Source organism: Sinohyriopsis cumingii, chromosome 9, assembly GCF_028554795.1.
Source record: "Sinohyriopsis cumingii isolate HCF-2022 chromosome 9, ASM2855479v2, whole genome shotgun sequence".
Taxonomy (NCBI): Eukaryota; Metazoa; Mollusca; class Bivalvia; order Unionida; family Unionidae; genus Sinohyriopsis; species Sinohyriopsis cumingii.
This window is the reverse complement of record NC_142969.1, coordinates 74,228,179-74,300,267: the sequence shown is the minus strand read 5'-3', so window position 1 is coordinate 74,300,267 and position 72,089 is coordinate 74,228,179. Positions and strand designations below refer to the sequence as shown.

Below are 72,089 nucleotides of genomic sequence, written 5' to 3'. Positions count from 1 at the left end.
TACCATTTCGAATTTCATGGTTACATCCGGCTGTTACATCATATTCAGCAATAAATCAAAAATTGAATTTCACTTTTTCACTTTTTTGAATATAGCAAGAAAAAATAATCATTGAAATAAACAATTTCGAACGTTATTGGAATAGTAACAAACGCAACTAAATGTGCGTTTCAGAAACTTCTCAACAACGAAACCCATTTGGAAAGCCTGGATCTTTCGACGCTGCAAGCATAAACTAATTGAGTTTTTTTAAAATGTACCAGGTTCTTGCCTCAAACATATTTTTACAATACGCAATTCACATATTCTTACTGACAATGATTCCTACAACACATCGCCTCATATGTGTGTAATCACATTTTTTCAAAATTTATATCTGCCTCATTGAAATCAAATGTCAATTTAATTCCGTATTATTTTGTTGGTGATTGTATCTTTCCAGATTGGCACAAGTAATCGATAATCAAATATATTAATTTAAATAAGAATTTGTGAATAACATAAAGAATAGTCAGAGAAAGGGAATAGAATGCTTAGTGGAATGATGACGTGGAAAGTTGAAGATAAGTAAAGTTAATAATGCTCAAACACTATCCGCTGATACATGCAAAAAGAAAGACAGTAGAGCGCAGTTGAGAAATTATACTTTAAATTGAATATCTTCCTAACTTTAGAAAGTTATTCCTTAGCAATTCTGAGACTTCAACCCTTCACAGATGAATGTGGACGAAAAGTTTAGATTAGTATGTCCTGCCAAATAACAGAATGTAAGAAAGAGTATAATTACTATCAAACCTGAACAATGTAATTTGTTTCGTATTTTAAGAAACGGCAACATGGGCATATTATGTTGTGCCGGCGTAGAATGCCTTGCACGTGCTAATCAGGTAGTAAAATTAGAACTATACACTTTCACGGGAAGTGTTCGTCAGCCACTGGGACACCGTGGCTCCTGTTTCCCTTTGCCTCCGACATGTATGAAGACACATTCCCAGTCCCATGTTGTGTATACTGAACTGTAAACTACAGGTAGATACCCAGGACCTAAGAAATACTAAAGGTGTACTTGTCAAGAGGTATTTCGCATTTCGAAAAACTACACAAATACCAAACATATACCAGTAAATTATAAATGGAGGTTGGGGTAGTGACAGTTGGTCAAATAGTGAATATTCTCTCAAGTTGAAATATATGACCTCTCCTCTGTTGTGGTTCAGTTGAAAATGACGCGACTACTAAGGAACGGACTGATTGGTCCTATAGGGTTCATCTCATTAACGAATTACATTTATGCAAACATTTAAACCGTCCATATGGCTCCTCTTATAAAGGTACTTTCGCGAGCGAAAGTAGTTTCATGGCTAGGTGTGTGCTAAGCTCGGAGAAGGGTCAGATATAGAAGACAGATAACCAAGAAATGAGGCCTTAAATAAAACCTAACCAAACTTAGTGACTTTGAAAATTATGCGTACTAATAGCGAAATAGTATAAATGTGCAAAGGTATTCAACATAATTTCATAGAATAGCGGCGAATAATAGTAACGGTGCTTCATTGGGTGTTGAAACCGCCAACGTGCAAAACAAGACTGACACCATGTGGCTCAAATATGTTGTCTTGTAAAAAGGATGACAATATGGGAATTTAATATTGGGGTTCGATGGAAACTTAACCTTATGGGACCGTATGGGGCCTACTGGAATTAAACATGAATGAGTTTGTTTTGGGGGGTTGGGGGTTGGGGGGGTTAGCTGAGAGGAACAGAAATTGAGTTAGTTATATCACCATACATGAATCTAACATGGATTGAGAGGTAATGGATCCTATGGAAATTAACATTATGGCCGGTGAATTAGAAGACCTTATGGAAATTTAACATTGTTTTAAGGTCTGTATTGAGGTACATGGGAATTTGACATATTACGTTTTGGACATTTGAAATTTTTAACTTTTGAGTTATAATAGGGTGCAATACAAATGCTGCGACGGTATGGTTCTCTTTGTCGACATAAGACAATTGTGAAAATTCAGAAAAACAAGAGCCATAACTTTAGTGTGCTGATCCAGGTAAGAACTGAACAGACCATTTTGTTGTAATTGTCTGGCAAGACGAAAGGATATAATTCTGTCTTGACTGTGTCAGGAGATAAATAGAAAGATTAAATAACTATCCTACTTGTATTTTACTACTGCTTTCACTGAATCTGTCAGGTCTATTGCTTCCATTACATTTTGTCAACTATACTGTTTAAGAAAAAAAAAGTCAAACAGCGAATGCGCCACGCCCGACATGTGAGCTACTTTTGTATCTCAAAGTATTGGTTAGCTTATATAATATAGGACCCGTTTTGTCATTGGGGTCCGCCCCATTTGATCGAGATTCAACAGACAAGCACACCATCACACCATGTCAAAACATGGTGGGTGTTTTTTGCTCTCCCCGAGATTGACCTTATAAGGTGAACAGAAATTTGTTGAATGTAGAAAATGCCCCCGTATGTATGTGTTGTGCCGTCCATAGAATTAAGTGAGTGTTGTGCCATCCTTAAATATAATATCAATAATAAACAGTAGCAAAGATGACCTCTCAACCACATTGAAGGATACCCCACACAAGGACATTCAGAAAGAATATCGCCAGAAAAAAAAAGCCTCGTGGAGGGTGCACCATACTATATTCAGAAAAAATGACAAAGAGTGTCAGAAAGAATAACAAAGAATGTCGGCCATAAGAAAGGCCACGAATGAAGGATCTCCATGGAATGGCAAATACTGGCAAATGAAGAGATCCCACGGAATGGTAACCGCTCATCATTGCTACTATTTTATTCTTATGAATATTCTTTTTTCTTTGATAAATTATTGAGATTCAGATTTATTTTTTACAATATTTTTATTTTAAAGAGATATTTATTATATAATAAATTACGAAAATAGTATTGCTATTATTTGTGCAATTCAATAAATACAATATAACGGTATACAAATTTCTGATCTTGAGAAAATTATTTGTGATTTTGAATTATTACAAAAACGAAAATTTGAAGATGGACAAACCTTACAAGCTGAGCATCGATTCATTAAGCTGATTCATCAGTCAATATTACAATCATTAGCGAGTCAAAGATACACAAGTTGAACAATTTCTTTCGCTCGCAAACGCGATTGAAAATATTAGATCAAAATTGTCTCAGGAATACGAAAGAAAAATATATGTGTATATGACAGTTGAGAAAGATTATGTCTGCATAGAACTCTGTTACTGGTGAAAGTGAAACTAAAAGCGCTATCACGAGTGACTGTAATGATTGTTAAAGCACTGTCAGTAACAACTATACAAAGTGAAATTAGTTACGGATTGTGAACATGAACGTAATTGTAACAGATAAACAAAAGTGAAAATCCTCGACAGGGTCGATGAATGAGTCCTTGACTTCGTCAACAACAGATTCTTTTTGATGAATAATTCATTTCTGACTCGTGTAAAAAGAAATAAATATTATTTATATTCTGATAATAATCTTTTAAGCGGATCAAATTCAATGCAAGAATGTGCATAAATCAGAATTTTATCTCGATCTCACACAATCGTAATAATGTGTTCTCGCTGAAGGTCATTTAACTGCAACTGCATTAACACAAATTCTTCATCGCTCTATTCATCAGTAATTATATTAACACTAAAGGTTTCTGCCATGACTGTCGGTGACGAAGTCATTGGGGACAGTGTAAATATTGTTATTACGGCACTTTCAAGTATTTTTTGTTGTATACAAAAACCCTGGCGTGTTTGTACATTAAATAATATCCCTTGACTAAATCAAGGAATATTTGTTTGAAGCATTTGTTTTATATTCAAAACTGCTTGTCGAAAATAAAGCAAGCTTCCAGTCTGATAAGTAAGTTTGAAATTTGTCCGTGACAAGAACAGATTATGACCTCGCGGATTAACTGGATTAACGGGTCGTAACACAAATAAACATCCCGGAAGTGCTTGAGGTGTGAATGTATATAAAATATAATCCTGCTGAGCCTGACTGGATTTTTCAAGATCTACTTGGTAACTTTCAGCATTTGCATCACATACAAGATTGACTGCGATTGTTGATGTTATATTAACTACAACTGGCGAAATATGACGACCTCCAACATATGGATCATTATTGTGTTTGAGAATATTTGGCGGAGGGGCAATTTTTCCCCATCGATGACATCGTTGTCCGATTTATTTAGCTCGTCTGCATTAAATCCAGGAAGTACAAATGCCGGTAATTGTTCTTTAGTTATTTTGCAATGATTGGGAATTATTGTCTATTGGCGGGAGAGAAATTCGATGATTTTGCCAATGATATACTCGAGATCTGATGCAACCTAGTCTAGCTGTTTTATCCTTTTAATTGTATGTTGTTTTGTATCTTCAGAATAAAATTGTGTTATACAAGAAACTAAATATCGTAGATGACCGAGTTCGCTTGCGTGTTCATGTTTCATATCGTCGGAAAATAATTTGATATTTTTTCTTTAATAACTAAAACATAACATCATATTGAACAAATTAATTTACATGATTATCTTTTATAATGAAATAAATATGTCCAGTAACATCATCGCTGTATTCCTATGCAGTTTTTCGATATTAGGGAAGCTTCAAACATATTTGTTTATCTGTGATAAAATGAACACGTTGCTGTTCTGGTGGTCTCTGATAAACGGGCAGAACCTCTGGCCATCCTAACACAGTTTTGATCGATGATTGATATATATCAACGGCATAATCTGGCGAGTTTATTTATATCGCCGTTGATAATGTTGGTTCATGAACAGTGATAGCAAATAATAGATGTGGTTCTGCGATGGAATTTATCATTGATCTGTTCAATCAGATAACTGCCAGTGGGTATTCTTGCAACATTCCAATCTGGAGTTCCATCTTGAATTTTTATACGCAAATGCCAGTGAATAATTTGCTTGCACCCACCGAATGAATTTTATCTAATAGTTGGCCAGCTGTGATATACTCACAGTTGTGCTAGTGCACTTTCTTTGGCTGGAATCGAAGTTGGAAAGTTAACATGGAACACATGATTGGTTGAACTTGCTGATATCATCGTGGTTTTTGACGGTGTTGTAGCAGTGACGATCTGTTGTATTTCGTTCGACGTTGACATTATTATAATGTGTTCAATCCTGATTCTAAATCATTCATACGTTCTGACACAGTCATTCCCAAAGGTACATTTGTACCTTCATGGTAAAATTGTTTGATGCATTTTGCAATAAGACTGATACATTTTCCATCAATCATAATGTGTACAATTGTTTGTGTGCTAGTTTTTTTTAAATATTTTTTATAATGCAACTAATGGTCAGGCTCATAAAAATACGTCTGATCTTTTTTCTGTGTGAAAACCAACTCAACACCACTTGAAGCTAAGACGGTAGGAAATATTGGTAAGCAAATGAAATCACTTACAATTAGTGAGGAATTGTTTTATTTTAAGACAGTGTGGCAAAATAATGCCCATGCTCTGGCGTTTTACAATTACAGTGAAAAGTGTGAATATGCCTCATGTGTTGTGTACTGAAACATTTGTCATGCTACACTGAATACTGAAACGTAATATTAATGGTTCGTGTTTCAAAGCTTCAAATTTTTTCCCACTTAGATATTCTGACATACACTCACTCACATACGTAAAGAGGTTGAGCGAGAGAGAGTGAGACAGACAGAGAGAGTGACAGAGAGAGAGAAACACTGGTAGTACATCGGTGTTGGCAGGCATTATATTTAACGAAGAAGTAGAAGTGACAAGAGAAGAGACCGACGCCGAACAATGTTGATGTGCCTGTGATGGTCTGTGATCTAGTGATGTGCCAACTGTCTTTGTTGAACCACAATAATTCAATCTAAGAATATATCCTTATTTGAATTTCAATTTGAATGCAAGTCTATATTCTAAATATTCTTTTTGGGCACCTTGTATTTCCAAATAAAGATAACTTGATTAAATAATTAAAATAACTAAATTTCAGCACAAATGAATTTCCGGACACAACAATAATACAACCGATTCTGCTCAGATGAAACAGCATTAATGAACAATTTTTGATAAATAAGATTATATATTCCTCTACTTATTCGCAGGTCACAATTAGGATTTTCTTAAAATGACTTACTACCTGATGTACATTTTCATCCTGGAAGGTTCCAAATGTTTTCAAGATAAAATCTTGGCTATACCTTGATAGTCTGTTACTAAAGTTATAAAATGAGATAAACAAACCGGTAGACCCAACATTAAATGGAAATTTCCAATGTCCTGGACTCAGATTAAGATAAATGTCTTATTTACGAAACCAAAATCAATGATTTAGGTCAAGTAGAAAATGAACATGATTTTAGAAAAGGTCAAGTTCAACATACAATTATCCATAGCATATAATGAATAAAAATCTAACTAGCAATGCAAAGTTATATATATATATATATATATATATATATATATATATATATATATATATATATATATATATATATATATATATATATATATATATATATATATATATATATATATATATATATATATATATATATATATATATATCTATATCTATATATATATATCTATATATATATATATATATATTTATATATATATATATATATATATATATATATATATATATATATATATATATATATATATATATATATATATATATATATATATATATATATATATATATATATATAGATATATAGATATATATATATATATATATATGAAACACCTCCCGTCAAAAACAAAAAATTTTTGCAATAAATCTTCCTTTTATCTATCAGTCAAAATTATGTCATACAAATTTACATAAGATGAAATCTTATGAATGACACAAAGTACAAATGAAGCAACATAATATTTCTATAAACGTGAAAGTGCATTTGCTTTTAGATTGTCATTTCCCTTGATGTGCCTGATGTCAGTATTGTATTTTTGCAACATTAAACTCTACCCTAATAGTCTTTGATTTTTGATTTCTATATTGTCAATGAAAGTAACGGGGTGGTGATCACCAAACACAATAATCGGAGAAGGAGCTTAAAGGTGTTACAAAGCCAATATCAGAAGAAAAAAATACATTCCTTTTCGATTGCGGGATAATTTGTCTTATGCTTGTTTAATTTCTTAGAAAAAAAGCACACTTCTTTAATCAATACTGCCTCATCCATAACATCACTTGCATTAACATGCACTTAAAAAGATTGACTGAAATTTGTAGCTGAAAAAACTGGTGAACTTTTAAGCATGGCCTTTACTTTCTCAAAGCCTCCTGACAATTTTCAAACCAATGAAACTAAGTTGTTTTGCTCAACAAATTGGTCGGTAGTTCATCAATCATGGAAGAATGGTAGCAAACTTTCCATTAATTTCCCAAAAATCACATCAGTTATTTTTTTGCCAGATATGCTTAGGTAATTCAGAGTCAGCGTTGACCCTAGCATTTATAGATTTAACGCTAACTGGGTGTTGTGGGAGAAGAATTAATGTTCTCCAGAAATAGTTCAGCATAACGGATCTACACGCAGATATGGTTAAACTAATAGCCACTGGGCCATAGACATGGAGAACCCCAAATATAAACTTTAAGGCACTAGCACATGGACCCCCCAAAAAACCGTGACTAGTTATTAAATGCAAGGGCAAAAGTTATCTCGTACATGAAAATAAAAACAATTATAAGGGATACACAGACGGCCCTAAATACCCAAACCAGGACCGTACCATAGCAAATGTAATGATCCTGGGGGAAAACACCCAAACCTTAAAACCAGTGATAGTCAGTGACTCCCTCAGAGTGCTGGGATCATCTGAATCTGGTAACTCGTTTTGCAGGGACAACTTATTAAAACAAGTGAACTTGTCAATTAGAAAATTGAAAAAATCCAACTACAGAATATAATTTTATGTGGGTTCCATCAGTTATAGATATTCCAGTAGATAAAAGGACAGACAAGGAAGCTATCACAAATTAAATGAACCCAAAGCCCTCCATATAAAATATATCCAGGAAATATATAGTATTAATGTAAAATAAATTGATCACAAATGTCAAAGGGAATGGGACGACAGTTTGCAGAACATTGAACTACATCCAAAAGGAAGTACATCAAGGCCCATAAATTGATTAACCCAAATAACACTAAATTCCAAACAAGAATAAGAACGGAAAAACTTCTGGTGAGTGTATTTTGGAAGGTTCAAAACAGAAAACAATGCAACATGCATACATTTCCCTCACTGTCCTCGACCGAAAACAATAGGTCACGTGGTTATTGAATGTCCACTATATTCCATGTACAGGAAAACTTTCCAAGAAAAATAGATAAACACCGAAACCCTACTGAACTACCCTGATTTCCGTTAACCAGAATACGAAAACATTAAAAAGAAAACGTTATGTTTTTTGTCAGACATAGGTAAAAATGGAAATTTATGATCACCTGTCCCCAACTTAATCAAGGATATACTAATATTAATCACTATCCTACCCTACGCACACACACCGCAGTCTTGGGGAACTAAATAGAACCAATATGCAGGGAAGGGAACGATGATCTGGCCATTGGGGTTATAAGGTGCTGCCTGGCGTGCGGTCCTAGAATCGAATGAAACAGCATTCCCTATGTCACTAAAATTAATCTAGAGGAAAGTCTCTAATCCATAAAACTTAAACTTATAATTACATATATAGATAAGATAAAAATAACCAATTCAAACATAATAAATACGGCACAACATTAATCCCTTAAATCACCACCCTTACTGAAAACAATTAAACTAAATAATACGAAATACAATCAAAATAGCAATAGGATGAAATCACTTTTGACACATATATTAGTAAGCTAAATTAACAAATTTATACGTTAACATTAAAAAACAGCATTATCCAGCTATACTTCCTCCTACCTTGTGGGGAAAATTCGCTAATGCTTCGCTGTTCATGCATACACATATTTTCTTATTGTTATTTCGTAGCTAAAATAGCTAGATAATGTCAATACGTATTATGCAATATTTCGACTATAAGCCCGCTTCTGTACAAAGAAACTGCCTGTATGTTGCGTAACGGCTACTCAACGACCCGTTCGAGGTTAACTTCAAAAGGAATTCTACGTCTGAGTAACGACGCCTTTGCTTGTTTTGTACTCAGCTAGCGATGTCAGGACCAGGAATTCGAGAGCGACATGTAAGTTATTTTGGCTACATTCATTTTAGAAAATTAGTACAGCTTTAAATCTTGTATGTAAAAGATCGCAACGAAGTTGAGAGACAGTAGAATTACTCCGAGAGCATAAATTGTGCCCTCCTAAAAGGGCGGGAAAGAATTCTTGTGAAATTCTAGTTAGGATTTGGAACAAAAGGTTGTATCCAAGATTTACATCACGTGCGACAAATTGTTCAATCTAAGTTAAAACTCCAAATACGCACTCAGAATTCAATGGATAGAGACGCCATTAGAACATATAATCCCTGCATGAAGTGTACCCAACCTGTAGCATCGCAGCCAGCAGAGATGGTGAACAACCTCTAACTGACTCACTCGTCATTTGTAAAAATAAGCCTTCCTGTAAATCGTAAAAAGGAATGGCAAACGGAGTGCCAAGTATGAGGATTCACCCTAGTTGCTGCTATTAATTAAAATTTTTATCAAGCCCGACTAGATATCGTGACCGTGGGTCATGCAAGTTTATCGGTATAAATCCATGCGGGGTTGACAGAGCCTGACTAAATACATTTTTAAAAACATTATAATCCATGTCACCGTTGCACCAAGTCCGATGAATATTTTGTAACCTATGCGTGTCAACTCCATTGAACACAGCAAGAATATTACAGTTATCTCTAATCACTTTTGATATTTGTGTATATCGCTGGGTTACATAACTCGCATCTCTGTTTTTATGCCTCCCTCGGGAAAATATTCTAGTTGGATTTGGTTGCTTATCCAACATCACGTCATCGTACACAACTAAATTATTAATAAATCCGTCAAGGTAATCTACTGATGGCGCTTCATCGATATCAGTAATGAATTCAACAACTTTATCACCGTTTTCATTTAATAACTTTGTTTTTTTGTACATCATAACATCGCTGATCATCTACAGATGGAGCTACCAAATAAAACTTGTTCCAGGTCATCCACTTCATTATTAAATTAGGTAACAATTGCGGTTTACCAGATCCAGACGGACCTATGATAATCATTCGGATAGAATTTGCTAGCGCAACATGATGTTTAAACGCTTCTCGTTTTCTTACCGCCGAAAAGTAAGTGAACTCTATGTTATAGAAATATAATAAATAATATGGATTTATATTGTACGAAATGCAGGGTTCGTACCCCCACAGATGCGTTGACAACTATTACAACACAAAATAATAGGTCAGCAGTTACATGTAAGTGTGAACGATGCGGTACAAAGAAATTTAAGTTTATTCCCGCACAGTCGGGTTTTTAAAAAAGCAACACAGAGGTGATATTTCCGCCCAGTTAACTAAATTACCAGGAACTCTGTATGCTAAGTACCCAGGAGGAAAACACCTCCCTGGATATAATTACTGTGGTCCTGGAACCCGACTTGATATCAGACTTGACAATCAAGACCAACCAAAACCAGGTGAATATCCAATAAATGCGATTGTTAAAGCGTGTCACACTCATGATGTAGCTTATAAAAGTAAAGATCTGCAAGACAGACACATAGCAGATGTGAAATTAAGCTTGTATTGGGAAACAGTAATTAATCGTCCGATTATTGAAATAATAGAGTCGATTTATTATTCCCCAAGAGGATACTGGAAAGGTGAAGGAGCGATTAGTAAACTCGCTGAAGCCGCAGGGGTCGAACGTTCTACTGCTGAAAAATGATTAACCCGACAGGCAATATGTCAAATTTACCTACCACCGCCTAAACGAATTCAGTACGCACATTTCGATGTCAGCGTTCCTAATGAAGTTCCTCAGGCTGATATTCTTTTCTTGCCACAAGATACTAGACGTCGTAAAACATACAAATAGCGTTAACTGTCGTTGATTTTGCAAGTAGATACAAGTAAGCAGAGCCGTTATCAACAAAGACAGATGCTGAAGTAACTTCTGCGTTTAATCGAAATTTACAACGAGTAAGTATACGATGGCCACAACTGTTACAGAATGATCCTGGCAAAGAATTTCAGGGCGTAGTATCATCGTTGATGAAGCAACATAATGTCGAAATACGATCAGGCGATCGTTGAACGATTTAATCGAAAACTTGCTGAGCGGTTATTTGGATATCAATATGCGAAGGAATTCCTTCAAGACAAAAGATCTCGCGAGTGGGTTGCAAGATTATCAAGTGTAATAGCTGCATTAAATAATGAAATTACACGAACAACTGCGTGGAAACCCGTTAATGCAATCACAAGCGCGCGTATATCAATACAACGATGTGATTTTTCAGCGCAGCCATTATTAGGTAATGTGACTGGAAGATATTTATATAATCCTGGTGAACTTTAAGTTGGGAAAAAAAGAGCGACTGATCCTTTTTGGAATATTACGACGCACAAGATATCTAGTATAACAAGATCCACGGGTAGACCTGCAATCTACAGATTAGATTCAACTGCTCGTCAACGTAGATTTACACGTGAATAATTATACGTAATTCCCTAAGACACGCAATTACCACCGTGATCACTGAACTAGCGCCGTTACGTCGATTACACTCGATACAGGTCAGCATCACCTTTTCGAGTGTATGACCAAGACGGTTGTCTTTTTTATCTACGGTAAATTGTATCGGATTATTACTCGAGTACTGCCACAACATTTCAGAATTACAGCTCGCACAGTAATCATTCTGCTGCTGCTTCAGTGTCATAATAAATTCGGCACCGATATCAAAATCTCGTTTATTTTTTTATCACTTTGTTTATAAGTGGCTAATTTTTTTCTTATTGTGCTATCGTCGGTTACATCATCAGTAATTTCTGTAGCGTCTATAACATTTCTCCACAGCTGAGATATTCGTCTGACTCGAGACACTGCCAAATAAACTAAGTTTGACCATTCGACAAGGTCATCTACAATCCAAACTCGAGTATCAGAGATAGTTAACCCTGAGATGAGTGATTTGTCATTGCGTATCTTTGCGTCCATGGAGATTTGTCCATACTCAGCGCATCCTCAACAACACTGACATAAACTGCTACAATATCAGTTAATACTAGATTTCGCTTTTCAGTTTGTCCTGGTATATCAACTTCAATATTCTGTCGTCGTGTATCAGCTGGTCTATAACACAGTGGTATAGGTAAAGCTGTTGAAGTATATCACGAACTATTTTTCTACTCGCCACTATCAAATCATTTGGTCTCCACTGTTGTAGAAAATCGTTTATTGAAGTTTCTGAAATTAGTGTACGCATTATTTCACCCTGAATTTTATTCGGTTGTAGTCTGATTAATTTCTTGAACTCGTTTAATTTTGCATCAAGAGATCTATGATCATAAGTTATTTCTTCATAATAATCTACAAAACGTCTTTAGCCATTCATGTGGAGATAACCCAACAACGGGTGGTGGTTTCCCGTGATCACCGTGCATTATCCCATCTGTATTTTTCAATAACAGCCAATCGAGGAACATTTTTAATGTATCTAGCGACACTGTGCATACTTCATCCCAAATAATATTTTTTGAAATATATTTCCCTCCCATTCGGTCATTAGTCCATGTGAAGCCCTTGTATCTGAAAATGTTGTGATAAGTACATGATTGTACTCCTTGTTGTTTCATCTCTCTGGCAAGTCTGTGTGTAGGTGTTAACACAATCATGTCATCGCAATTCTGTCGAAATAATTCGATCACCCGAGTCGTCTTACCAGAACCTCCCGGTCCGTTAAGATAAACAGTCTTGTGTCTGGATACTGAATCATACACGGATGCTGCAGACGATAATTCGGATATCTGATTGCTGTGATAAATATCTTCGTAAAACTGCGGATTCAGTATAATTATAAAACATTTCTTGTTTTATTCTCCACGATCCCCATCATGCATCAATGTTTGTAAACGAGTTACAAATCATGAATACTTGCTATCAGTATAAAACGAATCAGTGGCAATTCTGACTGCGGTGTCAGGGAATCTATGTATCATCGATAATACATTTATAGAGACATAAGCAAGCATTGAAGATCTTAAATGAGTATATTGAGCTGATTTGCCATTCATATAACCAACAACAATACATAATCGTGTTCTGTGAGACAAGTAAGCGTTTTCCCCAGTTACAAATATATTTCTCGCTATTGTATTTATTCTTAATGAAATGAAAGTGAAAGTAGTATGTCAGTCCACCTCGTTGATACAAGGACAAGGACGGCGAATTATTTTTTGTGTGCTGTTACTGACCAATTTTCAGCCTAAAAAAAAATTATATTTTTTCTGAAAATTTTTTGGGAAATCCGATGATTTGCACGATTTTGACTACCTATCATCCTATCAGAATTAACAAATCAGTCGATTTACACGATTTCTACTACCTTATTACTCACCAAAATTAACAAATCTGACGATTTGCATGATTTTGCCTACCTTATTACTCACCAAAATTACAAAATCGGTCTGTAAATGAACCTGAGCGACAGTTGCAGAAAGATCTCGTCAGTGACGTGCAGTTCCATCGATAATCGTAGATTGTTACGATTGGAAATCTTCAGGATTGTACATATAAAATCAGATTTAGCGTTTACCCACGAAGGTCAATAAAGTTCCCGGATTGGTCAGGTAATCTGAAATCTGGTACAAACACGAACCAGCAGTGGAACATTGCTATTTATCAGTCATTTCAAGATGTGTGCTCAACTTGTCTCGATCATGTTGGAATAGTTTTCAAATTTGAACAACTTAATATTCACTGGATGCAGTGGCTTGCTGCCTTATCCAATAAAAAGAAATTTACAGATCCGAAGCACATAAATATCTGCTCGATACGCCAAGATGTAGATAAGGTAATACATCGAAAAGTTGGATAACGGAGATGCTATTTTGTGTTGATTTATTTTTTGCCTGTGTTTTGTTTATATATTTGCTTGTTGGTCTAGGTAGACAACAAAATTAAACTTAAGTGGTGTAGTGAATAGCAGACATATATTCAATTTTAACATTACCATTCACGTTTGTGGCTATACAGCCATTTCAAGCTATAAATTCAACTTTAGGGTTTGAATACCATTTCCATGTTAAAAAGATGGACAAATTTAACTACTCGTTTATTCTAAAGGTGGATTATATGCTACAGTATATGTAAAGAGTGGTATATGGAAATTCGTGTGTATATGTCATTTCAAAGTTCCATACAATATTTTATTGCCAGTAGTTGTCTGTTGATCAGAGGTTCTTTTTGTGTTCTTCCTCAGCAGAACTATACCGGCTGTCACGTATGGTCAATCATGTGCTGAAAAATGGCATGAAACCCCACAAACTGAACCAACCTATAACCGTCTCCACATATATCAGGTTCCATCTTGGAAGATGGGACAACCTCAGTTAACTCACATTGTGTGTTCCCTTGCAGATACAACCGCCACATATCGCGGTGTGTACAGATTCAAACACTGAGGTCCTTTCATCATTCCAGGATACCAGTGAAGTGTGGCCCATTGATGATCATATTTTGCAGATGGAAGCCATGCTGTGCATTTCATTGGTGGCAGGATGAGCCATATGGAAAGGGTTTTCTCATTCTGTCCAACAAGTCCACTGTGGTAAATTACTTTAGACAGCAAGGTTGAACCACGTCTTCAGACATTTTCATTATTTCTTGGGATTGTATAAGATGGTGTCTTGAGTGACACATCCACCTGCAAATGCATCATATTCCTTGCCGACTAAATGTATTACCGGACTCTCCATCCCAGAAGAATCAACTAATTCAAAACGCTGAGTTGCTTCATCCCTTGAATTTCACTCACATATGTGGCCACTGGGATTGATCAATGGTGAATCTATTTGTGGGAACCTTTTGTCCCGCCAGTCCCAGATTCGAAGACATGGGCGGTCGATGAACGTTCCAGAAAATTGGAATGGTTTGGATCCGTATGCTAACCCACCAACATATCTGATTTTGAAGGCGATACACAAACCAAAAGATTCAGAGTGTCATCTCATCCTGATTGTTTCACTCAAGTGAGAAGAAAAAAATGAGGATCAATGAACTAATAAATCTAGCAGCAGAAATATCCAAGAAAATAGAAACATTTTGTCGTCTGGTCAAGCAGGCACAGTGGTAGGCTTTCCATCCAATACAGAGTTGTTTAATCTGCATGTCAGGATAATATTTAACAAGACCTCAATAACAGATATTTTAACAAGTGATGGAAAGAATTATTAAAGTCGGATGGCCCTACAATTTGAAAGTATACGAAGACAAATGGAGAATTAACTAATTTATCCACCTTATTGCATGGCAAAAAGCTCAACTAGACCTGGGTGGGCATTTGTATCGCAAGACAACAGGTTATCTTCTCGGGTCATTCAGCAGTTTCTTGAAGATTCGTTTCATGACTTCTGCTTGATTTGTCTTTGGGCATTAACTTTTCCAGTTTTTGAAGCTATTCCCCAGCATGTGGAATCGATTCTCCATCCAGGTTATTTTTCCAGAACATGCCTCACATACCTTAGGAAAGCAGAGGTGGTATCTCTATCGTAGGGATATGTACATCACTCTACCTCTTGCCTGTCTCCTAAAGCTATTATGATCACATAATATGCATGAAGAAGAAGCCAATTTTAAATAAAATGTTTCGCAAACAATACTTACCCAATCATAAAACATACACATCATTCCAGCCTCCTTACAGTTACATAGATAATGTGCACTCTGCTCCAGTAGTAATTGAAGTATTCAAGGGATTTGGCACCTATACAAATATCAAGTGGGGTCACTCTAACTGATGTCGTTGTGGGTAGATAACCTTTAGCTTGTTTTAGTTGGGAGGGCTGGATGTGCAATGTAGGTAATTCTGCACGCGCATTATGGTCATGGTAGTATTATCGAATAAACTTGTTTTACTAATAGGAAAATGGTCTCTCACCAAAGTTGATTATCACTTAGCACAGATGGAAGATACCTGTGTCTCACTGCTGTTGCTGATGGGGAAGATGCATAGAGATACCTGAGTGTATAATATTGTTTCAATTTGCTTTAATTTACAAGTGTTTTATATTATTTTGATTTTAGAAATCCCAGGGGAAGACTACAGAGGCTGTTGGCCCAGCTAGTACTGCAAATCCTGAGGAGATTGAAAAACTCACGGCAGAAGTCACGGAACAGTTGAGTTATTCCTAGCTGTAGGCAAGTTCATGAAAACAAAGCACTTGGAGTTGTATTTCATGGTTCAGTAATTTAGTCTTAGATTTGCATTGAGTTCTTGGTTGGGATTTGAATTTAGGTCATGTTCTGAGACTGTTACTCTTAGACTCACTTAAATTGACATTTATATGTATCAGTTTGTGTATTAAAGGAACTTCAAATTCTAAAAAGATGCAGACCAGAAAAATGTACTGTATTTATGTTGTGCAGTCTGATCGTACTACTTTTGGCAGTTTGTATGATCCATATTGTACAGTAGTTCATTCCCAGTTTGTATATATGTATTTCATTTGATCAAACCTTTAATAACAACACTTAGCCTTTTATTTGTTCGACGTGCTTTTTCGATTATAAATAGTGAACAAGCCTTGTGCCCTAAAATATGAATAGTTTATTATTGCTAGGCCTTTCAAAGCCTCTTAAAGACTTTTTTGAAACAATCTATGCATAGTAAATTATACTAAATGAAAATTCAGTGTAGTGGACCCTTAAACTTTGTAGCAGCATGTACAGAATATAAAAGTGGGAACCCCAACATATATTGCTTATTTTAAATTATGTTACATAGACATTTCATATGACAAAATTGGACAGAATATAAAATGCTTTATTATTTGGGTTAGGTAGCAGGATATGTGATAAAGCATGCCATTTGCATCTCGTGCGTCGGTGGTTCTTGAATGGGTTTTCTCGGGTTCTTCCTCCATCATTAATACTGGCAGCCACGTATAGCCTATAATGTGCTAAAAAATGGCGTTAAACCTTATAACAACAACAACAGCAACAACAACAAAAAGGTGGCATGATTTGCTTTAATATGCACAGAATGTTTGTCTCAAATTTAATATTTTGTGCCAACAAACTTGAGAATGATACTAAAACTATCTTTTACAACTCACTTAAGTCTGCTGTTTCTTGTTAAGTTGATATTGACCTATAAAGCATTTCCACAAATAAAAATTGACATAAAGACTTGCAAATTTTAAATTTTGTTAAATTGCTGTATAGAGAAATGTATAAAACTTTGTAGCATTGCTTTCAATATGGCACAGAAGGATATTATACAGTTGTTGACTTTTGAAGAGGTCAGTGTTATTTTATAGACTTAAGGTGAGGTTGATAATGGGTTTAGACACATAAAAGCATATATAAAAGCACATATAAAAGCACATATTGACCTCCTCAACAGTTTATAATTATTATCTTATAATAAAGAAGAGGACCCCTTTCTAAGAAATGTACATTTTCCACATAATTTTTTCAAATATAATAAAGTTAGAGATGAATGTGATGCAAACCATCCTGGAATAAAAGAAAAATAAACTTTTTAATTAGTTTAAAAAAAAAAACGAATTATCTAGTTCATGCAATGTTTGAAATTTGTATAACACTGATATCAAGTTTTGAATTTAAGGCATCCAGTCACCACCATTCCTTATTAACATAGCTTAACCCTTGTATAAGTAAGACATTTTGAAATATTGCAAAAAACATAGTTTTGTAGTGTTTACTGCAGACACAAACAACCATATAGTTTTGCATGCTACACACATATTACAGTTCCATTTAATTGATGATGTCCATATTTAGTTTTTTTGACCGGAATTATCTCTTTAACCTATGGAAAGAAAATGTAATTACCACTTTAATCCATAAGAATCAAATGTAGGAGTTGCTTTCTTGTACACATTTGTCCAGTTGGAGCTATCAACATAAATCATTCCTAGGATGTGACTGTGTTCCTTTACATTCATAATTTCAAAATCTACTGAATGAACTTTGGCATCTACTCTTAATATATTTATCGCTACCTTTGTCACTCTGTTCATGTTTTCAGACGGTTTCCATTTGTTTCAAAACATAATCTTTTTTATGACAACTTGTCTGACAAGATACTTTTCATTAGCATTTGCCACTGTTGTGTATGTACTTAGGGTCTTGCAAAATGTAAATTACAAACACTTGATGGAAACAATAGTGTTATGTTGGTAGTCATGAGATCGTTATTTAACTATTAGGAAGATTGACATTGTATTACTAATATATTATTAATCTTGACTACCTCCCTTGAAGTCTTTGGAATTTGTTCTGAGGTCAGTTTTCAATTATTATTTAAAGTAATATGTGCAGTCATATCAAGAAAATACATAAAGGATATATAAATGGTTTTGTACAACATTGACACACCCTTCAAATGGAAGAGTTGCTTTGAAAACTCCTTGAATTTGTTGAAAACTCTGAATTTTTCACAAACCTAGTTGAAATGATCTGAGTGAGTATGAAGTGTTAAAAACTGAATAAAATATATCACTTTTTTAAAGTTACAATTATATAATTTCCAAAAATAAAAAATAAAATTGTTTAAAACTGTGTGGCACAAATGAGACACTCCATGACTAGTTATTAGATGTAGTTGCATCCGTCACCTCTTGAGGTGTGCTTATTAATTTTTTTCCGTTATCTTTTGATGCAGTAATAATGAAAGTAACAAGAGGAAAAAGTTAAAAATCCATATTAAAAATACTCCTTGAAAACGTTTGGCAGTCCTTGAAAAGTCCTTGAAAATTGTTTGAAAAGAAACTCTAATGGCTGTATAATCATATGCAGCACAAAACATATAAATTAGTGTTGGCACACCAACAAAGTTACTCTGGTTTTTATCATCCATACCCTTTCACAAGGTCTGGGATATTGTTATGTAGGCTTTTCATACATATAACTGTGTTTGCGTATATATATATATATATATATATATATATATATATATATATATATATATATATATATATATATATATATATATATATATATATATACATACATACACACATATATCTATCTATCTATCTATATGTCTATCTATCTATCTATCTATCTATATATCTATCTATCTATCTATCTATCTATCTATCTATCTATCTATATATATATATATATATATATATATATATATATATATATATATATATATATATATATATATATATATATATATATATATATATATATATATATATATATATAATTGAAACTCTGGTCAATGATAATCAAACAATTCTAGATATAGTAAGGCCTACTTTGTAAATATTGACCATTGTCCTGGAAATCGGAAAACAGGGGAGGAAATCAGCTTGGGCCATGTCTTGGAAAGTATAGATGCCTTTTCTCTAACCATATATATATATATATATATATATATATATATATATATATATATATATATATATATATATATATATATATATATATATATATATATATATATATATGTATGTATTTATATACAGCTGCAGGGCATACAAGAGTGAATAATGGTGCATGAACACAACAAAAGTGCATGGAATATCTTACCTCCCCCTCTCAGGATTTGTCACTGTGTCACAACTCTTTTAAAACTTGTTAGATGATCACTACTAAACATAAACATTAGCTGCAGCCTAGGTAAAGGCGAATTCGTAGGGGTGCCCAACATATGTCCGGCGGCCATGTGCCCTTCTAGATACATAGTGCATGGGCACAAGGTGGAAACTATTGAGATAATTGTACATGAAAATTTAATTTATGTGTGTGACCACTGTTTGTACCAGGGAACATTTCTTTACGCCATGGTCTTAGCCCTAACCAAAGCATAACATATTGTACATTTGTAGGACTCGAAAAAATGAATGATATTGAAGGCCCAAAACAGAGCTCAGCGGGCAGTTATTTCTTGTTTTCTTCCATTCAATGAAAATACTTATATTTATAGTGATTAATGATTATCTTAAGGTGCTAAAACATCAATATATCTACTTTTAGTTTGATTATAGGTGTTCAAAATGCCTACTTTGTAATACTTGCATACAGTTTATTCTTCCATGTAAGTTGAGTCAAAATGCAAACAACAAAGATGATGATCTGCATTAGTATTATGCATTATGCTGTGGCAGATCTGGGTCTGTGCAGTTTGCTGTTTTACTTGTCTTATAAGTGAGTTCATAATGTATGTATTACAACAATTGTAAGAACAATGTTTCAAGGGACAAGAAAAAACATGCCTCATACAGTGATAAGCTGAACAAACACAAGTCAGAAATGAAATATAGGTCACCGTAACCCGGTGTCACTGTGATGGTGCTCTTATGATACATTTTTATGCTCAAACTGATTGGTCAATGGATGGAATTAAGCCAGTCTGATTTCAGAATTTCCTAGCTGAGTTGTGCATGAGGATATTTTCATGTCCTTTGGACTGATCTCTTTAGATTCAATAAGGTGAAAGAGTTGAAGACCAGCTAAGCAGTACAATCCGTTATTGATGTTGTAGGTGCTAAGCTTTTGGAGTTAAAGAAAAAACTGACCCTGATACAGGGGTCAAACCCAAAGGATGGTACCTGAGAAAAGGAAGAAAATACATATTTTAGTCCTGTTGTCAGCTTATGATTTACTATTTTTGAATCAACAGGCATAGCGGAAATAAGGAACCGTTATATCATGTTTCATAATGTAATGTGATTAATTTCAATGTGAAATTTGATTACTCAAAATTGTTATGACAAACAAAATCAGGATTATAGTAGTAGGTTTGATTTATTCCTGGTTTTATACATTTAAGCCCAAAGTTAGGGAGCCTTTGGTGACTTGTAGTGTTTGCAAGCCAAAATAAAGGATGGGCTATGACATCATCTATCCATATTTTCTTTTGCATCGTTTCGTCTCCTTACATGAATATAATATGAACACTTATCGAAAGGATGGTCAACATAAGTTCATTGAAAACTTTCTCAGAGGAAAGAATTATTGAAATTTTACAGACATTATATCACATGGTAGTACTATCTATGCCAGCTTGTAAGTCGAGTTTAAATGGCAAACAACACAGGCCTGAAGTGCCGTCAAATAAGGTACCAGCAGATAAGGGTTTGTGTTGTTTCCTCTAATGATTACTCCTAATAAACTGAACAGACCCAGATATGTTGGCCCATTATACAAGAGCAGATCTGATTGCAGTGTGCAGATGGACTCAACTTATGAGCAAGTAAATACAGTAACCTTTCTTTTTCAGATTATTTAATTTAAATATGCACATGAAATTTCACTTTCTTTAGTAATCTTTACTGAACTGATGTAAACTGTTGCACAGTAAAGATGTACCATATTTATCAGTTTGCCCTTCTTTTTCTATAATCATATATTCTTGGCAGTTGTTGTAGTCATTTTATAGTGCAGTATAGCTGAATAAAACATGTTTGTGTCAGTATTTTGATTGGAATTTATTAATATTAGTATTTAATTTCTCTTTTAAAATTGCAGAAATAAAAAGTGTTGTTTAACCAAATCTCTTGAATTGTTCAGTGAGATTTTTGCCAAATGAGGGTCTGAGGCTTTCACAATTGTATTGGCTGATGATGTGACATAATGATCAGATGACTTTGTTTTCCTTAAACAATGATTGTTGCATTGGCTGATTGAGTCATGCTGAGTCAATTGAATCAGGCCTCCTGTGTATGTTTAGCAAAAAGAACTCTAAGTATATCCTTGTACTCTTACAATAGACATTTGGCTTAAATAATCCTGGAGAGTATACCTGGTTATGTTTTGAGAACAAGAAATGGCTCAGTATATTTGCTTGTACACAATTTGACTAAAGTATATTGGTAACATTGATACATAACATATTTGTCAGATCCTCGTATTACGGGTATCTCAAATATTAACAAACTAAGTTAGAAATGAACCTAGTTGTTTTCATAAGACTGCAGGTAAAGAATGAAATCTCTTAGAAAATGTGGTTTTATTTGTATTTTTTTTGAAATGGCTATTACAGGATTATAATCTAATCAGATCACTTACACTTGCATACAAGACTTCAATAGTCTGCTTCATGTGCATGTTTGGTTAATTGTGCTGTCAAGCTTTTTCCCGTATTTAAAAAAGTACAAGATCTGGATATTTAAGGGTATAGGGATGTACAGATATATAGCACCAATAGAACATTCCCTTTCTCCTATTTAGATAGAGGCATATAACAAATCTCTAAACTTCAGTGGGTTGTAATCACATATCAAACCTGGGACCAAAGAGATGCAGTGCAAGTGTCCTTGTTCTTTGCTATATAGACCCAATGCACCATGGGACAAGTAAACAAGTATTTCCCTTGTTTATGGAAGAATGGTGGACTTTTTTAAAGCCTGGGTAAAGAAAGAAAACTGAAAAGAGATTTGACAATGAAGGAATGTTGCAACATTTCAAGACACTTTATTACTTAATAAATAGGAAAATACAGACTTATAGGAGCCCCGAGTGGCCGAGTGGTCTGTAATGTTCTCCGTTACGGATCACTGACATCTCACCTCTGTCTGCGTGGGTTCGAGTCTAGGATTAGGCCAATATGGATATGTGAGAAAGCTTGCCATTAGCTTCTGGTGGGTCCCTGGTTCTTCCCGAGGTTTTCCCGGGTTTTTCATCCACCATTAATACTGCCCACCATGAACAGCCTATCTTGTGGTGAGAAATGGTATTAAAACCCCACAACAACAACAACATAATTCTAAGTTAAACTTAAAACCGACTTAAAAGAATGAAAAATGTTAATTTTGATTTTGACCAAAACAATTTTTAAAATATTACTATATCTGTAAATTTTGTTCCCAGATATGCAAGGAATTCATATTTTGCTTGCTTTGTCATGAAGTTAATGTCATTATAACGGTTATATGCAATACAAAATGTTCTGTGAAATACTTGTTTACCTTTAGGTATCTTTCAGTAAACATCTAGATTGCAATAAATAATAATTTTAGGCTTGATGCATTTCTTGGAGGTTAATCAAAACCAGTGTCCAATGTGACCCATAACTATACATTGCACTGTATTTATGCAGTAAAAATGCTTATTCTTTAAAATTATATTTCGTGTTCATGAACATTACTATTGCAAGTTAGTGGATTTGTATTGCAGGATACTGGTTTATGTATAACGTTGTACATAGGGGAGGGCAAACAAAATTAAACTAGATGAATGATTACCAATTTATTCACGTAAATATGCCACCTTTTCTCCTGCATCGCACCACTTTTTCATGACTCAGATGAATATATAGCCAAAGTATAAAGTGCACAACTCTTCTCAAAATGGTGCAATTGCAAGAGTAGTTACATTCAATATATTTTACTTAACATTGCATTCAGCTTTAGATGAAAGGGGCAGTAACAAAAAAATTGGCAGAGTAGAGTGATCTGTGATGACCATATTATTTAAAAAGTTTCATGGCAATCCATCATAAACTGCATGACTAGTTGTGTTTACAAGTGGCCTAATTTACGTTGTGATTACTATACACCCCTGGTATAAAGGTATAACAGAAAATGATATTGAGTTCACACTTTAGATTCATAATTTGACAGATCGTTATATTGACCTTTGATAATTCTTAATCTGTCTGCATACACACTACTGTAAACTTATTTTGTGTCATCCATGTTTGCATGCAGGACTACAATGACTTTTAAAATTATGGCTTATGGAAATTTTCACTCACTGCATTTTTCTGCCTTATAAACTGTTATATTCAACATAGATATTTAGAAAGATATGCCATCCTATTAATTTTCTTTAATCTTAAATAAAAATTCATTCAATAATAAATGAATATTTGGAAAAATCAGGCAACATAACTATCACAAAGTTGCATTGAAAGAACTGGAGGAATAAGAATGGTTCAAAATCAGTCGTATTAACTATACCTTTGCTTTGTAATAAATGTAACAGCAGTTATTCTGAATCATTACTATGCTGATGCCATGAAATATAAAAGGGACTTTTTGTTCATTGTTATTTGCTTGTGTTCTTTTTCCATCATGCAACTGTTGCATTGAATGAAGTGTTCATGTATATGGCTTTTTGTCTGACCTGTAAACATTAAGAAAAATAAATCGCATTTCTGCCAGCAACATTGTTATGAACAGTGTTTAAGATATCTTGTTAAAACTTGTAAATGTCAGATGTCTTTTGCATTAGTAACTTGCTGTATTCAAATAAAACTTTGGGGTAAAGTTTGTACTCTGACTTGCCAGGAGCTTCTGTCTCTCCTACATAAGAAGAAATATGATAGCATCAACTTTCTACAAGGATTTTGAATGTCAAGTGCCTTCCCCAGCAAACAACTTTGGGATATTACTGTATGTCAAATAATGACACTCAAAAGTAAGACATTGCATTGTATTAAGCCGAAATGTTTGAGATTCTCATTATTTTCCATATCTTCACTCATATATTCACTCTATTATGTTAATATTCACTCTATCATGTTAATGTTCACTCGTATGTTATCAAGGATCAGAAGTTGTGGACAACGGTATAAGATGTTGTAAAGTTGTGTGTATTTTCACCAACCCCTACTATTACAGTTTGATTTCCATTTTAAACTTTATGGACCTAAAATTTGTTGAACTAGGATCTTGTTTAATACATGCCTGTTATGAGTGGGAATCCAACCCCCAAGGTCACTTGGTCCAGCTTTCATGAATGCGCCAACTGGAAAGTTATGTTTCGGTGCCTAACCCATACGGTAGTGAAATAAGTGAAATTCATGTTTGAATTCCGGTATTCTACTGTTTATCATTGTGTAGTGCAAAAAGCTATGTCAAAATTAAAGGGATAGTTAATAGTTAACGCTTGATGTGAGACTACCATAATCCAAACCATGCTGAGAGATTTAATTGTATCAACCTTTATGCCTGATATGTCAATCATGTAGAGAATACCAGGTTAATATATTCTGTGCTGGGGTTCTATTATTTGTTTATCGGCAAGTTTCAGTTGTATGGGGAGAAAAATAATGTAACCGTGTGACTGGGATTTCCTTGTCTTGGTACAAACACAGACATTAATAATTTGACTTGCCCAGTTTTGTCCAATAAAATTAAAATAACCCTGTATTTTTGCGGTATAGTTAGCAGATTCAGTGCATATTATTGTTTTTCAATGCCATGCATTACTTTGATCATGTTAATGGAGGAATTGGGGTTACCGTTATAGTCTCTATGTCTGGAACATTGTTTTATATAATAGATTGTTCCACACAGCATCTCAGATTTTATCACGCTTGTAGGTCAGTACATTTTCTGGTCAGCATCATTAAATGTAGCAAAAAATACATAATGTGTTTCACATGAAAGATTGAAAATGAATTAGGTACTTTTAGCTACATTTAATGATGCTGACCTGAAAATTTACTGAATTACATATATGATAAAATTCGCCATGCTGTATGAAATGAACTTTACTTTCTAGCACAATAATGAATAGCTCAACCTCATATGCGTGTGTGTATCTATCACACTTAAAATGTTTTCTATCGCGTGTTATCAAAGTTGGAGAGACCTTACGTTTCTTTATGAATACATTTATTTTTGTTGTATATCTCTTGTTGTTGCTTGTTTTAAAAAAGATAACTATCAGGCACAGCTGAAGACAACAAGGGTTTCTTCTTTTACAAGTAGTTCTTAACATATATACACCATGACTGAGATGACAAAGCGAAGATTCATACAATCTGTGTTGGGGTTTGGACCGAGATATGGAAATCCTAGTCATGGGGTTACATTATCCAAATAATATAACCCCTTGACTGGGATTTCCTTGTCTTGGTACTAACACTGATATGGATTATTTTTCTCACCCAAATGTTCCCAACTAAATTAAAATAACCCTGCACCCTTGCAAGTTAGTTAGAAGAGTCAAAACACAGTATTCATCAGGTACAATTATTGCTTCTCTATATAAATATTATCATGTTCTGAAATCTTTTATGAAAATCTAAATAATTATCTAAGTTGAATCCAGTTTTATTGGAAATTTACATTTGCTCTCCTGGAAATATGGCAAGTGTTGATATCACTAGTGTAATAATATGCTATAATGGAAATCTCTATGGAATAGCATGTAGACTGATGAATGAACCGCTCTGGTTAGTAAGCGCATGATTTTTCATTTGCAATTGCATTATTATATTTAATTCAACTGGGGCATGTTGCTGGTGGTCAACAAAAAAGAAACGAGTTTTGACATAACACAATTCTGGTGCGTGCGGCTTTGCAGTGGCACATGAGAGTTTGATTTTGAGTGGCCAGTGATGTGTATTGCTTGTGTATGGAGCTCTATCAAATAGCTCGACTTGTGTGTGTGTATGTATGTGTTTCAAAATGTTTTGTATGGTGTTATCAAAATTGCAGAAACCATAAAGTGCTTTATGAGTGAATTTCTTTTAGTTATATATCTGTTATTGTTTTTGTTGGATTTAAGACAACACCATCAGGCATAGCGGAATACATCATAGTTTTTTTTTTTTTAAAGTATTACCTAGTGCGTGGACACCATGACTGTGACGACCAGTCTGATATAACAGACAGAGATATAAAAAATATGGTTCACACAACTAGTAGACTTCTCTGTCGCATAGGTGAGAAAAGACAGGTGAGTTTAGCAAAACAGATTTCTCAGTCATATGGGTGAGACATATTTTGACATGCCTTCCATAAGATGGAGCAAATTTTGTAAAGATGTCTATCCTTCTGTCTGTCTGTTACCAATTTCATTTCTGCACCATAACTCGAGTTGTCCACCATCTTCAGTTACCAAACTTTGTAGATGATTTGCACTTGGGGTTAGAAAGAACATTATCAACTCTGGTATAAAAACGTCAAAAGTCAAGATCACTGTGAAAAAAGGAAAAAAAAATGTGACAAAGGAAAAAAGGAAAATATGATTTTTGCAGAATAACCTAAGGTTTAAGATTGCAGACTGGACCAAACTTTTTTAGATTGTTTGCACGTGGGGTAGGGCAGAATCCTATTTATGTTGTGGTCAAAAGATCCACGTCACTGCCTGAAAGGCGAATGTGCAATGTTTGTGTTTTGTAATGACAGGCAAAGACCATTTTCGACAGGTGTATGTTTATTCCACGACTGCTTTTATTGGTTTTTCAATTGTCATTATAAACCGTTTTGCTTTCCAATTGGCTTTATGCCATAAAGGTGTGATTTTCCTATTCTTGAATCCCATGTATTCTGCAATGGAATTGAAAACATTGAAAATATCTTTTCATTTTGTCAGACGACAGCTTTTGCTGATGTGGAGATCATAATTTAAACGACTGGATATCTTGAGTAGTTGTCAACAAGTACCATTAAGTAGACTCTAAATTGAAGAAGTACACTGATGTCCTTGCTTATTTGGCGCCAATGGTTGGCGGTTACAACTGTCATTTTTAGCAGTCCACCATTTACTATGACGTTGCTGCAAGGCCTGGTATACAACTTTTACAGAAATTCATCTTCTTGTATGTGATTACCAGGAAACCATACTTTCTCACAATTTTGTTTTGACTTAACCCAGATGACCACCATTGGCTAATTATGTTACTCTATCTTGTAGCCTTTTGGTATTACTCGTTTCCTGAAAACACAGTAAGACATCACCATTTGTAACTGGAGGAATCGTGAGTTCATGTCAAATTCCTGACAATTTCTCCAGGATGTTGTTTTGTTTTTTGAATTTTTCCACTTTCCAGTCACTATCGATTTGATAACCTGTTTAACATCCTTGTCCTCTAAAGTAGTCAAATGTTTACAGCATTTATTTCCAGCCTCGGATGTCATCAAATGTAATATGCTCCATTTGTTTTACCTGGCATGTAAACCACTTTGAAATTGTATACTTGTAATTGGAATTTCCAACTCTCTATTCTTGCAGGGGTCGTGAGTTTGGAGAACACCATTGCAACGTAGAGATCCACTGTAAATTCCTCTATGCATAGTGTGATGTTTCTTTCACATTGTACCACTTCGTTGAGCAAACATATATTAATGCACATCCTAATTTAATCAGGATTCTTGGGTTTGGTTGCTACAACAGTTTGAGAAACCAACGGAGTTGGCCCTTCTACCTTCTTGATAATATTCAATTTTTCAAGTCTTTCCAGCTGTATTTCAACTTTTCTTCTGAATTTTTAATGGCGTCTGTTCGTGTAACAGGACTACATTATCATCTGTGTGAAGGTGCATAATTTCATTTTCCAATTCCATTGAAGATATATGTGAACTTCTTGCATAGTTCTTCAGATTTGCTATTCAGTTTAGCACAGATTCTTTGAATTATGTGTAAGTGCAATTCTTTTCATAGGTCAGCAGATTTCCAAAATTTCCTTTTGGTTACGTAGAATGGGCCAGTTGTGAGTTTAGCTTTAGTCTCAGTCGTGGCTTGAAATTTGCCAGCTATATATAATATGGTCACTGATTTAGAGGCAAATACATTTGTATCTATTTTCTGCAGTTTGAGCTCGAGCTTCAGCTTCGCATAATGTATTTTCATCTATGACATTATTGATTGATCCTATGTCAGTCAGTAGCCCTCTCTCTTGTTTCATCTACTTCTAGCATTGTTTGCAGCTGTTCTATTCTTTATTTATCGTGTTGACTTTCTAGTTGATTAACTTTGTGTTCTCTTTTGAGCCGAGATCTACAAACCTTTGCAACATGTTTTTTATTTCTGTAAAAATTACATTGTTTCCTTTTCGCAGAGGACTGTCCATCTTTGTGTGGATACTTGCCAGCAGAGTTTCTGCATATTTGGTTTCAGTATTGTTGTTATTTGCTGCCTTTTGCTTTCTCCACGAAGCATGTCTTGCTTTCGTAATGACATCTTGTCCATCCATTTATTATCGTGTTGGCATTATCTATTTCCTGCACTTTTTATTTATGTTGCTTGCCTGTCAAAAAATTCAGCAAATGTAAGAAGACACGCCAGGTCCATCTCTTGAGGAAGTGTATTACATCAAAGATTTGTTGACAAACACCAGTGAATTGCTTGTGACCTTACTTCTTTATCAACATCAGCATACTCACTTGTTGTAGCTTGGTGAGGAATTTCTCACTTTGTTGTTTGTCTTGATGAAATTTGTATATTTCCAATTCGTGGTTCTTCATTAATGCAAAGTAGATTGACAGCTTTTATATTGCATTGGGGTAATTATCCCTTGTCTTGGAGGGTTTCGAAAATATAATGTACTTTCTCTACAGCATAATGTAAATGTAGCGCACACAAATGTTTTGTGTCTTTTATGTCCATTTCAGTCAGAAGGTTATCAAGCCATTTTTACCGACCACTTCCATTTGAAATCACGTATGTATTCTTGGACTCTAAATGACATGCAATTAGACAAAATTGCTAGCATTATGAGAGACAAAGACATTTTCTTCAAATGTACAACACAGCAGCAAGCCTGTAATAATCATCCAAGTAGAATGACACAATGTCATTATGATGTCTGAGTTTTGTAATGAGAGGCAAAACCCTGTTTCTACAGATAAATGTTTACTACATATCATTGACATTATGACGTACCCACTTGTCAGATCTACATATAGCATCTTATATATGAGCCTTATCAGACGAAAGCCCAATTGGCTTTGGCGCCCAAGGACCTCTGCCGCCGTAGTTTTGTCGGCCCAAGACCTCTGGCGCCTGAGGCAACCGCCCCGCCCGCCGCCCTATTTCTCTCCACCGTTAGTACGCTTTTGACCAAAGGGAAATCTTCAAGTGCTTTCATATTCAGAGCTGTTTGCATTCGATGGATTTATTACATTATGCATCCATGACCAATATAGCTGTAGTGAATATGAAATTAGAATACGGGGTCGCCAACCATTGAAGATGAGGCATTCTCAAATCTGAAATCAAACTAGAACAAAGATTTTATCATTTCATTGCATTATCACATTTACACGATTTCTTTGTGGATCTTCTTTCTTCTATGAATTAGATGTTGATCTTCGTGCAGACATTCTGATTTCATTTCGTGATTGATTGGTAAGAAACCATTCCATGACATTTCATGTAATAATGGCCAGATTACAGAAGCAGGAAACTTATAGAATATCATATGAGCGTTTGTGTGATTTGGAGTTTTAACGTAGTTTTAACAATTTTCCAGTCATATCGCTACGATGTCTGCAGTATGGCAGTTGATAGTGATGTCTAACACTGGGGCAGCTAGATGTCCCACCCAGTCGCATTATCCTGACACTAGGCCGACCAGTCCAAACACTAACCTCTTAATGCTGAGCACCATTTTTATAAGTCTTTAGTATGACTCAACCTGGGATCGAACTCGGGACCTCCCTCATCCGAGACTGACGCACTGACCACTTAGGCCACAGGAGCGGTCTCATATGATGAAGAAGGACAGTGTTTGACTGTAGTAGCCACCTATTGTATAGCCCAATTCGTATTCAGCAGGTAAACATGATCCAGGTGAGGAGTGGTCAACACTGGTATTAATAACATCTATCAAACAATGGATTCACAGGATAACAAACCAACAACACATGGCATGGTCATTGTTTAATTTCTTTGTCAAATACATTACCTTCTTTCCGAATTCTTCCCCCACCAAATATACTGACCGCCATGTATAGCCTAGTTTGTACTAAACATTTTCGTTAAACCCATAAAATGAACAACAATTACATTACCTGATCATGAACAATGGGCAACTAAATTATGCAACCTGTAAATCCAGACCCCACCCCCCTCACTGGTCGAGAAAATATCTTTCCGTCTAAATAACCTATAGGTACTCAACTCTTAAAGATGTATACTAGGTGGCGACATGTATTCCTGCTGTAACCAGTTTAAACTGTGGCTTCCAACTGTGCTTCTGAAGAATATATTGAAATTTATATTTAATGTAGACTCTTCAACATTTATTTTCAGCAGTATAGCTAGTTATAAGCTTGATATACCTGGTGTAAATATTTCCCGGCGTCACATACGTTTTCGCTGGTGCAATTGTATAGCTCTTTTAAATGAAGGTATATTATCCACAATTGTTTGTGGTATGCAGTTTCCTTTTCTTTTCACCTTAATTACAGAGCTGTATGATCAGGTGCTAATGCTTTAAAGTCGTGGACGACACCCTACTGAAGTGACTGACCGGTATAAAATGTACTTCCTCACACTAATAGTGCGTGTGAGCAATATTGGGTAAAGAGGCTTGACCCAACGTCTTGAGAAAAAAAAAATTAAGCGCCGCTAGATAAAGAGCACACTTTCAAATCTTCCGTTCATGACGTATTAAGCATTCATCAGAGTTCGGAATCGTTGACATTTTGTACGGGAATATCGAAATGCTTCACTACTCCCCCCACGAAGATGCATGCAAGTGGATTACTTCAGGTCCAGTCAAAACAGCGCCAAAAGATTCCATTCAAGACATATTGGAATCGCTTATGATACTCATAAAGCAGCAGGCACCGTGATCTAGAATATCGAAGAGCTAGTCAGACGAAGTTTTATCGCATTTGGTAGACCACTGGACATAAGTTCCAGTTGAGGCTGTTATCTTTATATTGAGACTGTAACAAAAAATCTCAGCACATAAGTATTGACCATTATTAGAGCCTACCGGAAATTTATATGCAAGTGAGAAGCGTACTTCTGGTTACTCAACATTATTAAAAACATATAATCACTATGAAAGACCTGGTACAATAATAAAAAGGAGAAGCACGCAATCAAATCCTTTCATTGCGTGATCATCCACCATTAAATCTATATAATTTAACCTGTAATACATTGAGGGGTAATGAACTGGAACTATCAATTGTGGTCTGATTCCTAACAGGCCAATTTTGTATTGCCAATATTAGTCTAACTGTTATATTTGCATGCCACACCTATTTCAACTTTATACATGGAGTATATTTTTGCGTTTCCTTACAAACAAGACATGTGACAGATACCATAAATTGTCTAGAGCTGGTGTTCCACAGGGTGCAAGATTTAGTCCAAGTGCTTTGAAGAAACCAAAATTTAATTTGCTATATCTTCCTTAATGAGGCCTGTCTCAAAATATGTTTGAAACCTAAAAATATTGATCAATTAAATTGTAATGGAAATTTTAATAAACATTTAAATTTGGAAAGATACATTTTATTAAAATTTAAATTTTCATACAAGTTTGAAGATTCAATTTATCAAGTTTTAGACAGCAAAGTTGACTAATGAATGATATTTCAAACAAATGGTAGCTTGGGTATGTACAAGTTACAATATTGTTCCCAGGGGTAGTGAAGCAAGATATGCCTATCCAGATACATGAAGTACACACTAAAGAACAATGATAGGTGAAATGTTCCACATGTAACTTGTCATTTACTTAGGCAGTTGTTTTATAAATAATATCACACTCAAATTTAAAGTTTTGATGGGACCACTACCATGTTTGTTTTTGCAAAAATACATTCAATTATAATGTCGATAGCTACAAAAGGCGACAATATGATAGGAAAATACAATTCCGGTAAGACTCTACCTTAATGGACAATGGTGCCAATTTATCTCATGAAGACCTAAGCCATGTCATTGATTTGCTGTATATCAGTGTGGTGATATGAAATAATATTGGTCACTAATGGCAGTACACTGCACATTTCCTGACGATACTTGCATTCACCACCGGTCTACTAGAGAGCTTCCTAACTGCTCGAACTTTAACACTTTGTTCAAGATGCCAGGCTTGACCTGAAATGGTTCAACATGTTGCACTTAATGATATAAACAGTAAGATTTAGGTAAATGAAGGTAAAATGTGTTAGATATGGACATTTCAAAATAACATTAAGGTTGCAAGAACGGGGGAAATATTTAACTTGCCAGAAGGACACTCTGAAATGTAAAGCAATAGGCATGAATTAAAGCGATACATTCATCCTAACAATGAATGAGGTTTCTATAAGCATATTTACCAGTTACAGGCTAAAGAACTCATTAAGTAGACTATATATCATAACGTTTAAGGCAATGTTGGGACATTGCGGTTTGTTCCTTGGTGCAAACATTAATTCATACCAGTACACAGGAAAGTCAAGTGACAATGTACTCAATTAAAATATAATACTATAATCAATCGTATTCATGAGGGAATTTTGGATATTGCAAGTGAATAGAGCCAAATGTTGCCACACAGATCAGCTATAGGTACCAATAGATCCTATATCATCAACTAAGTGTGAAATTCTGATCCTCGAAACTTGTAAACAAGGATGGATATTGGCATTAGTGTGACATATGCAATGTAATTATTAAGATCAAATGTGCAAACATACTTCAAATGATCTGTTTGAACATATTTAGTGTATTTTTAAGAGTGTTAGTTACCAATTATTAAGATATTTGCTCATATGGGATATGTAACCATGTTTATATCAGCTGTATATAGTTGCATTTAAATAATCTGTTTGAATATTTATTGCATAATTTTTAGAGTGTCAGTTAAAAATGTTATTAGTAATTAATAATGCATAAGGCAAAATAGCTAATTAGAATTCCCATAATATCATATAGGCCATAATGCCGCACTACATCAATGAAAACCTTAACCAAACTGAACAATAAAATGAAATGCATATTGCGTCAAATTATATCATTTGACTGTTTTCTTACATACAAGGGTAGATATAGCTGGGGAAAGTTCATTTTATCCCTCTGACCTGTATTTCATTCTCTGACAGTTTAAAATGATCTAGTAGAGAACCTGAAAAGGTTCTAGTGTAAATGCTGTATCTCTGTCCTCTTATTAAATACCCTATGACTATGTTTATGAACAATTATTGGAAGCTATATAAGCATGCATGTGTTATTCAGGAAATTACCCCGTCATAAACATATATATTAACTGCTTGGACCCCAATACAATAGTTTGAATGTCCTAAAGGCACAATACCAAATATAATTTTGTCTTCGTGTATTTTAAATGAAGGCCTGATTTTGACTTACAAACATATTTTCTCTGACACAATTTGACAAATAGCCATCATTGCATCTTGTATATGGTTTAGGAATACATATATATAATGTTACTTAATATCATTCCCAAAATATATTAGATATGTGCATTTTGGGGAGCAAAAATAAAAATTTATTTTAAAAAGGAAATTAATTTAAATTAAAAAAGAAGTTGTTATTTTGTATTTGTTCTCATATTTTCAAGGACAATGTTCATAACATATTACAATTCCACGCGTCTGTTGTTAATAATAAAGATTTGATACCAATTAAAACTTTAATCAATACTGCACTGAGTATCATCCAAGACACAATTAATTGTACCATATATTCTCTACATTTGTTTCTCAGTACTGAACGTTTCACTCTGTGACAATCAATACAAATTATCTGTTAATCTAAAACACCTTCAAAGCTGACTTTACTGAGTAGTTCATGTCATAGGTTGACCGTCATTTTTTGGAGAGGCTGGACTGTAAAGAAACCCGCAGAGCAATGGAACACAGATTTTACTTCCTGATCATCACCAATACATTATTACTCAGTGCACACTATCGCCGAAACATGCACAGACGACCACAACAAAAAAACTCATTTAAAAGAATAACCAATTCCCTTTAAACCATACCAAGAATGCCTAAATCTAACTTTAGTATCACCACCAAATGGATAGAGGAAATACATGCTCTAAAAATAGATTGAGACTGCATTGGTGGGTACTGAACCGGAACATTAAACGCGGTCTAATTCCTAACAGGCCAATTTTTCATTATGGCCAATTTTAGTCAAACTTTTATATTTGAATGCCACAACATTTTACCTGAAGTCTTTTTGAATTTCCTTGCAAACAAGACATTTTACAGCTGTCAGAAAGTATGTAGTGCTGGTGACCCACAGGGTGCAAGTTTCCGTCCAACTCCTGTTGAGAAACAAAGACTAAATTTGCTACATCTTCCTTAATTACAGGAATTTTTCAATGAAGTAAAAACCTTATTGTAACACAAGATAAGGCCTGACTGAAAGTGTTCTGCAGTTATGAAAGTGGATAAATTAAATTTTTTGGAAACTTAAATAAACATTTGAATTGTAAAAACTAATTTTTATAATAAAAAGTTTCATACAAGTTTAAAAAGGCAATATGACAAGTTTGAGATAGCAAAGTTGACTAATGATTGTTATTTCAAACATTAGGGAGTATGGGACTGTACACCTGATAACATTTTCCCGTGGGGTAGTGAAACAAGATAGCTCACAGTGATTTTGGAAGCTAATTACAATATGCCATTCCAGATGGATATAGGTGTACAAACTAAAGAAACAAAGACAGGTGCTTTGTTCCACATTTATTGTCTCAGGTTCTAAGGCATTTGTTTGTATAACTAATAGCGCACTGAAATTTAAAGTTCTGATGCGACCACTACCAAGTTTTATATACAAAATGGATTCAATTTCAATGTGGATAATCACAAAAGGCGACAATGCCGTAGGAAAATATAGTTTCAGGGAGGCTTTACCTTACTGAACAATGGTGCTAATCTCTCTCATGAAGACGTAAGCCATGTCTTTGAGGTGCTATATATCAGTGTAGTGTTATGAACTAATCTAGGTCACTTTTGAACATAGAACACAATTAATTTTACTATATGTTGTCTACATTTGTTCCTATGGTGTAGGAATATATACAGACTGAAAACATTTAATATCATTCCCAAAAATATTACATATGTGCATTTGGGGGGATTTTTTATATAAAAAAAATAATTTTTTTAAATTTCCCTAAAATTTTTTCAATAAAAATTACATTTTTTCTTTTAATCTTATTCTTTAATATTTTCAAAGTCAATATACAAAACATATTCAAATTACACGTGTCTTTCATTAATAATAAAGGTTTTATACCAATTTAAAATTTACTCCAATACTGCACTGACAGGACATGGAACACAATTAATTTTACAATATGTTCTTTACATTTGTTCTCAGTACTGACATTTCCACTGTGTGACAATCAGTGCAAATCATATGGCAATCTAAAATACCTTCAAAGATGTCTTCACTGTGAAGGTCTTGTCTAAAGTTGACCTGTTCCTTTTTGAGATGCTGTACTGTCAACAGAGCAGCATGTAAACAGAACACAGATTTCACTTCCGAATCATTACAAAGGCCTTATTACTCAGTGTGCACTGTCGCCGAAATACACGCAGGCAACAACACCCTGAGTTCATAGTATCAAGAATAAACAATTACCTTTAAATCCCTACCAACAATGAATAAATAGAACTCTTCTTTCACCACCAAAATGAGAGAGGAAAAATGTTCTAAAAATAGACTAGAACTTCATTTATGGGTACTGAACGGAAGTACTAATTGTGACCCGATTCCTGATAGGGCCCACTTTTGACGCCATTTTCAGTCAAACTTTTATATTTGCTTGCTACACCTATTTCAAATTTATACATGGAGTCTTTTTTGAATTTCCTTGCAAACAAAACGCGTGACACTCGTCAGAATGTATGTAATGCTGGTGTTCCACAGGGTACAAGTTTTGGTCCAAGTGCTCTTGAGAAACCAAAACTAAATTTGCTATATCTTCCTTAATTATAGGAATTTTTCAAAGCAGTAAAAATCTAATTGTAATACAAGATAAAACCTGTCTGATAGTATGTTGAAAATTACAAATATTGATAAATTAAATTTTAATGGCAATTTAAATTAACATTTAAACTTTAAAAATTGAATTTTAATGAAAACTTAAATTTTCATTCAAGTTTTAAAACACAGTTTGACAAATTTTAGAGAGAAAATTTGACTAATGAATGGTATTTAAAACAAATGGTAGTTTGGGTCTGTACAACTGATAAAATATTTCCCAGGGGTAGTGAAGCAACACAGCTCATAGTGATTTTGGCAGCAAACAGCAATATGCCTGTCCAGATGCATATAGGTGTATACACTAAAGAAACAATGACAGGTGCTATGTTCCACATTTATTGTGTCGTTTACTTAGGCAGTTGTTTCCATAAATAATAGCACATTCAGATTTAAAGTTCTGATGGGACCACTGCCATGTTTTATAGCAAAAATGCATTCCATTTCAATGTCGATAATTACAAAAGGTGACAATGGGATAGGAAAATAGTTTCATGGGAGGCTCTGCCTTACTGAAAAATGGTGCTGATCTCTCTCCTGAAGACCTAAGCCATGTCTTTGAGGTGCTATATATCAGTATGGTGATATGAACTAGTCTTGGTCACTTATGGCAGTACACTGGACATGCACTTATGAAACCATTGCTATCACCACCGGACTACTGGAGAGCTACCGAACTGACCCAACTATGTCACTTTGTTCCAGATACCAGGCTAGAACTAAAAAAGATATAAGATGGTTCATTTAATTCTAGAAAACAGCATAATGTAGGTAAATGGAGTTAAAGTGTGTTAGATATGGAGATTTCAAAACAACGTTATGGCTGCAAGCCTGGGAATAAGTATTAAACTTTACAGAGTGACACACATAAATTTGAATCAATGTGCATGCTTTAACATGATACATTCAACCCCAAGATATGTAAGGCTTCTATAAGCATATTTTGTCATCAGGTAGTCTATCTATTATACAGTTTAAGGTAATGTTGTCACGGTGAGGTTGAATGTGAAATATGTTACCATACATACGCATATTCAAGATGAAAGTAACATTTTGGGATCTTATAAGTAAACACAGACAGATATGTGCCTTACAGATTCATTATATGAACAATGACATCCTATATGATATACTGAATATGTTGTGTGGATCCCAAACGTTCTAAAATATATGGATATTTGCCCATGTGGAAAATGTAACCATGTTAAGATCAGTTGTATAAATTAGATTAAATAATCTGTTTTAATATTTCTTGTGTAATTTTTAGAATGTCAATTAACAAATATTATTAGTAATTCATAACGTATAAATCATAATGGCTCATTAGATTTCCCATAATATCATATAGGCCACAAAGCTGCACTTCATCAATTAATTAATTAACCAAGCTGAACAATAAAATGGAAAGCATTTTGTGTTCAACGTACATCATTTATCTGTTTTCTTACCTCCACGAGTTGATATACCTGGGGAAAGTACATTGTATCCCTTTGACCTGTACTTCATTCTCTGACAGTTTGAAATGATCTAGTAGATAACTTGAGATTGGTTTATGGGAAATGCAAAAGAATGTCTCAGAAAACTGTATTACAATTGGGGATATCCCACTGAATCATAATCAAAACATCGTTAGTATGTCATAAAGAAAGTATTAGATGCTTCAGTGATCAAAACTTACTCAGGATATGCTAACATTTTATATCTCTATTGGATCAGTGCTCTCACTATGACATAATTATATCATGTTAAGTGTATACAGGTAATCTGAATGTATGAACGTGCAATAATAATAATAATATTTTATAACAATAGCATACTTCATAAAAACGAATGTTTAATAATAATAATAATAATTCATAAAAATTGCGTAATTCATACCCATGAATAGGTGTCACTTGAATACAATGAAAAAAAATTGTAATCATTTTTAATCATTTTATTTTCATCAATTAGGTAAATTTGTGGTTTATCAAGAGCTCAGCGGTTTGAGTGAATCTCTGACATAAAACGCAGAAAAGCGTTAAAATAAATACTTGGAAGAACAAAGATGTTATAACATTATTTGTTTAAAAAATATGGTTAAAAAATTGTTCATAAATATATACTACCACCACCTTTTCAACACAATCAGCTAAATGACTGTTCTGGATCTTTCTATAATTGAGCTACAGGGCTTACTTATAACCGAATTTAAAATGTTGTTTATTAACAAATGAAATCAGAGTACTGCAAACAGTATGTTATATGCTTGAGCCATATTAAACAGTCCTGTTTATGTACTAGTACAGACTAGTTGACTCACAAGGTTATTGACTAGCGGGTATTAAATGACTGGGATTTTTATTCAGGTCTATGTGGTTTTAATCGAAGTATGAAATTACTTTGGAGAAACCAGCTTCTTATTAGATTTAACATGACCATTAAGGCCAAAAATAAATATGTTTCCAATGAATCTGGTTTTAAAATTAGTGTAGGCAGGTCATTTTTTATTAAAAATTACATATATATTTAATGCGATTAAAAAAAAATATCTTTTTTAATCTGGATGAAATAAGTGCTAGGGTAGACAATGAAAAACAAGGAGGTCGGACATAAAAATGGCAAATATTTGCTTTTGTTTGTCAATCGTATGACTACAAAATCTAGATGTTTCTTTTTTGTGCAATGTACAAGCCGTCCACATACTTTGGTCAAGATATGTGGCATAGAACTGAAGTCTTCATGCAAAAAATTTTCTTCTTAAAGTTTGTGATCTTGACCTTTGACCGTATTACCCAAAACTAAAAGGCTTAGTTCTTACCCAAATTTATACGCTAGCATCACTTTTTATGCACATAACTTGAGATTATAAGAAATATTTAAGTAAGAGCCGAATGTCTATATGACTATCCGTTCCGAAAGAGTAGCAATAACAAGACTTTTAAGATGGCTGCTCTTGCAGCCATATTGGATGACCCATCAACACTTTCATGTAAGACCAACTCGTCCATGGGATAAACATGTGTGTATCAAAAGTTTCATGGCAATCATCCAAGTAGTTTAAAAGGACATAATCTCATAAACTCTTCTGGTCGATGACCAGTAGAGCTTAAACTGATTTGTCTGTGAGTGATCTTGACCTTTGACATTTTGACCACAGAACGATAGACAATATCTTTACCTAAAGTGTAGACTATCCACCAAGCTTGATCCATCTTTGTGATGTTGTACATATATTATTGTATCACAAACATTTTACTTCTTTCAGTCAGTGACTTTGATCTTTAATCCTTTACCCATGAAATGAATGGGCTTTTTCCTTACACCAAATGCAAGTCATCAGCAAGGCATGGAAGTAATAGTTAGCGTAGAACTCGCGTCATTTTGCAGAAATGAAATAGTGAACTGATTAATGGACATCATAAAGGTGGGCCCAAATCTATTTTGACCCAAACAGATTGACCCGGGAATCATTTCCATTCCCCCATCCCCTCAAAGGTTTATTTTAAACTGATATTCATGTCTCATCGAACTTGTCATATTTACTTTCATGTTAATGAAACGTGCTTTCTTATGAAAAAAAATATTTGTCGAAAGTTTCGCAGACACAATACACAATTTTATTGAAACAATATCATAATTGTATCCAATTAATCTTAATTTTCTAGAAGACTATGAAATTTCGTATGCATTGAATCAATGAGCTATCATAACTATATCCGACTTGTTAAGTCTTTAACACAATTCTTAAACATTAAACATTGATAGCGATGACGTCATCGCTACCACGTCAGGAAAACATAATTCTATGCATCACCATGTTATTGCGGGCTGGACACAATTTTCAAAAAAAGGGTATTTCCAAAACTATCCTTCTGAATTTACAAAGATATCTGTATTTACATGAAATTACCTTTGCTGTAATGTACTCTTAGTTTTGAATATCTTCAAACGAGGGAGTCCAATATACTGGACGATGAAGGTTAGCAAGCTTAGTGTCAGCAGTGTCTTGAAACCGAATTTTTAAAAGGCTCCAAAATCTAAAAGTAAACAAAAGCATGTTAGTAGTACCTATTTACTTGCACACCGAACACAGAATGCATCATGATTTATCATTCACAGTTATAACAGTATATAAACTTGCCCTCTGGTTGATTATGTAGATAAATGTTCCCTACTGGTAATTTTGAAGACAACTTGCCCTACTGGTGAGTTTGTAAATAAACGTGCCCAACTAGTAATTATGTAGATAAACTTGCCCTACTGGTAATTCTGTAGATAAACATGTCCTTCCAATATTTATGTAGATAAATCTACTCTACTAGTAACTTATTTTTTTAAATAGTGAGTGTTCCAGTAAGTATATCCTTCATTTACTTCCAGCATACGTTCAGCATAGAAACCAGTCTCTTGAGGTACGTATAAAGAGATGATAAAAACTAGAGATTAATGTTGTTTTTGCACAGTTGTTTGTTAATGACCAATATTAAAATCTACATAATACGAAGAAGAATATCACTGTCCTTCCCCGGAAGCCAGATTTAACAACTGTAACACTATCAATTACACATGAATTCCATTTTCCATATTTAGCGTACACATTTCATAGAAAGATATAATGTACAAGGTATTAATTTATTATTTATTCATGTGTTTGGAATACAATGCCTATTATTTATATTAGTAAGCTCATAGTACTATAAAATTATTTTGCTTTTCTATCAAAACGTTTGATTCCCCCTTTTTAATTGACATTACTTTTAAATATCCTCTATTTTATATCAAAAAGGAATTCCTAACTTTAAGACATAAAAATTTACCTTTATAGACAAAATTAAATGTCATTCGGGTCTAAGAAAGGAATGTGTCTTTCCACGTGACCTTGCGCACTTTAATTTAACCATTTACCTCGTAGCGTGTATGACATTTTAGCACTTCGATTTACATGTAACACAGTTACCCAGTGCAGTGCGCTATAAATATAACATCTGTTACTTATTTGACTCCATAAGAATAGCAGAAAAAGGGAACATTGACCTCTGCATCTATTATCATGCTGCAAACCCACCGACCAACTCAATCAAGAAAGTAATGACGAGAGGCTCTGCCATCGCATGAAGGTAATTACAATATAGAAATATAATAAAAATAATTAAAAGAACGGCACCTGGTGTATTAATAGTCCAGACAGTCAGCGAGGGATTCCGCCATGTTGAAACTGAGAGCAGCACTGAACAAAGTCGAGGTGACTTTGAAGTTTAAAGTTTAAAGTGAGTTCGCCGTGCAATGGCAGCAACCGGAATATCATAAAACAAAACGGATAGGACTGCAGTGCAGCTTGCATTTCGAAGATGTCTCGACGTCCTTTTCAGCGAACGAAACGTGAAAAGGTCGAGCTACAATCAAGTATGCCAAAATTAACGGATGGAGTTTTCATTTTGGCTATTGTAAACCTCTTTCGATAATATCTTTATATCTTAGACGAATCCTTATTTGATCCTTTATACACCGCCATCAAAATTATACTATTTTACGTAATTTTGCGTGATACAAAATGATATGAGTCATATAGACTCAACTGGTTTAGATTATTTCGGAAATTGGAAGTACACTTTGTATAATAAATTCAAATTGAAATGTTTGAATCAATTAATGAAATTTATTTGACTTATGGGATTTGGCTAATTACACATTGTTGGTATTTTAATTTGTGTATTAGAACAACTGGACTAAATCTGAGTAGAGTGCTATCCAGGTTTCAGTACTTCAGTTGGCGCTTGTCGCCTCTTGCGGAGTCCCTCTCCTCCTCTTCCCTGCTCGGACCACAAAAGGACGAAATGTGGGACCATACCCAATCTTCTGAGCTAACAGGTGCTCCTATGAGCGTGTAAGCACTGAACCGGGGTGGCGCGATGATATAGTTGACCGCGTTTAACATAATATGTAATCGATGGCAGATCAGTGAAAATCCAATGATTAGTCTTTAGCCAGGAAACAGGATAATACAAATAACACCATCGTCGTACTTTCTTTCCAGTGTTTATTCCTTGCAAATTTGATCATTTTCTCTTCGAAAATAAAGAAATTATGACGAGTTTGAAACAGGTACGCAGCTGTTTTGTTTTCAGTGACTACGACTGTCCATTGCGGGCGGGTCAGTGACCCGCTAGTGAACAGTAGTGATGCTTCGCATGTCTTAGAAAACGGAAAATTTGATTTGCTTTGTGCATATAGGTGTGCTGGTTTTGACACATGAAATTGAGCTAACAGATAGGTGACTTTTGGACCTTTACCACGGTATTCGCTCTATGAAGAACAAGGAAATACAAGGAAATATGAAAGATTTATCTTCTTACTCCAGTATTTCTGGTTATTTTAAGGAGTGCGCTGTCAAATAGATAAAACATTTCTTTCTGCATTGAGTGAGCCCCACATTTTGTCCATTGCAATGAGTTAATATGCCAAAGTTTGAAATGAAGGTTTCACGATAATCGGTCCCCTGGAGTAAAATTGCAGTTATGGCTCATCTCATGTTTACGTTAGGTTAGTGATAATCGGTTGTTATATTACTTATTTTCAACGAACATTTAATTTAGGATGCATTAGATGGAAAGTATTTCCACAGCTCTTATACATTATGTTAATAATACCGTTGCTATTTCTAAACTTTAATTGGGGATGCGACTTTACGTGGAGAATGCAATACGCATTGCACAATAAACAGCCATAAGCATGAATAAACAATCTGACCGAAGGTTGTTCCATTTTGTGTTATTTTATTTTGATATTTACTGTCAATTTACTTAATCTAACCAGTTATTCGTTAGTTTATAGTTTCAAACCCCGTACTATTTGCCAATTTCAGTATTCAAAGATTGGATGGGCGTTTTGCAGCCCACCAGCCCTCTAAATTCACAGTAATAGTGCTTGTTAGTAAGCATTACTGGTTTATTAACGAATTTTCAGTGAGTATGATATATAGGAAATATAGAATTCCCTTGTCCCAAATAGTTCCTACAAAAGTTAAAATAATGTTAAAGCCCTTAAGAAAATGAAGAACATGTGAATATCGACATAAACAACATAATCCGTAAATTCATTTATCAACAAAACTCAAATGATGCTTTAAACAAGTTTGATAAAAATTAATATTTACTAATCCCATACAATTGAAATAAATTTTGAGCATAAATTGTCTTTCAGATGTGTATGTACACCTAGTGTTCCTAGAAGGCCATATCCTGTTTGAAGACTCGAGTCATCCCATTCCAAACTGGCCATTTCAGTCTTTGGAAAGTTTGCTCAAACTTGATCCACCTGTGTCATCTGAAAATTTGGATTATTTTTAGAATCTTGTCTGTCAATTCATCATAGTTTGGTCACGTTTTGTTATAGGCTTTTTCAGGCACTGTGGAGAAATCATTTCTATATTTGTAGACCTTGTGTCAGAGAGTGAACAAGACTTGTATCGGAACATTTTTCATGTTTGCTTTTTGTTGTTGTTGTATTCTTAATCATTTTTATTCTAGCAAATTGTTTTCCTATTTATGTAGAGAAACACAAATTAATAATGGTTGATTTTATACATATATGTGCATATGTTTAAGAGTGTAACTTGCAGCCGCAGATTATTTAACCTTTTGAAAACTACAAGATTGTAAAGTGTTATACACCATACTGCATGGTACAGTATTTGGCAGACATTTTCTAATTGGAATTGAGTCAACTGGCACATGCATCTTGTTATGCTTTCAATAAAAGAAATATGCATAATGGTTTTCTATTATTCAAAGAAAAAAATATTAAATTTTAAGAATAGTTGGGTCCCGACTTTTGGGATTAATTCCCTTTAAAATTCTGAGAAAACTGAAATAATTTTTCAGTTAAATATATAGAAAATGTTAATATTTTTGAAACATGCTTTTGGTGTTTTATATTTTAGGCCACATGTAGATCACTTTGAAACAGAGACAACTTTGATTAAAAGCGTCTTTATATTCCTGGTGATAGTGAATTGGACATAACATAGAAAGAAAAGCGAAAACGTGTCATTTTTAAAAGCATCTTGCCTATTTGATTGCAATGTTGTACATCATAAAAGTAGTAGTTCCTTTAGTAATATATGCATAGATGAAACTGTGTAAGGATAACCTACATATCTGTGACAACGAATCAAATATTCTGGTTAATAAACTTGAGAACATGCTGGATGTTTTGTAAGATTTTGTCTTTTTTGAGATTCTTAACACAGTTAGTATATAAACGTAAAGTTATCAGAGTTGTTCTCGGATATAAATTATTGCATGACAAGATGAAACTAACAGACATTTATTGGTCTTGGGTAGAAGTACAAAGCTCTAAAAAGCAATAAACATGGAAAAAAGTTAAATTTTAAATATTCCTCATATGTATTATAATAAAATATGTCACTTTTAAGAAGCATTATCTCAAAAAGTACAAGAGATAATACTGTGATTTTTTGAATGCGCTTTTGAATGTTGCATTGTTTGTAGATCTTTATCTATTTGAAAAGACTTCATCAAATAGGTATTCTTTTAATAATTGAAGTAGGCTTTGTATGCTGTTTTGACTAATGGTCTTGGACATCACTAGCTATGAATGGGTTGTTATCCCCAATACAATAGATACAGACTAAGACGATGGCATGTGTATTTATATTCCCGAGCACCGTATGTCCCGGAATCGGACAAATTAATCAGCACAACTTGCCTGCATAAGTACGGTTGCAGATGAGATACATTTTCCTTCCACCGTGAGTAACTGATAAGCCCGCTGTGCAGGCATTAAATCGTCGCGCATGCCTGATTGGCCAATGCGACGCTAATTAAGGTATCATCATCATCATCATCATCATCAACATGTTTGACTCCATACACAAATGTCTACCTATTAACTGTTAAGCAGTGTAGTATATTTAACATTTAAGATCAATTTTGACCATTTTACTTGTTTGGTATACATCTATTATGAATAGAAAGACATAGGAGTAAAATCTGATCGTTGGAAATGTATTATTTATTTTCATGGAAATATTTTTTTCTGCTTTAAAATCTTGAGATAACTTGTTCACTTTCAATTCAGTCAAGCCGCATGACCAACCGATGCTGCCATTTCTCATACTCTAGATTCACAAGTTTTTTGTCTGCGTTTACATCAAGAAATCATCTGAATTTGAAAATTTATAAAAAAAATCTAATTGCTGCCTACTTCATTATCAGAACCTTTACTTAAGTTATTGAGCTTTACTATTTGTAATTCTAATCGTGTAAACGCAAGAAGGTAATGAACGAAATCCGCGACCTCTATTTTGGGGAGTGGATAATACGACCCAATTACTTTAAATAGCAGATTTCGGGCTGATCTCAAACAGCGACCACGTGATCTGACGTAATGTTCATTCACACCAATAAATGTAGTACCTAATGAAGGGGGTCCCCGAAGATGGCGATACGAAAACCTGCTCAAATTGGAGGATCGAAAGGAACCTCCATCAGAATGGTGCAGAGGCGTCAAAAGGAGCTTCGATGCGAATCGGATATAGGCCTCCAAAGGAGATTCCATATGAATGTAGTAGAAGCGTCCAAAGGCGCTTACATGATGTAAAGGGTTAAACTATTTAAAATGGTATTTTAATAGACCAATCTACGCATTCCCCAAGTAGATTGAATAGTTATGTCCCTTTGCAATAATTCAACTGTCACCAGGGAAAACATTAATGATTTTTAGAAGCACTTCATTAGTATACATTAACATGATCAGAACTGTACACATGTTTGTCACAGTTTATGTTTACTGTAAAATGTGACCATATTTTTGTATATTTTCGCATATTTCAAAATTATTTTGTTTTGAATCATTGGAATCAACATCCTGGCCTCCTTCCCAAAATCTGGAAAAAAATGTTCACTGTGAAACAAAGTAATTTTGGAGAATGTTTAGCCCCACCAATCCTTATTATGAAACAAATTTAATTGTTTAATCAGCTACCATAATACCAATTAAGTTTGCATACTAAAACTATATTCCGTTTTCAACATAAGAAGCATGAAATATAATATCATTACAAAAATATGATTTGATTCATTAGAAGTAAAGCGTTTTTACTTAATTCACATATGTTGGAGAATCCCAATACGTACATGGTCTAAGCGAAGGGGGTTATCATGGAGAAATGGTCTGCTTCTAGTCTTCCATTTCACCTAACCTGCCCCAAAAGGTGTTCTTTACATTGCATTGCATTAATTTCATGACATTATCTGAAACTCATTTTATTTAAGTGCAATGGAATAATAAAAAAATAAAATGTTGATTTTTGTGTCAATTTTTCACTTCAAATTGGAAAGTATTAAGATAACAAATGAAGTCGTATGTTCTGTATTTAATCTGAGTGCTAATTTCATGATCACCACTACTCACAATCAACATTGTTAACTACGAAGTTCCTGTCAAGAATTCATACCGAAAACCAGAGAGAGCAAAGATGATTTTTGGTGACCCATTCTGAAGCATTCAGTAGAAATATATAGTTCTATTACTAACAACATTAACCATTATGTGAAATAGTTCACTGCATAAACAAATTAAATGAAGACTTCCTATGGCAGATGGTGCTAATTTTAGAATATATCCTACTTTCAATTTTCACATTTCATATTATAAAATATGTCATCCGTGGTGAAGTTAAAATTAAAAAGCATTAATATTTTTTTTAAAAAACTTTTAATAATATTTCATGAACATTTTAATAATCTCACACGAATATATACAAAAATACTTGTCAATTGCGACTATTTTAAACTTTTTATACCGACTTCACCTTATTTTCTCCAATTTAAGCAATTCTGGCTTGAGACGTAATTTCATCCAGATATTATGATTAAATACATTACAACCTATTCCAAGCTTTTTATGATTAATATGATTTCTGGTAAGGAAAAGGTAAAATTATGGTTCCAATCTAATTGCTGTTGTTGTTTTCGCTGTTGTTGTAGGGTTTAACGCCATATTTCAGCACAAGACAGGCTATGCATGGCAGCCAGAATAAAATGGTAGATGAAGAACCCGGGAAAAACCCGGAAAGAACCACCGACCCACGAGAAGCTATTGGCAAGCTATTTCACATACCCAAATTGGCCGATACCGAGACACGAACCCACGCAGACAGTGGTGAGATGGTAGTGATCAATAACTTTAGACCACTCGGCTACTCGGGGCCCCTCCAATCTAGTAACATATGTAACAGATATTAATGAAGTCTTGGGAATGTTGAAGAAAGCAATATTTAGTAACTGTCCATAGAGATATTTCAATAGAAAATTCTCGACTTGGAAATATATTTCAGTATGTTATTATTCATAAATATATAGTTTGTTCACAAGATAAACAGTCTGGAAGGATTTTATTCACTATCAAGGACAAAATGATAAAAACTACGTCAATCACGTGCTCAGTTCTATAAATTTAAATGTTTGTCAATTGTTTTGCACCTCAATTTATGAATACATGAGTTAACTACTATACCAGTTAGTATATCTACCACTGGGAAGAATTGACAGAAAGTGCAAGCAATGGTACTTTACCACCAGTATAATACGTGTTTAAGAGAAAAACGTAGGGATAATGCAAAATAAAATCACCCATATCTTCAAGATGCTGAGAAAACCGATTTCCCCCCTCCTTCTTTTAAAATCGTTGTTGTTGTTGTAGGGTTTGACGCCATTTTTCAACACACGATAGACTATACATGACGGCCAGTATTAATGGTAGAGGAAGAACCCGGTAAATCCCCAGAGAGAACCACCGACCCTGAAGAAGCTACTGGCAAGCTTTCTCAGATACCCACACTGTCCGAATCCGAGACTCGAACCTACGCAGACAGAGGTGAGAGGGCTCTGATCCGTAACGGAAAGCGCTTTAGACCACTCGGTCTAAAAGAACAATGTCCACCCTGTAAAGACAGTATGACTCACCTTCTCATATCCCTACAACCCGTACACGGCCGCATTCACATGATATGACCCTTATGGGACTGATAGATTATATTCGTAATCATTTAATTTAAAGACAGGCAAGTTTTAATTTATGTTTCTATTAAATATTTAATAATTATGTGAAGCGAAATAATATTAAACTATTCTTGTCATTCAATTGTTTCAATGTGTGAACAAATATTTCTTTATGAACCAAAATGGGCTATCTTTCACAGTGGAACATTCCAATCGGCTGTCCAATCACAAATTATATGAAATATCACGTGACATACTGAGTATTTATAAGGTCTGGCAAGGAAGTGGAACGGCCTCTTTTCTATTTATACGTGATTGCTGAACTGAACAGTAAACACTATGGCAAATGAATTAGGAAACGGAATGAATGGGGAATTCCTTTTCACATCAGAATCAGTTGGAGAGGGTCACCCAGGTAATGACATACACTGTTCATGCTAATAGATTATCATGGTTATGATGATGTTTGGTCACGTACGTTTGTTTACATCTTGCTAAGTGGAGTAGTCGTTCCTTCTTAATAACGTCACAGGCAGTGCCAATATACCATGCAGGTGTTGTAACGACCATGCACAGCTAATTATTTTTATTGTCATCTGCCCAATGTTTAAACATTATTTCTTCTTATGGTAGATATACAAGTGTTATTATAACTTGCTATTATTATAATTATAAAAGTAAAATTCATACAAGTCGTGTATGTGCATTTGCCCGTCTTAAATCTAAAATATTTTAAAATTTATTACCATGTTTGATTAACCGAAGTTTATCCTAATTTATTGAATGCATTTGTACCTAAACTTTCAAGAAACTTCCAGACGAAAATTGTCGATCGCTGTTGACTTATACACCGGTGACCTGGTACTATACCAGGTCATTAAAAAGATCACTTCTAGTCTAATCGTCACAATATAGGATAGTTCTAATTTGCTGATCAACATGCGTAGCTTTCATCGTACATCACAGTTCGCAACATTCAATCCGGATTGCACTGGAGTACACCTGTAGGTCGATCTCGTCCAAAATGTCCACGTATTTTAAGATCGATTTTGCCGTAGGTACTTTTGGGCCTGTAAATAATGACCTTCCAAAGGAATATGGACATATGAGGATTCAAATGTGGTGAATAAATGCAATTTAAAAAGGTATGTAGAATCAAATTTGTAAAAAAAAAATGACACCCATTACTAAAATGATCTATATTGAACGCATACACGACCTTCGTTGTCTTTAGTATAATATTGTGACTGTTATCGTAGTTGTACTCAAGATATTTGAAAAATGCATTTTCTAGGAGTAATGTTAACTTTTTACAATCTACCATGGTCTCTTTATTACATATTTATACATTTAGTTGCTTCCTAAACCCTGGGCCTAAGACTTCATTCTAACCATAATATAACATCTAAAACTGACATAGAGTTGCAATGTCGATCAGTTGGAGATCGGCATTTTTCGTGTCTAAAAGTGGGAATTTGCAAACATGTAACAGTTTTAAACAATCTTGTTATGTCACATTAAACTAAATAAATAGTGTGATGTACATTTTTTATATAAATAAAACATAGTGAAAACACGTTTTTCCATGTTACTAGAAACACGGATATACGCTCAGAAACAAAACTACAAAAATCTTGTGTCCAAATACTCAAGAAGATACAGGCATTATGAGTTGCATGTGTTCGAATAATAATAAAAAGGCAAAATACACTTTGAATTACGTGATTATTATAGGAATTATTAACATAAAATTCGCTTAAATCAATGTTTATTTTGTTTATTAGTATTACGAATACGATTGCAACTCATAATATCAGGGCGGATATTGACATATATGCACCGAAGAGATGTAAGTAATTGTGTATTTTGACGTATATTTCGGTTTTGGGGCATATTTCAGTGCTTCTAGTAACAGTGTTTTTCATAGGAACAGGAATGTTGAATAAAATCGTCCCTGATTGTACATAAAAATTCGTGTCGCTTTTGCTCCTAATTAAAAGCATTGTCGAGGCAAATCAAAGAATTGTAATGCATTTTATTCATCGTTTCAATTTCACGTGCTCTTGTACCCAAAATGGTAGCAAATTAAAAATCCAGATAATAGTTGACTACACTCCTTGCAATGGTGAACGGGTTAATTAATATGTATTATTAAGCTGGCAAACAGATCTATTAAAATTGCATATATGGTGATTGAAAAGTTGTGGAACTGTTTTGCAGTTTGTTTATTTTGTTCAAAAGTTGAAATTCATTTGTAAGGCAACATTCTTTAGCCTTAAAGATGACGTCACTACATGTACTACTTTTGCAATATTGGCAATGCAGCTTCTGGTTTTGATTCCAAGACCGACCCACATCGTTCACAACTCGATTTCTGACAAGACTGTATCAGTTAAAAAAGTAAAATGTCTTAATAAAGTTTTAAATTTTGTTTTCTTCTAAAATGTACGTGTTGAGTGTGACTTTGGCGAATTATGGGGTTTCAAATTTAATTTGAAGGTTTCATTGTAAGTTGACGCGCGTAAAATCATGCTCAAAAAGTATAATAAGTCCAGATACTCACGGTTTCGAGGCTACAATTTTTCAGATACCGGCATTTCCATGAAAGAAGTTGTCACGCAATGCATGGTGCAAAAAAAAAAAAAAAAAACCTGTTTTGGACTCTGGGTCCAATGTTATTTTCCTAAACCTGGATAAAGCCCCTTATCCCCCACTTGAGCATAGCAAGTTGTCATTGTTATTTTTGTATCGCCATATGATAATAAATTGGAGTTGCAAGCCCTCTGAATAATTTACTAATTTTTTCTCGAAGAGTTTAGAGATTAGAAGATGTCCAGTTATGCATTATCTGTCCATTAGCACAAATGTCTTCTCACAACTCATTTTAAACTACCTGTATGATTGCCTTGAAATTTAACACACACACACACACACACACACACACACACACACACACACACACGCTAAGGTCTGTGATGTCTTTCTAGTTGGTCTTGAATTAAAACGGTGCTGAATTAACATCCAATATTCCACCATAGTGGTCATTATCAATATATCGTGCTACTTCTGATGAAGGGTCAGCAGTTGGCCGAGTGGTCTAAAGACCACAACTTCACCATCATTGTCATCTCACCTCTGTCCACGTGGGTTCGAGTCTTGGGATATGTGTGAAAGCTGCCAGTAGCTTCCCACTGACTGGTGATATCTAAGCGAATCATCTCTTTTTTAAATGAAGCATTTAATATACGACTCACATATGCTAATTTCATAGTTAATAAAATAATTAATTCATAAAATAATTAGCTGCTTGTGACCATATAAATAGTCCATTGAAGGAAACAGTGATATACTAGCCAAAATAAATCGATGGAATTCAAGATATTTATTTTTAACAGAAGAGTGTTCAAACAGTCTGGGTTTCTGAGGCGTTTCCTTCTCCATATAACCCTACTAGCGTACACGTACATATCCTGTCCTCCCCTCCACAATTTTTACACTACAATTTTATCTACATGGTTTTCAGATGTCTTGCCAATCCACATGTTTCTTGTATTTTGCCTCTTACACCCCTGTTTATTATCTCATCCTATCTAGGACACACATATATATATACAATCACCGACTTACTCTACATGGATAATATGTTTGGCTAATTCTTATTAAACAAAGGATGGGGAGAGGGGAGATATCTAATCATAAATAGCGTCTTCAACCTTTTTTAAGATTTAAAATTCCTTTGGTCCTTTCTAAAGAAAATATTTTTTGAAAATTGAAGTCCGTGAAGGAGGATGGTTTGAGCTCAAAAGATTTAATTCCCTTTTGTATGGTAATCAATGCATACACACACCTTTCGTACAAACATTTGCTAGACTTGCTCCTCTAAAAAAGGCGGATTATACTAATTTTATGTAAGTAAATTCAATGACAATGAGTTATGTTTTTAGAAATCAGACTTTTACATTTTATGGAGATTATAATATTGAGTGTGAATCTAGATTCATTGAGCTTGAATATACAATCACTAACTAAACACTCAGGAGCCAAAATACTTATTTTTCGCATGTATTACAAGGCATTATATTCGATGGCAATTGTTTCCAATTTATCATTGCAGCGTGCTTTCAAATTGAAATTCTTTAATATCTTTAGTATCGCCTACCGACTCTGCGTTTGCAGAAAAGTGGAAATATTTCAATATGGAGGGATCTAATAACCACATTTTTAAGCTCGAAAACATAATCCAGATGAATTTTTAGTGCGTTACTTTACAAATGCGCATGAATCCCACAATTGTAATCTTGAATAGACCCAACTTCATGTGGCCACTTTCCGTAACATTTTTCGCTCCAATTTGTGTTCTCAACAACTGAAAGTTTCACTTTTTCAGACAAAATATGTGATCAAATCAGTGATGCAATCCTTGATGCACATCTGAAGCAGGATCCAGATGCTAAGGTCGCTTGTGAGGCAGCGGCCAAAACCGGCATGATTATGGTGTTTGGTGAAATTACCTCCAAAGCTCATGTGGACTATCAATCAGTTATCCGAAATACCATCAAAGAAATTGGATATGATGATTCCATAAAAGGTGGGTAAAGTTAATGAGAATCGGTTGTTAAACCGGTTTTCATTATACCAGTAATGTTTGAACAAAAATACTTTCGGTCTTAAAATATATTCATGATGACTAAAGATATGTGTCAAGTTGTGCTAACCCTTAAATTGCTTAGCAGTTATGTAACGAAAGATTCCTTGGTGCTGAATAACTCGATGAATTATATTTTTTTAAAATTTAATAGCAGTAATACACTATATATCACTACTGCCTTGCTTATATTCTGAGATGTCAAGTCCCTTCATTCGAGTGCAGAATTCCAACCTTCCATTATATGGAATGTTATAGAAATATAGAACATGCTGAACCCAGAACCAGTCTAACTACACGTCATTAGCTTCTGCAGGATTCTCTTACTCATAGGAGGTTGTAACTGTGAGCTCAGACGAGGGGACTTTGTATCTTGGAAGGTAAGCAAGGCAGGTAAGTATCACATTATTCAAATTAGTTTTACACCTTTCAGAAATCACATATTTCACATGGATTACATTGTTTGTATTTTAATAACCACCTAATAGAAACACAACACCTATATGAAAAATGATTGCTGAAGTCTGAACTGTATTACAAGGACAGAGTCACCTCTAACGTGATCATATGTACACTGGCATGTACAAATACAGGTGAAATTACAAATTATCTTTGTATTTCATTTATTTTTATTCTTTTATAATGAAAATGTTCAAATACGTTTTAAAAATGCATCGTTGTTGAAGACAATTTCTCATGCAAAATGTTGCAGCTGTCCTTGTTTATTTTGGTATATGTTTATCATCTTACGTCCAATTATTAACTTAGACAGTGACTTGTATAATTGCTTGTTCTGGTGTTTTTGCTTAGAATATTAGGAAATATATCTCTTCTAATTTTTGCTGAAGTTTGGGGTTAATTATGTACTAACCTTTCCCTTTCTTCAGTGAATTAGATTTTATGTTCACCTGTATATAGATGAAATGTTCCTGTGCAATAACAAATAAAAATAAAGCAACAAGGTCTCTTTGGACAGTTGTTTGATGAACTTTCATCCGAGGATGACGTATTGCAGAAACATGAGAATAATTATACATTAAAGATACAAATACAAAATAGCTAGTGATGTTTGTTGAAAGTATGATTGCAAGATTTTAATGGAATTATGTATGTTAATTCTTTATACAACTGGCCGTTTTTGTTCTCTGCCGACACCTCCACCAACTACTTTTAACTTTTCTTTTACAGCTTGAGCTATTTTAAATATTTTCCTTTGAGAATGTATTGAAAAGAATCGATATGTGCTTCATACAAGGTTAATGTTCACTAGTACTATAACAAATGTGCGTACATTCCGTCACATATCAACCATCTTGATGTTTAGATATTTTCCTCTGTAGCAGACATATCTGAGTACATAAGCCAAATAGACGGTTTATGTGCAGCCGAAGTAATATATTTGATCTGCAATGCTGGTCTTGAGATGCAGTCACCAAATAAGTCAATCCATTTTCAAGCCTAACTCAAATTCATTGTAAACCATATTACAGATGTAGATCATGTATGAATTTATCAAATCTAGGCTTATGATAATTATTCTCATTATATCTACCTTAAAAAAAATAAAAGTGTGTCGAAATATAAAACTATCCAGCGATACCGAAAAATAGTCTTTTTTTATTTATCATCTTTATAATTTCACTGATCATAAAAAATTAAGAATATTTTGCAAAGGAAGAAAATTGAGAATATTTTACATAAGGATAGTGTAAGAACTAATTTGTCCATCATATATCTACTTGTACTTTCCTAAGTTTATATTGATAGGATTTGTATATGAACTATTTGCAAGAAAACAGATTGGTTTCTTTAATTTGAAACTTTGCCTTGCAGATTATTTATAGTAATTGTGAAGTTAGGTATCACACCAGTCTGTAGCTTTACAGAAAATATCACCGGATAAGTTTTGACTTCTGGATGAAAATACTTAGAGCAGATGGGTCTTTTTAAACTTCAAGACCTGTCTGATTATAAAAAGGACAAATCAACAACGCTTTACAAAATTTACAATTTGTTTACAAGAATATGAGAGTGATGCAATAGAAGACTTAGATTGAGCAATTTGTCATATCCATTGCAGTAATTGTGGACTTCACAATCATTTGGTAAAAGTTAGACATGTAGACTAGTCAAAGTAAGTGTTGAATATACTTTTTTCAGTGTTTTGTGTTTGTATTTTGGTCCTAATCCAGAATGAATTTGCCCATGTTTGCTAAGTATTTTGTACCTCAGCTCCAGCTCAGTAGTAAAATAAATGTATATTATTCATCAAATATACTGTAAAATAATGGCATGTAATATTAGCTATAAAGTCACAGCCTCTAAGATTAGCAATAGTAATATATATATTACACCTTTAATTTTCAAATTTTGCCTTTTTGACATTTTGTATTTGCACAAATTACACTTCCTAGGGGTTGGGGTGTATCTGGTTGATGTCACAAACTGCGCAGTGAAAATATTTACAGAATTTGTGCTCCAAGCCCATAGTCATAACTATTGCCATACAAATTTAATTTTCTTTTGTGTTGGGTTTCCCGTTTCTCATGCAGCTGTTGTAAATCTAATCACAACAGTAATTTTAACAATCTCCTTAAACAATGTTAGACGTTTGTGAATTCAAAACATTTTTCCCAAATCCTCTCCTTTTACAGAGTAAAATCAACGAAATCTATGTATACATATAGTTTGACAGACGGAGACTAAGTTGTACTAATTTGTAGCTGCAGATACAACACCTTACGGAACGATATCAAGCCTGTTGCCAAATAAAGCATCTATTTGTGCTGTGCACAGATCTCATAATTGCATTAAAACGTTTCCCTAGGAAAACAAAATATTTCATTTTGTATGATTTCCTTTCTACATTAAAAGCCATGCTAAATATTAAATCTAATATCCCATTAAAATAACAGATATTACCGAAAAATGTTATTCTCGTACAATCTGTGCAAAGAATATGCTGTGCTGTTGACAGCCTAATCACAATGATATAAAGGAGATTGAACGGGTCGATAAAGCAGCCAACGCTGACCTACATCCACCCATTTTGGAATGGAAAATAACATATATTGAATTATACTATTGTATCAATCAGCATGTGCCATACTTGTCAAAATATGTCGAATGAAACCTCCACCCACAAACTTCAGAACATAAACCCACTTTTGAAGAATGGCATGTATAGATTAAGTAGGAGAGATGATGTAGTATTGCCAGTTGCATTTCAGACTTGCATACCTGACTTATGAACGAAGAACCTTGACCACAATATTTCCTGCTAGCATGTCAACTGACAGTGGATCACATTCTCATTTAGTATAAATTTTCATCATGTGAGAAATATGTATTTTACCATTCATGATATATGACATATGTAAGTTGCATGCTATTGCATTTCTTGCGCATTGAAGTTTTTAACTTTACAAAAAAAACCCCCAAAAAAACCAACAAATAAACAAAACAAACGAAAACATTTTTTCTACCTTATGCAGGATTTGACTATAAAACATGCAATGTTCTTGTTGGCATTGGGGAGCAAAGTCCAGATATAGCCCAGGGTGTTCATGTTGATAAAAAGGACGAGGAAATTGGTGCTGGAGATCAGGTAAGAACCACATTTCCAATAATATGTACAGCAATTTGTATGTACTGAATACTGATGTAGAGGAAAATTGTGTGCTAGTACATACATTATTAATCTAAATTGATGTGCTGCCAGGGTTCTTAGGATGCCAAATGTCTTATGTGCGGACGCGAGTAAAGAGAAAAGTACTTGAGTAGCTGTATCTTAGACTTGTACCAATACTATATTTTTTTTAGTGAGAACAATCTGGGAAGACGTTACCATTCGGAAGCACACTGAGCAGGTAGAGCATGGAAAGACATTAGAATGTATGAATGCGCCGAACCTGAATTATCAGAGAAAAGTTTGTAGGTGACGTTTGTCGTAAAATTATATGCAGTTTAAAATGTGGTAAAATATATGCAGTGCAGATGAACGTTTGAATTCAGAAACAGGTCAAAGGTTGCTAAATGAAATTTGTTCAAGCTCGAATTGAATAGCAGTTCCCTAGTTTGATTATTGACTCCATGCAACGACTTTCAGAGTTGGAGAGGATAGAATGTGTGTTATGGTAACATACACCTGTAACAGAGAGTGTCTTGTAAACACATCTTGATACCACATATTGATTTCACTGAATATTATTTCTTTCTTGGTGATATGGCAGGGTTTGATGTTCGGGTATGCCACAGATGAGACTGAGGAATGCATGCCTCTCACAGTGGTTCTGTCTCACCAGCTGAATGCCAAGATAGCCCAGCTGAGAAGGAGTGGAGAGTTGCTTTGGGCCAGACCTGACTCCAAAACACAGGTAGTAAAGACATTACATTGACAAACATAGATCCATGATGACGTAATTCAGTGTTTATGTATTTCTTTGTTTTGGATTTTAAAAGAGCAGGTTCCAGCATTTAATCGTAAAAAAAATTGGATTGTAATGCACATATTTCAAAAGCATCACGACACAAGATTAACACATATAATAGTAACACCCAACCATGTTACTAACACCAACGAAACAACATTGCAGTATATGTCATGTGTTGCCATTGTCACACAATACTAACAATTAACTAAATAACTTGCCACATTTACCAAGCATTAGTGTTAGCAGTAATTGGAATAATCATATTTAAATTCATGATATTAGCTGTTGATATTGCACATGTAAATGTCATAAGTTGCATCAATTACTGTTGAGCAACCACAATCAGGCAACATCATATTGTTTCAGAATTTTTTAAAAAAGTGTAGTATTTGGTGTTTGCATCGTTTTATCAGTTTTTATTCAGACATCATCACCAAATTGTATCCATTGTTTAGTCTCTCTCTGCAATGTTTTTTTTTTTTTTTTTCAGGCCTTGAAGTAATATGCATGAACCGTAAAGTAACCTGTTAATATGTTGACACTAATAATTAGCAAAACTCTGCAATCATTGCACTCAGTTAGAACCTATTTTGTATGTAAATTGACTGTTACATCTGCATTTTAATGATTTAAACTTTTTGGGTCCAATTCTGTTAGATTCCATGACTTTCTTCATTTGTATTAAATCTCCACTACATCAGCTCCTTGTAACCTTTTATAGATCACAAACCGTACAGTATATTCTGATGCAAATTTTCGTGTACATGGTATCTTATCCAAATGTTGGTTTTTCAGCACAGTTTTATTTTGCTGAGCTGGGAAATACTGTATATACTTTCAGAAATCGGTTTAAAAAAAAATGTCTCTTACATATGGTTGTTACAGTTGCTTCTTTATTCCAAAAGGCAACTTCTGGGCTGGAACATTCTACATTCCCAATGCCCAGAACAAAGTCGAATTGGGGCTCAACATGTTGGATTTTGCACGGTGCTTGCCCAATGACAAATCGGTAAAATTAAGATAGTTCTAATTCTTTTTGTTTGGCAAGTTATACACTGCAGATTTGACCACTGAGTTTATATATTGACAGATATATAGAAAGATAGATAGATACACATGAAATGGTCCAGAGCTAAAAAGATGTTTGCAATGAATATCCATTTTTAAACAATCTAGCAAAGAAAACATTCAAGGTTTGTGGTAGTCAGATAAGTTGCACTGGCAGTATTGGACAGCTGTTAGTGTAACATTGTTTTACGTTAATGTCACCCTGTGATGAGAAATATCTAAGTTGTTTGGGGGTAAAATGATGACAAGATATTACATTGATGCAAATATACAATTCGTCATTTAATATTATGAAATCTTTCGTCACTAATTCTCGCAAATCGATTGCTTTAGTTGCATGGTGTCCGGTTGGTACTACATGACAAAGATGCCAATCTGATATACAATATGGCCAGCTTGTTGACCATCCAGACATTCTTGTCCTTGCAATAAGGACTTCAAACAAAAGTTACCATGGTTGCTATTTTAAAGTAAGGTCATGTTTATGTGGTTTTAATACAAACTGTGTTACTATGTGAAGTTGGTACTTGATGAAATGATACCAATGTGGTCTTAGAATTTAATAAACCTTGTAAAAGCTACTGCTTTGGAATCGATGGATTTGCCGACAATTTTTAAAAAGTACTTCCTTCTTCCGGTATGCATTATTTCTTTTAATAAAAATGATGTCATTTGAACCTCCAACATGGCTGCTTTGCTGACAATACTGCAAATATTTGTGGACAGCTCCTCCAGAACAGATGGTTGAAACAGCTTTAGTTTTTCCTTAAAACACTACAGCATATGTAAGAAGTTCTAATGAAACCTCTGACCACAACACGGCACTGTAGCCATCTCAGAAAATCGTGTTACCACTGAATTAATATATTTTTCAAAGCCTATTTTGTGGATATATGTAAATGTATGTTCACCAAATGTTGCCCAGTTGGAATGTATGCATCATTAGCCCAAACACGCAGAATGACATTGAAGGGTAAAATGCAGTGGGGTTCATACAAAAATAGAACATGGTGTAAATATTGCTCACAACATACATTTGTGGTTCGGTTGTTTTGCAAAATGACTTTAAAACAACTCAATTGTACACCATTTCACACACGGCCATGTGAACAACAATTTATTTGCCCCCTTTTCAGGTGACAGTTGAATACAGATGTTTGAATGGAGCATGCATTCCCATTCGTGTCCACACTGTGGTGATATCTGTTCAGCATGATGAAAACATCACTTTAGAAGATTTGCGAGAGGAATTGATGGAGAAAGTTGTTAAACCAGTAATCCCAGAGAAGTACAGAGATGAAAACACCATCTACCATCTTCAGCCTTCTGGGAAATTTGTCATCGGTGGACCACAGGTAGATTTAGACTCATACAGATGCATGTGATAATTCAATTCATGCAAATGTAGAAGAACGATGCAGTTGCAAGAGTTCAGCTTATGCAATAGAAAAATTATCAAGTCCTTTGGAAATAAATATAATCCTATGGTTGACCATTTCTTTTAAAATATATATTCTACATTTTACATCTTTTGAATGCAATACATGCATGTGTTGGAGCCTGGAAGGGTTACATCTAAACAATAATGGCCTTTAAGTGTTAGGAGAGTTGTTTAATTTCAAAGGGGCATGGTCCCCTATGTACCTTTCAAAAATGTAGTTTATTTTCAAAGAATTGTTTGGGAAAATTGTTATAAAATGTATTTATTTTCGAAATATGAGTTGAATGATATAAATGTTGGCAAATATATCAACCAAATGCGCAGTTTTTTCCACTATTATCTCCAATAATGGTCATCATCTTGGATCCCTCTGTGAGGTCGGTCAGTGACTATTGGTAATTGTAGTAGCACCAGTCAGTGTAATTTTGTCAATTTCCACAAGATCATTGTTCATTTCATAACCAGTCGCAAACCTCCCTACACTATAATCGTTTAAGTATCAATTTTTTTTCCAGGAATACACCAGCACCAGTGTTCGTGTAGGCTGTACTTTATGATGCAATTGTTATCAAGCAATGCTTACAAAATTATAATGACGAATACTGGTTTTCATGTGTGGGAAATGCATAACTAAGTTTAAATGGGGACTTCCATATTGAACCTTCAATATCTTGGACAAATTGGATAATGAGCAATATTCAGGCATATTAATAAGGTTATCGTATATCTGGTTTGCTGAAGTTGTTACAAATCTTGAGGCTCTATTTTTAATCTGATTTTGGTCAAACTTAAAATGTCTGTTATGTCATCAAGATCTTATACAAGTGTGATAATAAGCAATATCCATGCATGTTAATTCAGTGATCTTACAACTGACTGGCTGAGCTTGTTACTACTCTGGAAGACATTTGTGCTCCAAAATGTCGTCAAATTTGGGAGACAATCGTCCCCCTTTTTAACGGCCACCCACTTTTTACGGCTAGAATCTTATGACACGAACGAATTTATGTCTAAATTGACCTCTCAAGAAATGCCACCCCTCTAATTTGATGAGCAGCCAGCATATGGGTGAAAAAAAGTTAAATGTACGCTCAATAGCGGTCACATATTATTTTAATACATATCCAGAACCAGTAGTCACTTTGTTATGTAAGTAGTCCGATTATCGTTACCAATGCATATTTCCAGATGTAAGTTTTTTGTTACTGAAAGAAGTGTTGGCTAAAGTAAACATGTACCACAAGGTTAGTATTGTATAATGAACACCGAACTTTGCGGGAAATGGGGACAACAGTGTTGTGATAGAGTTATGGGCTTCACATGGATTGAGTTGTTGTCTTTGATTACGAAATTACGTAACTGTCAAGATCATGACAAGGTCAGCATAGGTAATATGCAGATTTTGTGGATTAACACAGATAGAGAAATTAACCTTGAACAAAACAGAACACCAGACAAAAACCGAAAAATCATGCGGTAATACATGTCTCACTTCACTTATAAACAAGGCATTTTGTCGACTCTACAAATGTTTCATCTGCATAAATAAATTGCATTACTGTACAATTGGCAGCTTAGAAATAAACTGTTACAAAATTTTAACATAGCATCACATCATCAGATAATTAATACTTGAGAAGAAAAAGTCAAAGTTATTAAGTTGACAACAACAGATAGAGTTCAAGAGTTATTGCCAGACAATCTTCTGTCGCGAAGACTAGAATAAACAACGTTGTCACAGATAAGGATACTATTATGTAGCAATCGAAAACAAATGGAGTTAATGGAAAGAGATTTATTGTAAATGATAAGCAATGTATGCACCAAAATTTTAATGTTTTTTAATGGTTTTGCAATGTGCATGTCAAAAATATCCCTGTCGCATTTCACGTTTAAGAATTAGAACTGTCTATGCATTTTTACTTGAAATAAGTCTGTTCATAAGACAAGAAAAACTATTTTATTATTAACACTACTTTTAAATTACGATTTAAATGCTTTGAATTTTTAGTTTTCTTACTGCAAACACGTACATCGACCACATACATGTACTTTTCACAAATACAGTTCACGCTGGAAAGGAAACACGTCTTATACGGCCACTTTCCCAGTGCAGAACGGGTGTCCGTATGAGAGGTGGACCACTGTATATGTTTGTAAAACAATGTTCATGGACAGTTTCATCAATAAGCCTGAGCCATAAATTAATATGAGATGATCATTCACGTAATGGGTCGAACTTGTTACCAGACTGGAATGTATAATTTTGATTGTTGACAAACTGTGAATATGTTGTTTTGTCTTGATCTTGGGTAGTTTCGAAAGTAAGCAGGATCAATAAAATTTGAAGTGATTTTGATTTTTCATCTGTTCAGATATTAACAAGATATTAGATATATTGCATATCCAATCGCTCTTATGTTTGTTTTTCATATGGCTGTTTGTCAGATGAGTTATCTCGCTTGCTGGAGGATTATTCTGAAACTTCATACACATTATGCTTTTCACTAGAAGTTGTACCTTTTGACCAAACATTTTACGACCTAATTTTTTCAAGTATAGACTTGTCTCCTTGATCGATATAGGTGGCATGCAAGAGAAGAAGTCGTGTGTTTGTGAATTTATTGTTTATCATTAATCTTGTCACATGCATGTCGTTTAATTAACCTTGTAGGGAATACGTAACTTAACTCAGCAAGATTTTTTCTGATGAACTGATAAACCCTACACATGCATGAGATAGCATAACTACGATCGCGCTTTCCAACACTTACAGCAGAGTCGACATCAACATTTCGTGTACAGATTTCCAGAAAAGCACTTTGTTGAAGCACGTTTTGGAGATGAATGGAACCATGATACATTTAATTTGTCTTATAGGGTGATGCTGGTTTGACTGGTAGGAAAATCATTGTTGACACATATGGAGGCTGGGGAGCACATGGTGGTGGTGCTTTCTCTGGAAAAGATTACACCAAGGTGGACCGTTCTGCAGGGTATGCAGCCCGCTGGGTTGCCAAGTCACTGGTCAAGGCTGGACTATGCAAGAGGGTCCTCATTCAGGTAGATCGACTGCAATATAATTTAAAATAAGTCATCCACATCACATTTGATAGCACAACAGCAAGGGTTCCAACAAAAATAGTCCGTTAAAACAGATTTCCTGGCATAACAAATTTCTTGCTTAAGGAAACTATTCTTGTCAAACCAAACTGGACGAATATTGGTTTTAAAATTCTACATATGATGTCCTACCACGACTGGATGTTAATCATATTTTTATATTTATCTGCCTGTATGCCACACCTTGAAGTCAATCATCTTGAAACTAATGTTATAACTACTCATCCAGAGGAGAAATTCGTGTGACAAATTTGTTTCTCTAATATTTTTATAATTTGTAAAATGGCTTGTTGGTTGTAAATGAACAGGGTGCCGATCTTGTATCCAATATGACAGCCATCTTGAAGGTTTTGTTGTCGCTACAAAACATGTATGGATGAGCATATCATCATGTGGTTTTCAAAAAAACTTCTAGTTGATCCTGAATGAAGCTAATATTCCATGGCAGACGCATAGAAATCTGGAAAATTCCAGTATCACTACTCTTGAATGGAGGGTCATATCAGCTTGGGGTTTTGACTAAAAGAACTTGTAATGATGCCTAATTGATTCAAAATAAAAATGGTGCCGATCTGATGTCCAGTATGGCCTACAGCAGCCAACTTCAATATCTTCTAATTAATGCTACTCCTGAATAGTCACATGGGGTTTTCATTAGAAAACTTTTTCTAATGTGTAGTTGGTCCAAAATGAAAATGGTGCCACATGCACATCTAATATCACTCCCATTGCTGCCATGTTCAAGAATTTTGTATTGCTACCCCTGAATGGATGTTCATGTTAACATCGGGTTACTGGTGAAAGACTTCTTGTGTCTTGTTGGCCCTAAATAAAAATGGTGGCACTCACACCGCCAAAATAGCCACCAAAGTGACCACCTTGAAAATAGTCACTATATTTCTTGAAGAAAAATGATTTTGTCGGCAAGTGTTTTCATGAAAGTATTGCTATGGTGTATGTTTATTGTAAATGTGAATGGTACAAATATGCCACCATCTGGAAAATGTTGTTGATATTTCTAGATTTCTGGTCAATACCGTACTGTTGACCTGATGTCCCATACGGCCACAGTGGCATCAGTCTGGAAAATCCTGGTATTACTCCTTCATAACAGAATGTAATGTCATCAGAATTCTAAATTAAAATGGTGAATTTGAATTTTAAAGGTCATGTTGTTGCGGGTGGATGATAATTATTTAACCCTGCGAAATTCCTGACTACCTGGCTTTTTATAAACCAAGTGGAGAGCTTCCCCTCTCCAGCCATCCTATCATCATTGCAGAAAAGAAAACGATATATTAATGAACTGTGTTCCTCTTGAGTCACTCTGCATTAATAAACTATTTTAAAGTCATATTCCTGTATTTGTTGTGCCTAGCCACTCTTTGAATATCAAATAGTACACCGCCGGTTTCATTTGCAGCTTTCCTATGCCATTGGAATTGCTGAACCACTGTCAATAACTGTGTTCAGCTATGGTACGTCAAAGAAGTCAGAGAAAGAACTGCTTGACATTGTGAAAGCAAACTTCGATTTGAGACCTGGAAACATTATCAAGTAAGTTAGAAATACATACAGACTTTTCATGGGTTAGTCTATTTGTTTTACTTCTTTAAAATTGGAATGAGCATTATGTGCATGGTATGTACTGATATTGCTTAATCGTCCTTGTACAAGTGCCGAATGCTATGCCATAAGAAACCTTTAAACTTGTTTTTTTATAGGTCTAGTGTCTTTTGCCAATGGTATCAAGCTGCTCTGATGTGAATAAGTTTTTAGGAGTGTTGTATCAGAATGATACAAATGAGTGTTGAAAAACGTTAACATCAGTGACTATGTTTTGAAGGGTGTTACATCAGTGTGATGTTAATATGTGTTGAAGTGCGTTACATCCGTGTGATGTAAATATGTCTTAAAGGGTGTTACATTTGTGTGATGTGAACATGTTTTCAAAGACATTACCAGCAGTGAGATGTGGTTGTTTTGAAGAGTGTCTTATCAGTGAGATATGAAAGCTTTTAAGGGCACTGTATCAGTGCGACGTGAATATGTTTTGAAGGGTTTTGTGTCAGTGTGATGTGGAAATGTTTTGAAGGGTTTTATCTATATTCGATTTGCATTGTTTGGGTTTTATTGACCGTTAAGTAATTATTGAACTATAGCTCTTTCCTCCTCCCCTTAATTTTATTTTCTCTTCCCCTCCCGCCTTAGTTTTGTTGCAAGTGGGGACTCCCGCCTTTAGATAGAAATCCTGCCAGCGTCTCTGCAGTGGAATTCAAGGTTCACGAATTAGAGGAATGCATACGCCTTGTTGATTGATCTTAATTGTTACCATCTTTAGACGAGTGCTAGGAAAAATAAATATGGTTCTAGTTTAGTACTTTTAATGAACCTATTATTAACTGTGATGGGCATACTAGCATAATTCCTGAAAACCATCTATATGGGTTGGCATCAACTGCAACGGTCTAGTGGCATTGTATTAACAAGACCTTGAATTAGTTCAATTTCTAGTTTTTGAAAATGCCATTTAGAAACGTTGCAGCTTTCAATTACCCTCTCTCTTCACTTCAGTTTCTATGGCATAATAGTGCTGAGGATTTCAACCATATTTTAAATGCACCTTTGTCTTGATAAGATCTTGAATGACCTTGATTTTTAGCTTTCCATACCATTATTTACAATTGTAATCTTGATTGATTATCACGCATACTTTAATGAAAGCAGTATTACTTTACCAAGGAGTGTTGGAGATTGAGTCAATTGAACATGCTGTTTTTATTGAGAAGACTACAAACAAGCTCAATGTTCAGCATTCTGAATGTCCATCTTCCTTTAATTTTAGTTTCCAAAGGTTAGTTCCTCGGTATAAAGCCGTGGCAAGTGAAATAGAGTTGGCATGATCCATTATACGAATCATAGTGTGCAAATTGGCTTCGATCATGCCCACATTTATTTGACTTTCCATGGCATTATTTTTTTAAATTTACAGGGAATTGAACCTGAAGAATCCGATCTACCAGCAGACGGCCTGTTATGGACATTTTGGAAGACCTGAATTCACCTGGGAAGAACCCAAGAAACTGATCTTAAAGCGGGGACTGGATTAATATACAGTGAAAAATCTCAAAACCAAAACCCTATAGGAACTCGAATTTAAGTTTCAGTTTCGAGAGGTCGTCAATGTAGTGTTCGTATCACATTAAAAATATGTCTATTATATATATATAGTTTTATTATTTTATGATATTTAACGAAACAGTAGCTTAGCAATGTATTCCTTACAAATCCGGTTTTGTTGATCTCCATTGGTAAAGTATTAAAAGTGATGGCCAAAAGCAAGGTTCTTGAAGCTGAAGTATTGAATTTTTCCGGGTTTTTTTAAAAAGTTATTTTGATCATCTATGTAAAGAAACATGAGATATGAGTCGGAAATGAGCAGACAAATAGCACCAATTATTGACTTATCTTCAAAGATTTTGTTAATTTTAATTTATCTTGAAAGCTGGCCTTTTGAAAGATACAAAGACTTGACACTGTCTTATTTTCGGCAATAATCTGTCTTTGCTTATCAAGGATTGATTTTACCTGGCAAGCGCATGTGACAGTTCTCAGTGATTGACTTGCTGATAAGCCTACTGCAGTATTTGCCAACAGTAAATACTCTGGCCCAAGATGTGACAGGTACATTTTACTTGACCCATGGCCAGTCTTTTTCGGGACCATAAATATCAACATTTTTAGCAGCTAAGGTATATTTACAATTGTGAAGTGTTTTGGTTTTATATGGGCAGATTTAGTGTAAATTAAAATTTGGAACAAAATTATTTTGGTTTTCTAAGTAGTGTGATTTTCAGTTGAGGGTTTCTATATAGCAAGGGATTTGATGTGTTTCATTATATATTACATTTACCACCATTTTTGTGGCAGAAATGATTTCGCTATTATTAATTGTAATTTGATTTTTCAACCTGTATAGAAAATGGTTTCACACATGTTATGGAAAGAGCAATACAATATTCATCGCAAAATCGGCTACACTAGTTATAGAGATAGATTGACACGGAGATGTGCCATGACACGTGATAGACTAGATTGAAAACACGTGTCTACATCAGGGAGGAGATTCATGTAATATCTTGTCTTAATCTGCTCACCCTTTAGTAGTGCAAGTACGTGCATCTTTAAAATGGCGTTCTTGTCTTGTGTTTATAAAAATTAATTGGAAAAGAGCACTATTTATAAACACTCGGGCTTACTTTTTCCATAAATTTTTTTTTAAAGCAAGACCTTATATACGTTTTATTGTGACATGTTTTTAGTGTTGTATATATTTCATGGATTCATGATACCCTTATATTATTCTTCTATATTTTACATTGATGCATGTTTGATTTTGCTCTTATATTTACCACATGATGCTATAAATAATGTTTTTGATATTACTTACTGTATTTGAAATATTTACGAGAGCATACTGAGAGTGATATATATAGATGTTACACATTCATGACAAATGCGCTTTATAATGAATTCCATTTATACTATATATCCAAGGGAACAACTAATAAAATGGTCAATAAAGTCAATAATGATCCAATTTTTCATATTATTATATATATTTAAAGTTATCTTATTGATCGGTAGTCTTCTCTTTCTCGGACCTATGTCTCGTTTCATGTAACGGCATGCATACACACAAAAGTATTCTTAGATCACACGACAATTGATTCATATGCATTCACAGACGTTGCAGTTTTGCTTCAAGGATTCATATTTCATTGGAAGATGAAAACTTAGAGGGATTAGTGGTCTGTCCAGAACATACTCCAAGCATGCATTACCCTTTCATTTTCTTGTATTCCCAGCCTCTCTATACTGCTTCATTGGCGATAGGGTTAGGGAGTCTCTGGGATGCAGGAGGCTGTGGGTTCGAATAGCAGACAAGTCATACCAAAGACTTAATGAAAATGGTCCTTTCAGTTGCCTCGATTAACATTCAGAACTGCTCAGACTGGTATAAGGATAGTGTGTCTGGGTGGGACATGATGCTACATGTATGTGGCATGATGCCCCAGTGCTAGTAATAACTATAAACTGTTGTAACAAGATAACCGGGTGGGATATTTCGGATTAACAACAGAACACGTAATGACGACACATATATATGATTTAATGTGGCGATTTATATGAATAGTGGATTATGAAGATGTGTGCGTATTTATAATCCAAATATTGGATCTATTTAACATAAAAACGCACAGTTTCAAAGATGGAAAAAATATACAAATAAATTTAGTTCAGTAACCCTAAAATACAGGATAAATGATTTCACAAATGATTCAATAATGGAAAGATGAATATAGTTCACTCAAATAGTAAACAATGTAAGTCTTTACACATAGTAAAAAAAAATGTATTCGCTCAGGTAGCGAAATTATGTCACTAAACAAGAACGGATATACAAACTATTCTTCCAGTCCTGAATAATACCCTGGGTCTTACTAACCCAAAATTAGCATACAGCTAAAAATACATGTGTGGAGATGCACTCCGTCACCCGTGCACCATATCCGCTCCACAGCTCCTCCGAATCAATTTCACAACCAATATAGACTCCGGACCCTCGGAATACTATGATCACTTGAAACATTAGACCCTCCGGACACTTGAAATATTAGACCCTCCGGACCCCCTGGTCCTTTGACGGCTCTACAGCTGGGTCACCTTAGTCACTCTTGACATTCCGGACGCTAGACATTAGACGCTCCGGCACCTTAAACGCTCCGGACACACGGACGTTTCTACCCTCTGACAACACCGGACACCCCGGATATTCCTACCATCAAAAACTCACTCACTCACTCACTCAGCCCTACAGCTGGAGTTGTGCGAATCCTTTTAGCAGGCCGCTTGCTGACAAAACCATTAGTATTGTAAAGGTCCTTTACATGTAGTAACGTATTTATACCTTTAGAATTTTCGTTATTCTTTATCAAAGGCACCTTGCACGTGTGGCACAGGACGAATCGTACTCACGATTTCGAAATACATAGACCATATTATAATCACCCTCGGGTATCGTTGTACAGAGAAAAAGAAACGAAACCCGAGTACATGTATTTAATTAACAACATTTACACCATTCCGTGACAATACCTCCCCCCTAAAAAAAAGTGGTATCACTTTTAGAACAATCACGGAATGTGAACAATGAATCATTATTAAAACTTCCAATGTTCAGACCGAACGAAATGATTTGCTAATTACACCCTACTTAAAAAATCAGTTCCCACATTTTCTGACCCTCGAATTGCCTCGATTCGAAAACTGTATGGTTGCAAAGACAACGCCCAACGCATCAATCTGGCATTGGTGACCTTTGCTTTATTCAAATATAAAAGCGGCTGATGGTCCGTTTGCAAGGTAAACTCCCTCCCAAAAAGATATGTATGGAATTTTCCTATTCCCCATACTAAACCTAGGCACTCCTTTTCAATCACGGAGTACTTTCCCTCTCTAGGGAGCAATTTCCTACTTGCATAAGCAATGGGCAATTTCATCCCCCCCTTGCTCCTGTAGCAAAACAGCCCCAAGACCCGTATCGGACGCATCAGTCCTCAGTACAAAAGGTTTATCTATTTCCGGCAACTTTAAAATTGGTGCACTTACCAGTTTGTGTTTTAGAGTGTTAAACGCTTTTTCCTGGCATACACCCCATGAAACTTTATTCGGTTGCCCCTTCCTAGTCAAATCCGTTAATGGGCTGGCAATAGCCGAAAAGTTGGGGACGAATTTCCTGTAGAACCCGATTAGACCTAGGAAAGACCTTACTTGTTTTTTTGTCTCTGGTCTAGGGGCATCCCTGATTGCTCCTATTTTATCTGGATGAGGTTGCAACTGGCCTAGTCCACTTACCAGATGTCCCAAACATTCCAGACTGGAATACCCTATGCTACACTTAGTAGGCCTAACTGAAAGATTTGCAATGTGAAGTCTATCGAACAGATCCCGTAATACCTTAACATGTTCATCCCATGTATGCGTGTAAACAAAGATGTCTACGAAGCTGTCGACGTTTTCCGTTCCGTTTAATAATTTGCGCATGAGACGAACGCACGACGCACCGGCGTTGACTAAACCGAAAGGCATAACTTTAAATTGAAACAGTCCTTTGGAAGTCGCGAATGCCGTCAACTCGCGGGCATTATCGGCGATGGGTATCTGCCAATATCCCTTGCTTAGATCTAATTTGGAAATGTATTTATGACCTGCCAATTTTGAAAATACACTTTCCATATCTGGCATTGGTTCTGCATCAAATACGGTGATCTTGTTTAATTGCCGAAAGTCGATGCAAAACCGGTTGGTCCAGTCTTTCTTTCTGACTAACACCACGGGGGACGAGTATGGGGAGTTTGAAGGTTCGATCACTCCCTGGTCTAACATTTTCATCACTTCTTCGCTGATTGTCTCCCGTGCATTAAAGGGTATCGGATATCCTTTAATCCTGATAGGCTCAGTGGTATTCAATTTGATCTCGTGTCGAATTAGACCCGTACAGCCTGGTCTGTCCGTGAACACATCTGGATATTTGGACAAAACCTCCATAATCTGTGTACGTTGACCCTCCGATAACTCAGGGCATACATTTATCTGGTCAATACTTTCTTTACCAACGTCCATGGGGTATTCAAGGGGTATTTCTGTGCTGGAGACGAATTCCGCTTCGTCACCAGACCTATCCTCTATCACCGCAACGCATACTACATTCAAAATCCCTTTATCAATCGTTTGTCCAGGTCTCGCTACGTAGAGTGTAAGCATATTGGCATGAAATGTCTCGGACTTCCCCTCCATATCAATGATATAATCCATTTCGCCTTTCACCTGTCTGACTTCATATGGCCCTTTCCATTGGACTAGCAGCTTGTTGTTATTCGTTGGGAGAAGCACCAACACTTGATCGCCTACGTCAAATTTTTTACTCCGAGTTACTCGGTTGTAGTACTTGGCGTACCTACGACTAGATTTCGCGAGTTCGTCTTGCGCCATTTGACAAGTACTTTCTAATCTTTCGCGCAAATCAACTACGTAATGGTATGTGGTCTTAACTTCTTCGTCCGCGACCTCGTCTGTCCACAGTTCACGAAGTATGCGCATAGGACCACGAACTGTCCTACCGTACAATAGTTCAAACGGGGAAAAACCCAAACTTTCCTGAGGAACCTCACGATATGCGAACAGAAGGGCGTTCATATATCTATCCCAATCCTTCGGTCTTTCCGCACACATTCTCCGCAACATTTGCTTTAATGTGCCGTTGAATTTCTCGACCAATCCATTGCACATAGGATGGTAAGGTGTTGTGCGTAACTGTTTAAGGGACAACAACCTACTAATTTCTGCCATAAGATCTGAGGTGAATTGCGCTCCACAATCCGTAAGAACCTCTTCGGGCACTCC

The 72,089-nt window shown here is 34.8% G+C and overlaps 1 protein-coding gene and 1 long non-coding RNA gene across 2 annotated transcripts; one reads left to right on the top strand and one right to left on the bottom strand.

The window, feature by feature from the left end:
- Positions 1-32,898: 32,898 nt before the first annotated feature.
- LOC149792032 (uncharacterized) lies at positions 32,899-37,623 on the bottom strand. Its single transcript, XR_016423253.1, has 3 exons — positions 37,422-37,623; positions 35,080-35,178; positions 32,899-32,996 (listed from the first exon to the last, which is right to left on the bottom strand). It is a non-coding gene; the product is annotated as an uncharacterized LOC149792032 (long non-coding RNA).
- Positions 37,624-49,195: 11,572 nt separating this feature from the next.
- On the top strand, positions 49,196-68,223 carry LOC149792031 (S-adenosylmethionine synthase-like). Its single transcript, XM_089970521.1, has 8 exons — positions 49,196-49,328; positions 53,301-53,501; positions 57,053-57,165; positions 57,791-57,934; positions 60,196-60,414; positions 63,381-63,563; positions 65,047-65,180; positions 66,616-68,223. The coding sequence occupies exons 1-8, from the start codon at positions 49,253-49,255 to the stop codon at positions 66,731-66,733; spliced, it is 1,188 nt and encodes a 395-aa protein (XP_089826647.1). The 5' UTR covers positions 49,196-49,252; the 3' UTR covers positions 66,734-68,223.
- Positions 68,224-72,089: the final 3,866 nt, after the last annotated feature.

Excerpts from the sequence above, each read along its gene's own strand:
- LOC149792031 (XM_089970521.1), top strand. The coding sequence starts at position 49,253 with ATGGCAAATGAATTAGGAAACGGAATGAATGGGGAATTCCTTTTCACA. Across the intron at positions 53,502-57,052 it reads ATATGATGATTCCATAAAAG|GATTTGACTATAAAACATGC; the intron begins GTGGGTAAAGTT and ends TACCTTATGCAG. Across the intron at positions 57,166-57,790 it reads AAATTGGTGCTGGAGATCAG|GGTTTGATGTTCGGGTATGC; the intron begins GTAAGAACCACA and ends GTGATATGGCAG.